Here is a 72,089-nt window from a genome sequence, read left to right as displayed (position 1 = left end):
ATGTTAACATAGGCCAGTGTCCAAATCCCCCTCGGAGGAGAGGGAGGGCAGGCTGGAGCTGGTAGAAATAGAGTGGGCCTACAGCAGGAGCTGTAACTGCTACAGAATGGTCAGGGTTCATCTCATGAAGCATTTAAGGGAGACTGACATCAGTAACTTACCGATGAAGACAGAGACCTAGAATATAAAGTGGCAAAATAAAGATTAACGCCTGTGTCTCTAGAATCTCAATCTTGTTATTTATTGATTCCTTTACAACCTATTCCTTTCCTGAAATCATCTTAACCATTTTTCTGCACAGTAACATTCTGTGACACTGCCATGCTTGTTCATGTTTTGTGCTTTTGCCCATAAAATTCTCTTTTTCTCAAAATGTATTTTTCAGCTCTTTTCTCTATCTCAAGATTTTGCCTATTTTTTTTTTTAAGAGAGGGATTGGGGAGGGACAACAGGAGAGGGAGAGAGAATCTTAAGCAGGCTCCACCCATAGTGCAGAGCCCTTCTCAGCTTAGAGCCCTACCCAGGGCTCAATCTTACAATCCTGAGATCATGACCCAAGTTGAAATCAAGAGTCAGATGCTTAGCTGATTGATCCAACCAGGTACCCTGAGATTTTACTTTTTTTTTTTTAAATTATTTATTCATGAGAGACAGAGAGAGAGAGGCAGAGACACAGGCAGCGGGAGAAGCAGGCTCCATGTAGGGAGCCTGACGTGGGACTCCATCCCAGGATCCTAGGACCACACCCTGGGCCGAAGGGAGGCACTCAACTGCTGAGCCACCCAGGGATCCCTAATTCTATTTTTAATGCTGGAGAATGCTAGGGGTACCAGATGGAAACCCAGGCTGAGGATCCAAAGGGGGGTTCATATCAGCTGTGTCTGAATGGCTGACAGGGTGAAGTCACCAGCCATTGACTTCCTGGAGGTGATCTAATGCGTCATTGTAAGAAACTCATGCCCAGTGAAGGAAGAGTTAAGGAATGAACTCTTGTGTAGTACAATGGGGCATTTTGAATTTAGCAACAGTATGACTTCTGGCACAATACTACTGGCATCAATGAAGTAAAATGACCATAACTGCTTTTTGTTTTCATACTACTTACATACTGATGACAGAAACACTTTTAGACTTTTAGGAAGTTGCTCTCTCAAGTTGCTCAAAATATAGAGACGTGCCTGCAATTTTCTGAGTAAGCTATTCCCAGTAGATTCTTGGTCCATCGTTCCTCTTTTTCCTACACACCTTTCCTCAGAAAAAGAATCTTTCCACACAGCTACTAAGTCAGCGACTGCTGGCTAGCTACCTGACATTCAATGCCTTTTCCTCTTTCCTAATTTTGTGCAGATATCCATTCCTGCCCCTCACAGCTGATTAAGAGGAAACTGACACAATCCCTGGAGCCAACATGGATAATAATTAACCTAAAGCAACCAGCATGGTGGCATTTCCTCCACAACTGTTTCTGATTTAGGAGTGGGCTTCTGACATTTTTGGCTCAGACTAAAGACATATTCCACATGGGGACAATGATTGCCCCCACCCCCTCTCTCTTTCTAGATGTGAATAAGAAACAATGTTGCTATGGTTGCTGCTGGCAACCATCTGATGACCAAAACAAAAAGGACCCCAAGGACAGAGCAAACACTCTAGACAGAAGAGCAGAAAGTTAGAAAAGTCTTGGGCGCCTGATGTGATAGCTTCAGCCACTGAATCAAATCACTCTGCAGTTGACTACTGAACTTCTTGCTATTTGAATAATAAAGCTCCTTATTATTTAAGCCTGGATGAGTTATGGCTTCTGTTACTGCAGTTGAAAGGATACCAACTAATATATTATAGAAACATTTAATTATGAAGACTGAGAAACCAAAGTTTTGTTATACTCAAACAAAACTTAGTTAACCTGACTCATTTAGTGATTTGCATAATTGTTATCACACCATGTAACAATTAGATATAAAGTATGAATAATGCACCCGAATGACTAATTTTCCAGGGAAGGTGACGTGGAGCAATAAAAAGCATACCTTATTCAGAATTTTATGGGTAGAAATCTTCTACTCTGCTTTTTCTATGCAAAGAAGCTGCTCATAAATTTGTGATCAGCTCCCAAGTGAAAAGGGCCTGCTGTTTATTGAATACTTACTGGAAGCTGGGCACAGTCCTAGGTGCTTTTTAGACAGTTGGATTCAGAACCAGTTTCATTGGTGTTATGTGCCGGCGCCAGCCAGTTTTGAATTGAAAGAACAGGGCAACTGTGTATCTTCCCTTAGCTTCATCCATGTCCCACACTTGGATTCCCAAGATTACTGTTCTCTTAGCTAAATCACTGTTTCCCAATGCATAACCACTATGCTCCGGGCCTGGCTCCAGAGGAATTTCTGGAATTAACCACATGAGGTATCAGAATCAGCTCTTCCACACAAATTGTTAGGCTCCGGTGTTAAGGCTCAGCCAAAAGCCTTAAGCTACCCTTTTCATTAAGGGCAACATATCTCAGGTGCCCCCTTGCTATTTCTTGCCAATGAAACCTGATCAACACAATCCCAGAAAGCTCCGTCAGGCCTCCCTGAGGTCTTGTCTTGTCTTGGCAGTGGTAGGGCTGCAGCCCCTTGTCTCCCAAAAGTCCTCTAGATTCCTAGGTAACTCTTCTGAGATCATGACCTGATCTGGCTACATGAATCTAAGAGTGCTTACTTTCCTACACTGGAAAAAAAAAGGGGGGGGGGGCTGTCCAAGCAATTCTTCCCTGGGTAAAGGATTTTAAAGACTTACATAAAAATAACATATTCAAATTATAAACATAAATAAGCGTGGAAAATCAGGTCATTACACAAATGCTGTATCTTTTTAATGGTCCCATAAAATTCCATCTATAAGAATACCATAACTTACTTAATATCCCAATGTTGAATTTTTAGACTATTTCTAATTTTCCCCTATTATAAATATTTCTTTGCAATGTACACCAGATGCATGAGTTTAAATGTTCCTGTAACACTTTTTCTTAAAATAGGCTCCATGCCCAGCACAGGGCGGGGGCTTGAGCTCATGACCCTGAGATCAAGACTTGAGCTGAGATCAAGAGCCAGATGCTCAACTTACTGAGCCACCCAGATGTCCAATCCTGTAACATTTTGAAAAGATCACTATAAAATGAATTTGGGGACTTCTTTGGAACATGTCACTAAATCTACCAGAGAGATTGAGCCAGAACCACATAGCTGTTCCTTTTCAGTGCAAAAACTACCCAAGCAATGGACTTTAATTCCACTTTCTTGACTGTTCCTTTGTCCCTGTCTTGGCGGACTCCATTTGCCTCCCAGATATACTTCCTCAGTCTTCAGTGTCTCCTCATTGCTTTCCTCCAGGTGACTTTTCTTGATGCAAATGAACAAATCTTTAAAAGAAAGAAAGAATTTTTTTTTGAGCCCAAGTGAGGACAGATGCCTGGGAAACACAATCTTCATGAAGAACAGAGCACTCTGGAGAATGAATAGTTTTTACAGTTATAGACTTTTTTTATACCTTGTAAGAGCTCAAAAGATTATAGAGTAACATATAGGCAGGAATCATCAGTTTTAACATCAAGGGATGCAGGGAGGAGGTGCATTGATGGACAAGATGCATTTCCTTGAGGCCACTCATTCATTCAGCAGGTGTACTATGTATGCTTGGTGGGCCATAAGTGAGGCTTTTGGTTTAAACAAAGTTTGTGTCCAGTCATGCTGACTTTGAAATCTAAAATGTCTTCCCTTACATATGAGGCCTTTAGAAAAATTTTCTCCCATCACTCTTGACCAAGGCCTTGCTCCATTTCTCCCAGCCAGGCATGGGGTGCTTCTGCGAGCTCAGGCCAATGCCTCTCTGCACTTGTCCCCAGCTCTTTGCAGAATTGGCAGCTTGTACCAGCCCTGCTGTCAGACGAAGCACAATGAGGGGTCCACAGGAGAGTCTGAAAGTGTTTGGGGTTGGATAGGAGTGATGGGAAGGATGAAGGAGGTTGCTGAGGCCAGGTACTCGGGAACTCTGGAAAATCCACTTCTAGAGCACATTCTGGCACTTTCCCCAGGGGCCTTTCAGCCATAGCATTCTGCCACGGTGCTTTCTGTCCTCTTTCCGACCCAGGCTAATGTGTTGGCAACTGCACCCAAGCTGCAAGTTTCACCCATTTTGATTTTTCTCTTTGCAAGTATCTGGGCTCCTACATTTTACTCAGATGGCCTAGCTTCTGACTGGATTTCTCATAAGCCTTCTTGGATCTCCTGGAGACCGGGCGCCTCTCCTGCATCAGGCTCTCTTCCCAACGAAGAGGCTGCGTTGCTCTGCCATTTATTCAGTCATTCATATTCATAGGAAAGCAGAAAGACAATTTTCTTAATTACAGTACTTGATGCTGCAGTGTGCCTCCCAATTTTCTGTGTGCGGTTTCATCTGTGTAACAGGCACTCTGCATGAATTCAACACCTTTAATTGCTGGGCAACGTTCTCCAGGAGCAGGAATATGCAAGAAGAGAAATGGACTTCCAGGATTCCATTTAAACGATGTCTATTTGCCTCTGGTCTTATTGGGTTCAGGGGGCCTGGTTGAGCTGCTGCTTTGTGATTTTGCATGTACAAATCAAAATTAAGCTTCTGATTTGCATCCTTCATTTGCTAACGGAAGTTCTGTTTTTTTATTTACCAGCAACTGAAGATTTAAACCTCACTCTCTCCTGAGACCACTGTGAATGGAGGGAATGAATCATTTGATAGTCTTTAACACATGGAGAGAGAAGTGCTGCAGTCTTTCACCATAAAATTAAATTTTGTGAAGCCATCACTGAACAGTTACAGATTGGGGAGAAAGTGGAGTGTAGTGAGCTTCTGTGGCCTCCCTCCAAATGCACTGAATAAAATCAGCGGGTCTAAAAAAAAAAAAAAATCAGCGGGTCTAGGTTTGTTGGTTAGAGTGCTGTATGTAATCTCAGTCTGGTCTATAGGATTTCGATAAAAAATGGAAAGCTGAATACCTTTGCTTTTAGCATCATAACAGCTGAATTTCCCAATTTGACTTCAAAATTCCACTTTTATCAGATATCAGTTTCGGTTAAACTAGGCAGTTTTTTTTTTCTTTCTGTTCATTTGTAGGCTAATGAGAGCCAAGTATGTCTCATTTTGGCCCTTACTCGTTCATTCCACCTGAATGCGTTGGGAACCTGCTGATTGAGAGACAGTCTGAGGCCATGAATGATGATGTGTAAAGTTGATATCAAAACGTCCTGCTTGAAAAGAAAAACAAAACAAAACAAAACCTTCTTGTTTGGGTAGGGTTGAACTCAGATTTTTTTTAAATTTTTTTTTTTTATTGGAGTTCAATTTGCCAACATATAGCATGAGCACCCACTGCTCATCCTGCCAAGTGCCTCCCTCAGTGCCCATCACTCAGTCACCCCAACCCCCCGCCCACCTCCCCTTCCATTACCCCTTGTTCATTTCCCAGTTAGGAGTCTCTCATGTTTTGTCACCCTCACTGATATTTTCACTCATTTTCCTTCCTTTCCCTTTATTCCCTTTCACTACTTTTTATAATCCCCAGATGAATGAGACCATATAATGTTTGTCCTTTTCTGATTGACTTATTTCACTCAGCATAATACCTTCTAGGTCCATCCACGTCGAAGCAAATGGTGGGTATTTGTCATTTCTAATGGCTGAGTAATATTCCATTGTATACATAGACCATTTGAAGCAAGCTAAGGATCCCTTGAATATTTCTTTCCTTTAATATTTGCTCTTTCAAGTCCCCAAAAGAAGTAAACCAGCACATCTCCTTTGTTCCTCACACTTAAATCTGTTTTCAATACAGCTGTAATTTTCACTGAATCTAAGCTGGGATTCAGTCTGCTGTTCTGCTGAGCTAGTGACCTTCATCATTTACATTCATGAGCTGATTTATATTAAAGGAGAAAAAGACCAGAGGCAGAAGTTTTGTGAGAAGTGTCTGAGTCAAACAAGAGATTAGAGGGAGGCAAAGGACAGTGTGCTGTTTTTCCTCAGCCTTGCTCCTAGGTTGGATTTGATCTTCTAGCAAGAAAACATTTGCAGGTGGAAGCTGGAGCTTTTTTTCATAGGAATCATTGTTATACACAGAACATAAGCAGTGGTATATAGAACCAAGTTTATTACAAAAGATGGTATAAAGTAGGAGAGAGGAGCATTTTATGTGGACCCAAAAAATAAGTGCAGTTCTTTTTGGCAACTCAAAAGCTTTGTACCTTTTGAAGTCAAAATAAATGGTTCCTTAGGCAAAATTATGTTATAATGGTAAGAACTGGCAGTGTGGCAGCTGGGAGATGCTAATTGTTGGTGGTTTGGGATTAATGAGGAGGCTGAGGTTGAAGAACATGATAACACAGGATCTGAGCAATGCGATACACTCTGGGTCTGCTCGTAGTAACCGAACGGGATACTGATGCCCTCTGATTAGGCAGGCGGGTTGACCAACCAGTGAAATTGATTTCATTTGTGTTCATGGATTGGTGAAACCCAGGAAAATTCAGGATGTATTTGCTTCTATTTTAGACAACACAAACCCCTCTTCGGGACCCCAGATTTCAATTCACTGGGCAATGGAGACATTGCAGTCTTGCCCTAGGCTACCTTGAGTTAATGTCAAATTATTAGCAGAGAAGATCACCCTTTTGGCTGCATTTCCATTATTTCAGTGTATTTGCATTTGATGTTTTTTCTAAAATCTTTTTTAAAAATATTTTATTTATTTATTCATATGAGAGAGAGAGAGAGAGAGAGAGAGAGAGAGAGAAGGAGAGGCAGAGACAGGCAGAATGAGAAGCAGGCTCTGTGCAGTGAGTGAGACTCGATCTTGGGACTCCGGGATCTTGCCCTGGGCCGAAGGCAGGTGCTAAACTGCTGAGCCACCCAGGGACTCCCTTTTTTCTAAAATCTGATAAGCCTTTTTTTTTTTTATTTGCTTTGTATCATTTCAACAATAGGAGACTGTAGAATGTGGTATCCTGTGGAATTCTCCTAGGAGTGACACCAGTAAATGTAAAAGCTGCCTTTTGGCAGTCTGGATGGTTTATGGGGTGAGTTCACTACCCTTTTATAGAGGGGTAAGAATGGAGGATGAGGGTACAGGGAGGGTTGAGACTTCTAGAATGTGAACTTACAATGAAAACAGTAAGAAGAGGTGCTAAAAGTAACCCTTCAAACATTTAAAGAGAGAATCTGTCACTCTTTAACAATTTAAATATTCAAATAGTTGCCTATTTAGTATACATAATACATTTTGTCTGCCGCCAGTCATAGTGTTTGTGCTTGTAGATGTTCACTACCCACTTGTTGTCTTAAATTGAATTATGTGGATGCCATTTTCCTAATGGACCAGATTCCCCCTCTGATTCTGTAAATAGATGACCTTTGCCTCAACTTCCTTCTCAGTGCTTGCTTCATGGAAGGAGCAGTTTTGATGCTGGATCTCAGTGTCTCTGGGCTTTTTAAGTGTGTCACTCTATTTGACTACATCATTCCAGTAATAAGATACAACAATATTTATTTTCTTTAAAGATTTTATTTATTTATTTATTTGAGAGAGAGAGAGAGCACACACATGGGCAAGCATGAGTGGGGGAGGAGCAAGGGGAGAAGCAGATTCTCTGTGGAGCAAGCAGCCAGGCCTGGAACTCATCAGAGGCAGATGCTTAACCAACTGAGCCCTCCAGGTGCCCAATATTCATTTTTATAAAAATCCAAACATATGTAACTGACATAGAAATTAAAGGGCTGAGGGGTGTCCGAGTGCCTCCATCAGTTGGGCCACGGGCTCTTGGTTTCAGCTCAGGTCATTGTCTCAGGGTTCTGGGATGGAGTCCCACCTCAGGCTCCATGCTCACTGGGCAGTCTGCTTCTCTCTCCCTCTGTTCCCTCCCTCTGCACTGCCTCTGCCCCCATTTCCTGCAAGCATGCATGCTCAGGGGAACTCTCTCTCTCTCTGAAATAAATAAATATTTAATAAAGAGAGGGGTGCCTAGGTGGCTTAGTGGGTTAAGCATCTGCCTGCTTACTCAGGTCATGATCTCAGGGTCCTGGGATGGAGCCCCACAGCGAACACCCTGCTCAATAGGGAATCTGCTTCCTCCTCTCCCTCTGCTCCTTATCACCCTGGCTATTGGGCTCTCTCTGTCTCTCAAATAAATAAAATCTTTAAAACAAATAGAAATTAAAGGGAAGCAATTCATACCAATTTATACTAATAATGTCCATCAGTCTTCTATCAGTAAGCAGGACAATATGAAGTATACCCTAGATGAACGATGTGCAATGTGGGTAAACTTAACAAATGTCCAATTTGAAAAAAACTGTAGATCACCATTTGGCTGTAAAACTCAATGTTTCCACATCCTTCACATCTTGGCATTAAAAAAAATGTGTTCAATGTTCCAAGCAAAGGCGCCGATTCTTTCAGCTGTCTCATGTCCTTCTGGTAACTAATTACATTCTTCCCAGAGAAAATGACTGATTATGAATGAAATAAGGGCGCTTACATTAAATATTGAATATTAAACACTAAAAGAGCTCTTTCTCCAAAAGATCTAACACAAAATATGTTATTTGGAAGGGTTATTTTCATTGATCCTGGATTTTTTTTTTTTTTGTTCTTGCTTTTCTTCCCTTCATTTGACTGTTGGGGTGGTGTTTCCAGATATTTCTGTATATCTCTATCCAATCAGAACTGATAGGACTAAGAAGCTAAACAAACAAACAAATGGATATTCTAATCGTTATTATCATCACCAATTTTCACTTTTTTTTTTTTCAGATCAATCATTAGTCTTTCTCAGAACTTGGAAGTTGCCACAACCATGTCACCAACCATAATAAGAAATGTGACATTCAAGGTTTAGTGGAGGGTAAAAGTCGAAACATCATTTTAATAATCAGTGCTGGAGTTTCTCTGAGAGTAAGTTGGTAAAGGCTGTCATTAGAAATGTGTTGGAGTCAACTAGTCTGTTTTATAATACCTGAGAATGACCAAAGTCATGTACTAGATAATATGTTTTAGATGATGAATAAATGTGTGGATAAAGTGAAGAAAAAAGGTGTCTATGGTCATTCTGAACTTCCTATTATTTTATACTTCTATAAACTCAGTAATCTGGGAGTGTGTGTATGTAGGTGTGTGTATGTGTTTGGGGTTAGGATGGAGCTTTTCTGACTTTCATTGCTATAAAAAAAATATGAAGTTAACTGCCTCAAGTGAGAACCATTTAAAAGGCTCCCTACAAAAAAACAAGAAACAAAAAAACCCAACAAAAACAAACAAAAAACAAAATACAAAAAAAAAAAAATCCCTGTTGCCCTTGAATTATAGTTTGACAATTACAAACGTTGTTAGTGATTTTGATAAGAGGATTGGCCTAATTTTGCCATTCAACTAATTAAAAAAAACTGTGAATGTCAAAATAATTTTGGGACTCATAGGGAAAACTTTCTAGATCAAATTGCTTTCCTCCTTGATGTCCATCATCAACATTTAAATTTTTTTTAGTAAACATATTATATTGGAATAATTTAGGTTTATAGATAGGTTCAAATATAGTACTATCATTCTGCTTACTTTCTATTTATTCTAAACCAGAAACAAGCAAAATAGTATTTGTCTTAGCTCATCTGGGTTGCTAACACAGAATACTGTAGAGTAGATGGCTTATATAAACAAAGGAAATGTATCATAGTTCTAGGGGCTGGGGAGTCCAAGATCAAGGCACTGATAGATTTGGTGTCTCATGAATGGATGGTAGCCTTGCTGTGCCCTAACATGGCAGAGGATCAAGGGAGCTTATGGGGTCTCTTTATGGGATTAGGGTGCTAATCCCATTCATGAAGGCTCTAGTTAAATCATGACCTAATCACCTCCCAAAGGCTCCACCCCCAAATATCATCATCACCTTGTAGGGTAGAATTTCGACATATGAATTTCAGATCCATAATAATATTAGTATTTTCAAAAAATAATATTAGTATTTTCATGCCTGATATTTTCAGGATGTCTTAGTTTGAAAATAAAACAGCTCAACAAAATTCCTTTTTCAAATGAGCACTACTTGATTTAGACAGTTATTCTGCTTTTGCTATTGTATTGTAAGCAAGTTAATTTTTCATAGTTTCTATCAAACTCCTTTGTCTCCACACCATCTTATGCCTTCTCATTTGCTGAAGTGTGCTTTGAATGCCTCCCTTTTTGTCTATTCCACCTGCCTCTTCTTGCTGGCTTAGGCTGGAAGGCTTTCTCTCTCAATTTTCTTGGCGATGATCCTCTATGTTAATTATGGGAATTCACCACGCACTTCCTTTTTGGTTCTCTGGGCACCTTGAACCATTAGTTAAATCTTGTGCTATTACCTAAATTTTAAATGTTTGCATTTGGTCTTTTTAACAAGATCATAAATTATTGAGAATAATTCTGCCTTTTTATCTTACCCTAGCATGTAGGAAAGTACTTTGGACACAGAATTTCTCAATGAATATTTGTAACATGATATGGTTGGAATTCTGATTAGCCTTGAGTCTGATTAGTAATTGTTAGTGTTGAGTACATATTCTTGGCAGTGTATCTTATAACTGCTTTTAGGTGTAATTTAATTTAATCCTCACAGTGCAGGCATAAATTAGGTGTTTCTATCTCTATTTTACAGATGTAATGATTATATGTTGAGTTAAGTACTTTATGAATTATATAAGAGAGAACGAGGAGACAAAAATGAATTGACAAGATCCATTATTGTTCTGTAGTATAGAGAAGTATGTTTTGTGAATCATAAAACTGCACTGTGTTAGAGGTGTAATAACTGATTTACATATGCAATGTCAGCTCTTTGAGATTTTAGAAGGCAATATCTGCTTAGAAATACGATAAGATCTATTCATGGTGTCACTTTCTGATGATGGCATCTGACCCACCACTCATTAGACATCCACTTAAAAAAATTGTAGCACTGAATGGCACCTAAAGCAAAGCCTCAGACAAGGACTTGGGTGGACATATTACATTTTGCAGGAAAATTCAGGAAGCAGAAGAGAGAAAGTTGGGATAGTTGGGACAAGGAAGGAAGAAAAGTGAATGAAGGGTATGTTTTTGAGTTGGTTATCAATATGGAGAATGGGGGCTCAATTATGCTGAACCTAAATAGCCATTCTTAATATTCCAAAATATTCCACCAAAACAGGGTGGAGCATTTTTCCATCAGTTCTCTTCCTTCACTTTTCCCTCCTCAGTTCCCAACAAAGGGGCATTAACTACTCTCTAATTCTTGGCTACCTATGTTGAAGCTGAGTAGTTTCCACAGATTTGGAGAAAGCTGTGAGAAAGAAAAGCAGTCACTTTGGTTTGCTGGAGATGGGATAGTGGCCATGTGTGAGGAACTGTACACCACAGCTGTGCTAAAATCTTGGGGACTAAAGAGGAGCTGAAGCACTAGGTTCCATAAGTGGCTTGCTACCACCATGCAAATATATATTTTTTTAATTAAGATTTTATTTCTTTATTTGATGGCGGGGGGGAGAGAAAGAGAGAGAGAGAAAGAGAGGGAGAGATTGAGAGAGAGAGAGAGAGTGAGCACAAGCAAGGGGAGGGAGAGAGGAAGAGGGAGATGCAGGCTCCCAGCTGAGCAAGGAACCCTGATGCTGGGCTCCATCCCAGGACCCTGGGATCATGACCTGAGCTGAAGGCAGACACTTAACCAACTGAGCCATCCAGGAGCACCCCCACCCCCTTGCAAATCTATTTGCACAGATTCACCTACATTATCTCACCTTTAATGACAAATTTAGCAGCAGAGTTGGCAGTCTTGTGGAGTGGATGGGGTGGGCACATTGAGCACTGAGGGGATTTTCACATCAGAGGAAACAATATTTAATAATGAAGCTGAATATATTTTAAGGTTAGTATGAATTAGCTGGTGATGTTTGAGAGTTAGGAGGTCTAGGACTTTTCAGTGTCTATATGCAATCTACACTCTTAATAGTTATTATCTGTGGTATAAAATTCTTTCTTTTCATTAAATTTAATTATTTAATAAACACATTCATTTGCATCCATTAATAGATATTTTTGGAAGATCCATTGTATGCCAGGTACTGTGCTAGTCACTGTGCTTTGCTAACCACAGTGAGCAAAAACATGTCCTTATTGATTTTTACAGCATTTTCAGGAGTTTTGGGAAAGAAGAATATGCTATTTGGTATAATTCCACTAAACTAATTTCCTGGGGGAATTGAGAAAAATTTACAAAGGCTGGAAGTGCTATACATCGTAATATAAGAACAAATACTTTGAAAGGTAAACAATGTTAGTGGTGGCAAGATCACTTTATTCTTGAATAAAGAGGATTCAAAGATTCTTCTATTGTTCACTGAATGTAACAGTGCTTCAAATATGTTTTTTATTTTCCCTCTGTTCTCTAAGTGTGAAAGAAAAAGGTCATTTAAGCAAAGCTTAAGATTTACCTAAGCAATCATTTCCTTTTATGCCAAAATGGACTTTATCAAATGGAGTCTGTTTCCTAGAGTGGTGGCCCCAGGGACTAACTAAACCCACTTTCACACAGAGCCAAACTTCTAGTTTGTGTATTTTTGCGTGTCTATTCCAGGTATATTGGAGATTACTTGGAATTACAAAGGTAATGGAGCAATCTGCCCTAACACAAAAAGGAACAGGTAGAGACAGTTCAAAGAATTACTTTAGACTTGCCCAAATATCAGCTTATTTAATTAACCCTCATGGTTTTGTCTTATCTAATAACATTAAGTGAATTCATTAATATCAACATCATGAATTTGATGAGATAGTTGTATTTGTTCCATCGAATACACATTAAATTTATTATTGAAGAGGGAAATGCCTACCTGCCTATTACTTATAATCATCTCAACAAACAAACAAACAAACCCACAGTGGATCATGTTGAGTACCATTAAAATAAAATCTTCTAGGCAAATGGTTTAGGGTTAAGTCACACCAAAAATTAAATAATTGGGAAGGAAAAGAAAGTTAAAGAGCTAGATCTTTCAGTTTGATTATTTATTGCTCACAGTACACATATTGGAACAGACACATAGTTTCCCACAGCAGCACACATAATACTGCACTTTCTTATAGAAGAGTCTTTGTCCCACAAGGACGCAACAGTGAATTCCCAAAGGATGAAGCGAGTCAGCACACAACTTTGTAAAACTGATAAGAAGGAAGCCAATGCATTCAGGAGCACATCATAAGCAACATGCAAGTCTATGAAGTTGTCAGAAGTAATCTGAAGCTAAACACTACATGCTCTTCAGTTTTAGATTTCATCTTAAAGTTTAAGTTCATGAAGGGCCTAGGTCCCTGAGCTAGCTCTGATTTCTATATTTAGCATAATTGGATAAATCCAGAGTTGTGAAGGACCCCTGAATAATATATACAGGTATAAATACTTTTAAATATATTGTGACAATATAATATAGAAACAAAGACATATATATATTTTTTGTATATATGTGTATACACATATATTTTTTCACTTGGAAAATCAAGACTATGAGAACACTTTTAGAATTATAACACCTATAAGACAAATAGTGTAGTATATTTTCTATAGATAATAAATGAAATTCACAAAGATTAGAAAACAAACGTGCTAACCTAGAAGCTTTTTTCCCTTTATATTCATAGTATATGGGTGGAATATTTTCTCATCAGATATAAATTAACTTCATTCACTTTTCCCTTACTTGGGGCTTATTGTAGTGGCAAATATTAAAGGACTAGCTGTCTTCCTTCATTAATCCCTCATAAAATGGACATGTTTTGGGTAGCTATCCTTAATGTCCAGAAGATTTCTCTAAGATCTATTGTGTCTCCCTATCCCCACTCAGCTTATTTCTCCCACATGTATTGTTTTTCCTTTAAATATCTAAATCTAATGTTTCCTTGAAAGAAGTCCTAATTTTCCTCCAAAGTCCTCCTTGATTACTCCAGGTCCCATTAATGCCTCCTTTTCTCTGTAGCACTCAGTTATTTGTAGTCTGAAATCATACAACTTGGCTTCCAATTATGTATTCTATATTTCTTAAATGTTTCTCTGTTAGTATGCTGTCACTAAATTATAATCTCCAGAGGGCAGAAAGAATATGTTGGTCTCCTTTATTTTTCATTATTAAATTAGGCTGTGGACTTGTTTTTGAAATTTCAAGCATTATGTATATATAAAGGATAATTCTATGATCCAGTACACTTAATGCAGTGCCTTTCACTGAGCTGAAAAAGTGTTTAAAAACAAAGAAACCCAAACCCCAAATAGAACTAGTCATCTTATTGTGAGGACAGATCTATAGGTAAATTGGGCATCACCAGAAGATTTAAGATATATTCCTTAGTTTGGGATTGGTCATTAGTTTAACAGATACCTAGGGGCATTATCCAAGTTCAAATAATTTGTGGAGTACAAAGATTAGATAGGCTTACCCACAAGAAGTTTTCCATATAGTTGCTTATTACGATTTGTGAAGTAAATAATGACTTTAAAGGTCCTAGTGAGAGATCAGGACTCAGTAGTTTTCAAGGTGTGGTCAAGGACTAAGGCATCAAGATCCCCTAATAAGTGAGAATCTCTTGGGGCAGGGCCAAATAAAGTGTATTTTAAAATAAGCTTCCAGGTCATCTTATGTGTACCAAAGTGGGACTGGTTTATTATTCCTGGCTAAGGTGTGAACACTTGGCTTCTTTTCTAGAGAATTTAATGCCATTCTAGGAATATAGAGAATATTCTTACTGACTTCTAAATTCAGACCTCTAGTTAGGTAGATTCTTATTCTGATACCATGTTGTATCTGTTTTTCTTTTTTGGAAAGTCTCTATCAGCATCAGTCCATAACATTCTTGAGAAAGTTTAGACTCTCTTTGCTGCAATTCAGAGAACAGTCATATGCATACCAGTTAAGTCCATTATTCTGAGAGGAACAAAATAATCACTAAAGAGTGTTGCTTTGGGGCTCAAATAAGTTTGCAGGAGCTCTAGCTAACTCCACTGCTTATCCTATCCTTCTTTTATAATTTTCAAAGTGCTTTCATTTCCATTATTCTAGTTGAGAGCCTGTGGTATGGACTTGACCCAGATGTTCTTCCATGAGGACATACAGGTGATCATGTGAATTTGCTCTTTATTGGCCACAAAATTGTCTTTTTTTTTTAATCTTGCTGAATCCAGATTCGACAGTTCTGACAATGCGCTGTCCCAGCCGTACCATTTCACTGAATCCCTCTATTCTTCTAGACCATGTTTCTAGAACATAAATCAATCACCCCAGATTGGACTTCCCATGAATGCATTTGGTGTAGAAGATGGTAAACAGGCCTAACAATATTGTATACAAACATTCACAGCTACTCTTTTCAAAAGAGATTATTTGCATTTCAAAATTTGAACCACCAAAATTTGGTTTATGTCAGCATAGCCTATTGGTGCTAACCATCTCAGCAACAAGACTATTCCCTAGTGTGCAACTTTGTAAATGAGCTTTTCTGCTGAGTAATTTGAAATTATACTTACAGACCAAACATATAAAGAAAATATTACAGGGCCTTATCTGACCTTTTCCCCCTGTGTAATCAGTGAAATGAACAATTGATATTTCTAATTATAGTTCATAAAATAGAATCACAACACATAAATTATTTTAACAATTGCTTCTTTAAAACATTTTTGACATCTCTAATTCATGTTATAAATATTGCCAACAGTTGTATCTTGAGATGGTGCCACATTGGTTTTGTTTGTCCTCATTGGACTGTGAGATCTTTAGGAATGGGAAGAGTCTTTTGTTCCCTTAAACACATTTCTGTAGTAGTTTTTCACATATGATGTGTTCTTCTATTGGCGTCTCACTGAAGCTCTGAGATGCAAAACCTCTGCTTGTTTCTGTGAGGAAAAAGCCTCATCAAGTGGCTCAACTCTACACCTGAGCCCCACCATGAAAACAGGGACTTCAGTTAAATAGAAATGGCAGAAGTATACATTTTTCCATACTTGAGACATGATTTTATGAAAATATGAAAATGTTTCAGAACAAAATATTTTCTTACATATAAATATATTTGAAGGAATATTTACACTTTTCCTTAAGAGAGTTCATGTCCAGGTTTAGTCTTGAATAAAGTCAGATGAAATTGCCTGCACTAAGGAAAGTCATGTTTTATAGGAGAGATAAGAGTTTGATAAGGAGAAGGAGTGAGAGAAAGGAGGAGGGGAGGAGAGAAAAATGTATTTGTTATTACAGAGCTCTGTAAGACTTCTTCATGAATATTCTTCTAAATACATTCCCTCAGCCAAGTCTTGGTTTTGATAGATAAACAGAAAACAAATTGCTTGAGGTTTTCATCCTCTGCTTTTTCCAAGAGTGATTCCAAGCATTTGAAAAAAAGTTTCCTTTGAACCTGGGATTGACCAGTTGTTTCTGGATGCTCTTTTTCACACCTAGTTTCCTTACTCTATATATGAATATTCCAACACTTTTCTGAGTTGTAGTTGAGAGGCAAAAATAATGTTGAATATAGTACATATGTAATTCACAGAATCATAAGGGGACAATTTAAAATCCCCTTTTCTTCCAAAAAGTTAATATTGTCTCTCTTCTATCAAGTTTGCAGATTGAACATAGTGTAGAATGAGATAACTCTTTTAATCTTTAAGAGCAGACCAAAATTGTACGGACTCAGCTTTACTAAGACATACTGTCCATAGTATTCCAACACATTCTTCTGAAAATGACAGAAGTTTAAGATTCAGTTACACTAAGCTTTATGGTTAAAGTTTTCCTTTTACTTCACCAGTTGTTTTGCTCAAATCAGCCATTTGTTTTGGAATATTTTCAAAGTGTATTGTTCTGTGTACTTAGCTTGTTTAAGAATGAATATGGTTTGGACTTTTCTCATTTCTCTTCAACATATTTGTGTTGGAGTGAAGCTCTAGAAATACACTCACAATAATGATGGAAGAAGTCTTAAGAGGTAATTTATATTTGCTTGTTTTATTTGTGATCTGTGACCTTTACCTAATTACCTCAGGTGCAAGATCTAGCCAAAGACACTCAGAAATTAATGGAATTGGAAGTAATAAAATAATAACAAGGGATTTTATTAAAGGAGGCCCTTAATATTACTCTCCTCCATCAGCAACTTTTTCAAGTTTTTAATTTTTCATTTGATGGAGTATTAAATTTTGATGATTTAAGGAAATACTTTGTGATTTAGTAGTGTGATAAATAATACTTTAGAAAGCCATATCTCCTCTGTGTAAACCCAACTATCTATTGGATCTTGCATGTGAACATTTAATTTCATAATGGCATTTGCTTTGGAGTTGAGACACTATGAACTATGCTCCCTCGAATTTCCCACGTGGTCTAAAACTAACAGATTATTAGCAAATAACTCCTTAAAAGTGGAAATGGAAAAACTGAGCCCCTAAATTAAATTTGCAATGGTGAGAAGAGCATATTGTGTTCCATGTATGACATGTAAAATTAACTGTAATTTTTTCAATGTCTAATATTACCACTCAGCAGAATATTTATATTTTTTAGTTATTTAGGTCATCAGGTCACAAGTTGCCATCAGCATGCTGGCTTAAAAAAAAGGGAAACAAAAAAGAAAGATACATTTTCTCTTGTTAATATCTACACAATTTAGAGAAGCTTCATTGATCCCTGATCCCTGATCCTTGGATTTATCATCAGGGAAATCACAGCTGTAGTGAGACTGTGATGAAGATAATGTGGTTTGCGTACCTATCAGCAAGGCTGAGACATAGTAGATGCTCAATGGTATCAGTTCCTTTCCCTAATGAAAAAGCTAATATAGTCCAATCCCTTCTGTTAAGTAATTTATGCACATGTATGTGTATGTTTGTATGCACCTGCACATGTGCCTGTGTGATTTGAGGTTGGGTCACTCTGGTGCTTCTATCTATCCATATGATTTTAAGATTAAGATTAATATTTAATCCAGGATGAAAAGTCAGTTAAAATAGATTTCTTGGTGTCATGCAGATAGACTTTTAGTGTATTTCCCATAAACATTTGCTTGCATTTGTTTGCTTGCATATAGTGACAGGATAAGAATATCTTCCTGGAGTAGACGAGACCAGTTTTCCCAAAAGCATATTCTGGTCTGATGTTCTAGATAGTAGACACTCTGTGTAGCAGCATTTTAAAACTGAAGTTTCCAAAACAGAAATGATGTATGCTTTATAAAGAAGGTGGGGAGGGGTAATTGTTAGCCGTGATTAGGTTTCCAAAAAATCCATGAAATAGGGATATAGGCTGGAGAGGGAAAATACCATTCTCTGGGGAACCCAGTACTTTCTGACCTCACAATTAAAAATGAATTATTATTGAACCATCACCAAGGAGATACACTTGGAGATACTGATTGGCTATATCCCAGGTGGTGACCCATCTGGAAGAAACTACATTGGATCTTGACCCTATGGGTTGGGCAGATTCACATTCACACTCCTGGAATAATCACTGGAATAGAATAGCAGGTCTAAGTCATACCTAGAAAAAGATATTAATAATGAGATGAGATCAGTTTTAGATCTATTGAAAGTAAAGCCAACAGAATTCTGCATTGCTTTGACTTAGAATCTGTAAACAAACTATCAGTTGCATTAAAAAAAAAAAAAACTAAACTAAAAAAACCCCAAACCTACAAATGACAAGCAGGCAGGCAGGAAAGGCAATTGCAGACAAGTTAAAAATCCATAGACTTCTATCCTCCGTGGGGAGTCTTCATCTGGAAGTGTAATAGTCACACTTTGGCTGACTTAGAATAGCAACTAGGCTTTTGAGAATGTTTCAGACTTTTAAAGCTAGGTTCACTAGAAAGATTCACTTGACATGGCTCAGTAGTTTATACACAAGAATGCTCGAAAAGGATTTTCTTCCTTAAAAATTTTAGAGAAAAAGCCAACCCTTATTTTACATACTTGGTTTTGTCCTGGCTCTACTTTTCAGTAATTACTTACATGTTAGTTTGTATCTTCAGAGTTACTTAATCTGATATTTCTCCTGTTTCACTCATCATATAAGAGGCTCAAAGAGTTGGTTAAGAGCTGGATTAATCTAAAAATCAAATCTTCATGTCTTCTCAACTTATAATTCTGGCTATTTTAAGGTTTATTTTACGTTAGAGTTGAATGATGACATCTACTTTATACGACATAAAGAATTCTCTCGGGATGAGATGTACAGTCAAAGGAATATAGTCGCTGGTATTATAACCGTGTTGTATGGCAACAGATGGTATCTTCGCTTGTGGTGAGTACGGCATAATGTATACAGCTGTCAAATCACTATGTTGTACATCTGAAACTAATGTAACATTGTGTGCCAACTACACTTGAATTTAAAAAATCATCTCAGAATTTTATGAGCATTACGACATTTGTTTTTGTTTTTTTGTATAGTGAACATATTTGAAATCTCATTTTTACTTAATAAATTTTTTTCTACTTTACTCTGTAGTTTCAGATATTCATGAAATAGCACTATGCTGTGTTAAAGTGAAATGCTAGATGCAAACATTGAAACATTGCCAAATTATCAAATGTACAAATAATTTGGGGGAGTTTGAGAAATTACATTTATTATGAATAATGTGAAATCAGTGTCTCAATTTTATCTAAGCTTTGAAGCCCCAGAAAAATAGTGAATTTCTCAACTTAAATGGAAAGAGCTACACTTTTAGTTTCTATCATTTGGTTCTTTCACAAATCTGCTCCATTTGGGGGGAAACAATTTTGTGATACTAGAAGGAAAATATGAATTATTCCTATGGGTTAAAATATCTTGGGCCAGGATTTATTAGAGCAATACTAAAGACTTTCTCTGCTCTGTTTCCAGGTACAAGTACTGGCTGTTTCCTCTTGGGTTGATAACGGCACAGATTCTCATTCACTTTGTGGTCCATTTTCTTCTCATTCATAAATCAGCTTTGGCTAAAGGTTATTTCAGAAGCCAAGCAGGTATCATCAAAAGATACTTTTGTGGCAGATAAATAAGTGTCAGTGACAGTGATGTCATCAAGCTCTGTGCTGAAATGATCTGACTCCTTGATGACACTGTAATTTAGGGCCACACTGTAGTTAGCGGGTTTCTCTACCGGCTTCTGCTTGCAGTTGCAGAGCTTTCTGAAGGCGGCACGGAATTTCTGGGACATGAGATTGTAAATCACCGGGTTGATGGCACTGTTGAGATAAATGCAAATTCTGCAAAAGAGCAAGAACCAATTTTCTTGGAAAGGGCTGGAGAGAAATGAGTTGACAACCACAAGAGTCCTGTAGGGCATCCATAAAAGGGCAAACAGAATTACAACCACTGCCAGCATCTTGGTGACCTATGGAGAAATAAAGAGAAATGCAGTGCAAACACAAATGAAAACAAAACAAACAAACAAATGAAAATAAAACACCTTCGCCCTTATTCCCACCCCAACCATTAGTTCCCAAGATGTAGTCTGAGAGAAGGACTTAAATAAATGCATGCAGTTTTGTTTGTGAGATCATCCCAGGAAGCAGGATTAAGGAAGGGTAAAAGAGAGATTGGGATAGAAGAAAAGCTAAAATAGGGTGTATTATTGTGATGCTCCCTCTGTGGGGCAACTATGGATTAAGTAAGGCATTTCAGGATTATCTGTCCAGGGAAAGAGAGGCTGGGGCATTTATCCACTGGCTGCCAATCTCCCCACTTTGTTGAGGACTGCCTTAGGGGCTTTAACAGGCCCACACTTCCAGGATTCTCCTGCATGGAAACTCATGGGGGCTTTAGAGACTTTGAGGCAGAGAAGATAGACTGGGGACAGTGGATACTGGAAGCAGGATGTTCTCTGCAAGCAGGAACCATTCACTATCACAATGGCTGAAATCAGAGTCCAGCTAAGAGAATGTGACACAGGCCACCAAAAATGTCTGTGACAAGTGTCAGGAGACCTAGGGTCTAATCCTGTCTTTACTTACCTTATATGTGATGCTGAGAAATGATCTTAACCTTATAGGTCATCTGTAAAATGGAGCCAATATTGCTCCCCTAAATTAAATGAGGTAACATAATAGTCTGAAAAGGATAAAATGTCTTTAAAATAAGCCAATGGTTATGGAATATCTACTATGTGCCAGACACTCGACTAGCTGCTTTACATATGTTATCACATTTAAAAGGCTGAAAATCCTCCAAAATAGGTATTGCATCTTTCATTTTTCAAATCAGAAAATGAAGCGTAGATGCTGGTAAGTATTTTGGCAGAAGTGGTAGAATCTCAGAGCCAGGATTGGAATCCAAGTCAGCCTGGATCCAAGGTTTTGCCCTTCCCACCACACAGCTTTCCTGCAGGATCAAGGGAGATGAAGGACAGAGAAAACAAACCTTGAAGTTTTACATAGAGCTGACCCTACTCCTAAGGACAAACAAAGCACACTAGCTAGGACATTAGGGGGGATGAGGTTAATATCCAAGATTGCCCAGGGATCAGATCATCAAAGAGCATGATTTAGCAGATTCTGGAGATTGACGGACTAAGAGTTAGACCATTTGGTTTTGTCTTCGTTAAGTGGTTTTAGGACCTTAATGAAGGCATTCACCTGTATTTTCATGTCTATATCTGAAAATATGCCTGATCATATGTTCATTTACTTCATAGAGATATTGAGAAAATAAAATTTAAAAATAATGAACATGATAAGGGTTTGGAAACTCTAAAGCACTATTGGAAATATCACCCTTTGATTAATGACAATATAAAGAGACCATAATATTTCAATTTTATGAAAGACATATTAAAATTATAGCAGTGGTTATCTTTGGGTGACTAAGATAATAACTGATTGCTTTTCTCCAAAAGCAACACTTTATACATTTTAAAATAAGTTTTCAGTGGCACCTGGCTGGCTCAGTCAGTGGAGTATGTGACTCTTGATCTAGGGGTCATGGGTTCAAGCCCCATGTTAGATGAAGAGATTACTTAAAAAAAAAAAACAAACTTAAAAATAAATAATAAAATAAAATAAGTTTTCAGTTACCTTTACTGTCTCACTGGGTTTGAGAAATCCTCAGCCCAGACTTTCTAGGTGTTCTAACTTGAAAACAAACTGAAATGGAAGGGGCAGATTCTTCCCCTCTCAACCCTTTTGACTTTTCAGCTGCTTTACTAAAACCAGTACTAGCAGCTTCTGTCTTGTTCTGGCATTGAGGGGGATCCTCTTTTGGGAGAGGGCTTTTTAAGGCCTTTAGTGTAGAAATAAAGATTTTACATCTAGACATGTACACTGTCATCAGTATCTACTATAAACTCATCTCCCAACCTTGTACTTAATCCTGATAATAGAATCCATCTTGGTTTCCTTTGTCAGAAAACCTCTCTTTTTTCCGTTGTGCTGGGGCTCTGTCTTTACCCTTAGCCATATCTCTTCTACCTCAGCTAGAAATTCCCCTTGCATCCTACATTGTGGGAATAATGCTACTCTCTTGCTATTTTTTCCTGGATTTATAGTAATTGCCTTGTTCCTTGGCTTTCCAAATATCATTTGCTGTAAGACTTTTCATCTATGGGCACAAATAGCCTTTGTTTCTTTGTTTTTTTTTAAACCATTACTATCTCTTTTTTAACAACTCCTATTACTTGCTTGCGATAATACCTATGATCTATACGCCTATTCTCATGTTACTGTTTCTCTCCCTTCTCCGGCCATTTTATCACTCCCCTGAAGCTCTTCCTGCCCTCTAAAAATGTGCCTAAATTCCCGTTCTGCCTCACTCACTGTTCCCTGAGCTTCTCTTCAGACTCAGTGCATGGAGGGTAGTTAGACTTCATATTTTGCTAACTGGGGATAGAGAAGTTGTTCTGTGAGAAGGTGTAATTTTGACATTAGTTCATATAATGCCAGGTAAAATATTATTTCAGAGATTCTGACTTCTTTCATAGAAAAGAAGGATTTACTCAGTCAAGAGGTTAACTGAAGCCTAATTGCTAACTGAAGCCTAATTTTTTTTTCTGAGCACACTTTTAAGATTATGAGTAAGTACTTTAATTGGTCCTAGGAAATCAAAGACTTAATTCAGTGATAAATATTCTGAAGGAATATTTCTGAAGGATAAATATTCTGAAATATTCTTTGGAAGGAGCTATAGTAATTATAATCTTTATCATCATCATCACTCACATCCTTGTCTTTGTCTCCTGTCTAGTACAAGGTTCTTGTACATTGGGTCACTGCTTCACACCTGCCAACAACCTTGCCAAGGACTAAGCATCCTATGTTTGAATCTCTGCTTGCTACACAATGAGACTGCTACCGTCACATTTCAATTCTTTATGATGGCTTGTCACAAAGATTTGTAAACATTATCTTATCTAATGCTTATAATAGCTCAGCTAGTATTAGCTCCATTTTACATATGGGGAAACTGGGATTTAGAGAAAGTATGTGATTCATCTAAAGACACATGAGTAGTAAGTGACAAAGCTGTGATTCAACTTAAGTCTACTTAAGACAAAGCCCATGCTCTTTCCTTTATACTTTGCTCTTTCTCTCTATGAAAGTCTTTGGCATTTCCAAAGATAAGATTTCTACTGCGTTATCCCTATTGTGGTCACCAAAACATTTAACTTCTTCTAAACATAAATTCAACATATTTATTGCTGCTAAATTTCCAAACTTAAAGTTTGAATTTCACCTACCTTTGTGTTTTTCTCTACAATTGTCAGGTGAAGCATTAACCTACATTTAATAGCTACCTACCTCTTTTCACTTAATGTCAGTGAGGGAGCATTGTCTTTAACAAAAGCAACATGTTTCAAGGTTAATATCTCTGCCGTGTGCTTCCACCACTCCCCATCCCCCGGCAAAATCTGACATCATTAATAAAATTTTTATTGTAATGATCTATATTTGTCCACCTCTCTAATACATGGTAAGCTTTGTCAGGGTATAGGTAAGTTTATTCATTTCTTTGTCCTCAGGGATTTAGTACAGTATGTGACATAAGATAGACCCCGGTAAATATTGAATAAATTCTGGCATGGAAAGAATTATTTCTAATTATGTAGCTATGATCACTTTCTGGATTTTGATACTCCAAAATTTTGTTGGAGGATTTTTACAAATACTACTTTTAATATTAAAAAATCTCTTTTAAGTGGAGATTGATTAATTAATAAACTGAGTCCTTAACACATTTCAGCTTTTTGTTGAAATAAATATATTTTTTAAAATGTAAGGAAGTGTGGAGTAAAACAAATATAATGATGTTTCTAAAATTGATCAAGTGGAAAATACATTTCCAGTGAGATAATAAGGAATACATTTACTCTCATTCATAATTATTGTTAGTTAATTCCCAATATCTTTGATTGAGTTTAATCACTTTCTAAAATATTCACAAGTTTTAAGTGTTTCCATAGCTTGGATATTAAGAACTCCTATTCAGTATAGAAGCAAACACCTGGAAAGAAATGTTCTAGAGATCATCTTTCATACAGTGTGGTTGTTGAAGTTTTATTTCTGTTGCTATTCCTTATCCCAAATGAAATGACAAAGATGCAAATTTGAAAATATTTTTGGGCCATTGTTTTTAAGCATTGACAGTTTTGCTAGGGCAATGTGATGAGATGAACGATTGCTTCTTTACAAGCCTCTGTACCAGGGCATAAAGTTCCTTGAGAAACAGTATGACACAATCTTCAGGGGAAAATGATTTTACAATATATTTTTATTGGGAAGGAATTTATCCATCCATTTAGGAGATGCATTTGCGTTCCTACTATGTACCAGTCAATATCCTGTCTCTTGAGGATTCGACAATGATCCAGAGAGACATTGCCAATGGCTTTATGTACCTTATAATCTGATGGTAGTTGTAATACATTGTAATGAATCTGAAGACAGAAAAAAATTTTGGTTCTAGGAAAGCACCAGACCTGATGACCCTGAGTTCAAGTGGTGGTTTGTGAGGGCTTTCTGGTCTCAGTGACATCTATGCCAAAGTCTGGAGGTAAAGAGAGGCAGAAAGAGTGTTCCTGAAGAGATTGGATATGTGTGGTAGCCTGGAGGCATGAGATAGTGAGGCTATCATGGGTGCCAGGAGTAATTTAGTATGCAAGTTCTGGGGTGCCTGTGTGGCTCAATTGGTTGAGCATCTAACTCTTGGTTTCAGTTTGGGTCTGATCTTAGGGTCATGAGATGGAGCCCCACTTTGGGCTCAGTGCTCAACACTGCATTTGCTTCAGATTCTCTCTCCCTCTGTTCCTCCTGCTCATGTTCTCTCTCTCAAATAAATAAATCTTTTTAAAAAAATTAGTATGCAGAGTTCCAATTGCAGATCATGTAAATAAGTAGAGCTCTATCTCTTTCTCTAGGAAGTTTGTGGAAACCATTACAAAAGTCATTATTTTTATCTGATAAGGTGATGTTACACTCTGTAGGGTGCTTGACCTTCATTGCTAGGACAGAAGGAGAGATGCAGCTGTTAAAGGAGATATACTGTTGAGTTCTGAATGTCAGCTCCATGAAGCCATTTTAATCAATGAGGCAGCCGTTTTTGCACAGTATACTGAGGACAAGAAAAGGAGGCTGATTAAATTGATTACATGTAACCAATTGATTAAAATAGTGTTTAGAGAGAGAGAGATTGCTTACAGAGATGGTTGAGGAGAAGAGCAGGATGGGAACAGGAGGAGCTAAGCAAGGGCTTCTGTCCTTGGCCACCATGGAGAAGGGTTATCTTTCTTTGAGGATCAGCTTGAAAATTTTAAATCAAGCCCTATATATATTTTACTCTTCATTGTATTTAGCTATATGGTATAGTGGCATATAGTTCTCATAAAAGAGTTTGGATTCAGTCCTTCTCAACACATCCTTTTGTAATCATTTTAAAACCTCTAGATAAAGACCCTACTAGCAATTTTTCTTCATTTATTTTTTTAATGTGAACTGGATAGATTTCTATCTTCTGATTGTTAAAGTTGAGATTATGGTTCCTTCAGGGGCCACTAGTTCAACTGTGCATATATGTGCTCCAGGTGAAACACCAGGCTAATTAGGTTCTCTACTTCAACCTGCAAGGATCCTTGTATTATTAACTACTATCTCTACTGCTAGTACTATGACTTTTACTACAAGTTCTAAAACTAATAACTAAGGTTTGTATATTGCCTTTTTAAAAAAAGTGTTAGATATATGGGAGAGTTGCAAATATAATAGAGTTTCCATATACTTTATACCAAAGTCCTCTATTATTAACACCTTATATGGGTGTGGTGAATTTGTCACAATTAACAAACCAATACTGATAATTTTCTTATGGAGTTAGTTAACTTCATACTTTATTCAAATATTATTAGTTGTTTTTTTTTTTTCTGGTGTGCTTTTTCTGTTCTAGGATATTATCCAGGATACCATGTTACATTTAGTCATTACACCTCCTTAGGTTCTCTGGGAAGTGACACTTTCTCTAACTTTCCATAATTTTGATGGCCTTGATAGTTTTGATGAGTACCAGTTAGGTGTTTTATAGAATATCTATCAATTTGAGTTTGGCTGCTGTTTTTCTCATGCTTAGAATGAAGTTATGGATTTGGGGGAGGAAGACCACAAGGTGAACTGCCATTCTCAACACAATATATCAAGGGTGCATGTTATCAACTTGACTTATGACTAATGCTAACCTCATATATTGCTTTATTGAGATATAATTTACATATAATTAAATTCACTCACTTGAAGTGTACAACTCAAGAGTGTTTAGTATATTCATAGAGTTGTATAACCATTACTACACTCAAATTTTAGAACATCTTCATCATCCTGAAAGACACCTTATACACATTAGAAGTCACTCTCACCTTCCCCAGCCTTCTGTTGCCCTATGCAACCACTAATAAACTTATGGCTCCATAGGTTTGCCTATTTTAAACATCTCATATGAACGAAATTAGTCTTATGTGGTATGACTGGCTTCTTTCACTTAACATAATGTTTTAAGGTTTATCCATGTTGGGGTATGTATCAGTACTTCATTTCTTTTTATTGTTGAAAAATATTCCACCCTTTGAATATGCCACATTTTATTTGCCTATTCATGAGGGCAGTTTGCACTCTTTGTCTGTAATGAATAATACTACTATGAACATCTGTGTAAAAGTTTTTATGTTGGATATATGTTTTCACTTTTCCTGGGTGTATACCTGGGTTGTATATTGCTTTTTAAGTTATAAACCATTTGGGAATATTAAACATTTAATCATTGAAACAATTCCTAGAGATAATTATTAATATAATACCTAGTGAAAAATACGAATTGGTTAGTCATATTAGGACTCAAAAAAGATACAAAATAAAGTCAAATCTAAAACACTTGGGACATAGTCTTAGGCTGCTCTTGGAAACTGGAAAACTGCAAGACAGAAAAACACAAGAAGAAATGGATATTTTTGGAGAAATGTATTATTCATTTATACTAATAAAAACTTTCATTTATCAGGCTAGCTTATTTGGAGTGGGTTCAAGAGAAGGTGGAAGAAGTGGATAGTGACTGTAAACATATATTTTTAGGACTTTTGCTGGAAAAAGGATGGTAAAATAGAAGGGTTGCCAGAGGGAGATGCAGAGTCAATTTATTTTTTTTAAAAATGGAAGATATTATATCTTTGTTTGCTTGGGGAACGGTGCCACAGAGAGGGGGAAATTTGTGATCCGAGAGAGAGAGAAAGAGAGATAATTGAAAGAAAGATAACTGAATAGGGAATAGTATGGAGGTGCACAAGTGGTAAGGTTGGCCTCTTCTCAATCATACATACAAAAACACTTGTATAATATATTCTCTTTTTTCTCAGCCACACTTAATCTATCTAGATAATGCAGGGGAAAATTCTACCTTTCTTGTCAATTCCCTGAATCCTGAGTGGAGTCCTAGTGGCAGCTAATTGTTTAATTCCTTGGAATTAACCAAGTACTTTCATGGTCAGCAAGCCATTTTGTGTTTATATCCCTATGCGACCTATAGGACAAGTGTTATAGTTCCCATTTCATTGATGAGGGATGGAGACTGATTTCAGAGAAGCAGAGAAACAAGGTCATACAATTTACATATATAAATACAAACAGCAATGCTAGTTATTGGATTAAGGTCTTTTGATATTACATCTAGTTTTCTTTCTAGATAGTTACAGAAATCAACATATATACCAAGTTGAAGACTTCTAATTGTTGTAAATAATGTTTATGAAATATTTGGAAAGGGTAATATTTTTTGGCAGGAATCATTGGTAGCCCTGGGATTATGCATGTTTTTTGCCCCTCATCAGAATGCTACATTTATAAAGTACTGATTAGGGAGAAGAAAGGCAGATAGGGCTCATTCATCAGGGGAAAAAAAGTAAACAATAAAACTTAAAATGCAAAGGTAATAAAACAGAATAAAAAATAAAATGGGAACTTCTATTTTTGGGGCCACAGTCCAATTAGTAGCATGTCATTCGTGAGAATCTGGTTACCTGGTTTTTGGGGACATTTTGATTAATTATCAGAGATTAGTTTATTAGTCTGTCTGGGAAGTCATAAGGAGTTGGTTGATACCTCAATTCTCTGGAAGGTTTAGTTGGAATTTTTGTAATGATTCAGAGAAAAATTCTGACTTTTGATTTTATGTATGATTCAGAAAAGGTTCTGTGCATGGTCATGGGTCTTGCTATTATCTAGACATTCTTCCTTGAGAGAGACAGGCTGCGGCATACCACTGTATGCCCGTGAGTGGCAAAGTGTGGTGGATACGGAAGAAAGAGTTGGAATGGCTTGTAACATCTTGGTTTCACAATCCCTCTCTGGGTGGATCACATGACTTAATGTCTGAACCTCATTTCCCAGAGTCAGTAAATGTACAATCTATATTCCTCTCCAAAGTTTCTCCATTTCCAACATTCTAAGAAAATCTAACTTATATGTTATTAATGGTAACACAATATTCAGACATGTTTGTGATTATTTCCACATAATTGGGTTTTGTTATTTGGGGGAGGTAAGGCCAGGTAAAGGGAGATAGTACCTGGGGCACACTATTCCTCAAGTGCTGATAGACTATAGGAACAGAGTCAATGCTGATACAGTGATTGTCAGTAATTACCTTAACTGCTGTGTTCACAGGGATGATGTAGCTTCCTGAAATGCTGAAGAAATTACTAGAATTCATTTTAACTTCCTGTAGCAAATTAAGAACATGGTGTATCTCTAGATCCAGAACCCTGGCTTCCTAACCTTTTATTATTTTCCCTTTAAGGGCATTCTTACTGAAATATTATTGAAGAAATTTAATCATAGAGATGTATTGGAGCATTACCTTGGGAAGAAAGCAAATAACTGACTCCTTTTTAAGGACTACTGTCAATTTAAAGACAGAATCTATAGACATTTTAAAAGGAATGCTGAAATAAAAATTATTGTATAACAGGTACCAGGGTCCACTCAAATATTTAGCTGAAATTCAGTGGTAGAAGATAAAGATTTCAGGGCAACCTTAAATACTGTGGAAAAGCTTTCTTAAAACTAAAAGGGCAAAGCTATGTAATGGGAGATGATAACCATATCAGTAACTTGTGTTGGAAGGCTCTTTACCATTTTTACAATGAAAGATCTTCCAGACTGTCATAGCAGGTAACTAATTTGTGGATCATAGGCTCTTTACTTGTTTTGGATCCCACATTCTATAACACCAAAGTTCTGTTTTTGGTTTCATGATCACAGTAAATCAACAATAAACTTATATTGGCTCTCTAACATACAAAAGGTTGGGAGAAGTCCTTAGTAAATATGCCTCCCACATAACAAGTGCTCAATGCACAGCTGAATTATTACTGAATAAATATTTGTTTTTCACAAATGTAATTTCACAAATATAATTGTGGAGGTATATGTAGGTTTAGGACTCTTTAAATTAGTAAGTGTTCTAGTTCTTGTACTTCTGGCTGGAATATTCCCAATTTCAAAAGTGTACTTCCTTCTGGAAACATTCTCTGGGTTAATGAATACAAAACAGTTAGCTTTAATATTCTAAAGCCATTCTTTAAAGAGTAACAATATGTTCTGTGTTTGGATCCTGTCCATGTTCTCCTGCACTGCTGCATTTTAACAAAGTGTTCTGTCACTGGGAATATTTTGCTCTCAGATGGCCTTCAGCAAAGTGATCAATGACCCTTTGCATTTTATTACATTAATTGAGCCAGTTGAAGAATAAACTTGAAGAGACAATTATGTAAGTCTGAATTTAGGTAAGCTTCTACACTGATGGGGAGCTCTGGGATTTTCTTCTTCCAGTGTTCTGCCTTGTTTTGACTTAGAGTCTGACAATTTTCAAAAGATGGTTATAATCAACGTGAGGTGTTTTGTACTATGGAATGAGATCATTGGTGGGATTTTTAAAAATTGAATGATGGAGGCACCAAAGGGTTTGGAATCAACTCAAAGTCAGTTAAAATACAATAAAGGTGAATAAGGTCTGAGTGGTGATTCATGGTGGGGAGATCATGGACTGTCAAATCCTGCTTATGGATTACTTAAAGATTTGTTGGCAAGAAGCCATCTCATGATGCTAATGCATGGGTTCTTGACTCCACCTGTCAAGTACTCTATCTAAATATTCCATTAAGAACCTCGAGCCATTCTGGCTAGAATTACAGAGTACTTTCTGGACTCTATTCTGATTAAAAAATGTCCATGAAAATAGTAGCAGAGATTCATAGTAGAGAAATTTTGGTTGTATTCAGTGAAGCTTGAGGAAGAAGTAGAGATTAAGGGAGAAGTAGGAATTAGGGAAATAAATAGTGATACAATATTTTTAAGTATGAATTTATAAGACTAGTGTATCTGAAATAGAAAAAAAAAAGTCTCCACAATTGTAAGGGTGCTGAGAAAGCAGACTTGTCAAGCAGAGCTGTTTTCTGAGTGAGGCATTTGTGGGGAAAAGCAAGTGGGCTCTGTATACTAGGATGGGGGCTGCATGTGCCAGGATGGTCATGAGCTGGCACTGCCCTTGGTCAGATATACGAGGACAGTTGAGAGGTGGAATTACACAGGACATATTTCCATGTAGAACACCATGCGACCCTTCCTCCATGACACCCCCAGACGCTTTACTAAGCATCACCAAATACCAAGTGTGAGGACCCTCATGGGAAACAGAGAGAGCTCTGCACCCAAGTCTGATTGTAGGAATGAACCCTCAAAGCCCATACTTTCTTTCAAGAGCAAAGTTAGGGAGAGGTACAAAGAGTGGAGAGTGGAAAACATGATGGACACTGAGCTATTAGTGGAACTAGAATTCAGGGCTAAATCATACCAAAACCTTTCAGGATAAGAGAGACCCTGAGTGGCTGTCAGTCTCACTTTCTGAGAATCTCAGAATCTCTGAGTCTGTTAGAGGATGACTGTGCAGTATTTCTTAACATGTTTCAGTCTAGAATGAGGAAATAGGGATGAAAATGGACGGCATTCTAATCTAGCAGTAGGAATTAGTGGGTGGAAGGGAGTAGGAACATTCAGATATATGCAATGCCTACTATGTGCTGGGCAGTGTGTTTGGTATTTTCTTCATATCAGCCCTAATATATCTGCATTTTATAGAGGATAAGACTGATGCCGAGTTACATGCTTATGAATAAAAGCCACACTTTAAGAGCAACTATATTTCACTGCAAAGTCTCCCTACGCTCTTCTCTACACTTACCTTGAATTGGGGGCAAAAAAAAATTTTTTTGAAGTTTGCAAAACCAAAAAACAAAAGATAGGATGAAAGTTTGGAAGTGGTGAAGACTGAGTGGATGGAACAGAGAACCTGAAAAATGAATTCCTAGTTCTACCCAAGAGTTTATGCTCAGGACCTAACAGAGCTATCTCATTCCCTCCACTAGGTTCTGAGGGAACATGTTTTTTGAAAGTTTTCTGTTTTGTGGGCTATCCTGTTAACAGTAGAAAACAGCCTGGCGCTAGGCAAAATGTAGTTTTGGAGGATTCTCCACAAAACTTCCTGCAACATTAGCAACTATTGTAGTGTGGAGGTTTCAGGATTGGTTACAGTCTGATAGAATTGGAAAGGAAAGGATGGCTTCCCTTCTGTTGCTTTGATGTTTTCTTGTTCACAGGTTGGAAACATGCTGGGAAGGAGAATTGGGATTTAAATTATAATAACATCTGTAGAAAATAAAATGTCACTCTAAATTCTTTCAAGAGCCATCCTGGAACAGTGCTACAGTGTGTCTGCTCTGGGGTTGAGTGTGCTACTTAGCCTTTTCTAAATGCTCTCTCTTCCAGGTAAATTACTGGTGAATGACTAAGCATGTGGAAAAGGCTGCCTTATCATCTGATGTTGGTTTTCTTACCTTCGCTCTCTAGGATGTGTTTACTTCTCCTGATCATTTTTCTCTTTGGTCCCAGTCCTTAGAAATTCTGAATGAGGGATCTTGGCTGGCTATGAGCTGGGCAACCAGTTGCTGGCTCTAACACTTCTACGAAGATACTGATTCTTTCTGAGGGAGATATTTCCCAATCTCATCCCTCCCCTGTGCTTCTCTGGCCCTAAAGCCTGGTGAGGATAACAACCTAGACAGTGATACAGACAATCCTTCAGCTCACCCAGCAGGGGATGAGAAATCAATGAGAATGTTTTAAAATGTAAACTCTGAATGATGGAGGGGGAAGAGAGGTAATCTCTAAATAGGAGTAAACCTCTCAAGGCTGCCAAAGTTTTAATGGGCGTTTAGTGGTCTTGCTCCTAAAGATCTTGGACAAAGTGCCTTATCACAGTGCTAAGAGCAGCTGGAAGGCAGCTAACTCCTTCTCTACCTGGGCTTCTCTCAGAAGAGACCAGCTCTACCATGATTGGGCCTCTCTGGAGTTACAGAGTAAATTTTCTAGCTGTCCCAGAAGAACTCACAGAAACAGCCAAATGGGGAAAATAAGTTTCTTTCCTTCAGCAAGTCATAAATTCAGCACTTTTTTTTTTTTTACTGATTTTTAGTTCTCTCATGGGCTAACCATGGGACTCAAAATCAGAAGACTTAGTTTGAAATGTCAGCTTTGCCAATCATCACCACTCAAAGCTTTCTGAGCCTTGATGTCTCAGTTAATATGAGAATATAATATGTTTGAGGATTAATTGCAAAGAGGATGTGAAAACACATTGAAACAAATTCTATACCTTTCTAATACAAGGTGCTATTATATTCCCTACCATGTCTTGAAATCTGCTTCCTTGGTAAAGGGGTGCTAGCTTTATCACCCCTTGTTCACCTAACAGATGGAATGGAGCTACTTTGCATTTATCTGCTTTTACCTGTTTGACTAAAAATCTATATGAGTCTACAAGGTGTACGATGCAAACTGCAGCATGCTGGGCTTGTGCTATGAAGTCCAAGCTTTTACCATAGATTATTTCTATTTATTTAATTTTTAAAAAATTTTATTTATTTATTTGAGAGAGTCTACAAGCAAGGGAAGCAGCAGAAGGAGAGGGAGAAGCAAGCTCCCCACTGAGCAGGAGCCCGATGCAGGGCTCAATCCCAGGACCTTGGGATCATCATCTGAGCTAAAGGCAAATGCTTAACCAACTGAGCCACGCAGGTGCCCCTTACCATAGATTATTAAGTCATTAGTTTATTTTTAATGGTATTGTCCAGATAGTGTTAGCATAGTGGTTGAGGGAACAGGCTGGATTCTAATTCTAGTTCTGTGTCTTTCTAGGTGTATAAAGTTGGGCAAGATATCTCATGCCTGTAAGCCTCAGTATACTCATCTGTGAAATAGGAGTAAGTGTAAAGAATACATGAGATAATTTATGTAAAGGGCCCACATAGAGTATTGTCTTCAATAAATAACAGATCAAAATAATAAATAAATAACAGATCATTTTAACCATCTCTGGGAAAATGTAAATGGAAGAGAAGATTCTGACAACAACAGCAAATAATAATTCCTTACTGTGTTCAATATATCTTAAACATAGTATCAGGGACTTTATTGAATGATTTAATCTTTGCAGTATTTATGAAGTAGGCATTCTTTTCATTTTAAAGATAAAGAGAATGATATCCAGAGAAGAGAATATTAACTTTCTGGAGAGTGTTCGGTACTAATCTTTCCCTAGGTTCCTTTCTCTCATTTCTTCCTGCTTATTTCTATGTACTAACAATCCCATTCTGAGAGAATCCTATTGCATCATCTGTTTGTTTCTTGTCTCTCTCATCTGTAGAATGATGGCTTCTTGAGGATCCCTGTCCTACCCAACATGCAAGGAGCAACATGAACATCTGGCACCTAGTAGGTGCTGAATATATTTATATATTCAAGAAATGAATGAACAATTCACTAATGCTACCCTACATATTGCTTCTTCCATGTAGTTCCATGTGGTTGTTTGGTACTTCCAGTCCTAATCACAAATGCCATTATTATTTTGGGTCTGATTTCTTTTCTGATATGTAAGATCTTGATGGCAAGAATACTGTGTACTGCATATTTTTATCTCAAGCCCCTAAATCAAGGTTTGGCATTAAAAAATGCTTAAAGTTAACAATTAAAATCAATGTGAAAAGATTCAGTCTCAAGATGGGGCATGATAGATCAAACTGGAATTTTGATGAAGAAAATTTTCTGGGAAACAGCTTGTTATTCTGTAGAAATAAATAATTGTCGGATATAATGTTATGAAGAACTTAGGAAATGTGAAGAACTAAAGAGATGCTAAGTCAATATGATTTATGCTGAGGTCATTTCCCATTACTGATGTTGATTGATAGTGTATTAATATATACCAAAGTGGGATTTGCCTTTAAAAGATCTGACAGTCATTCTTCTCTGTCTGCTGTCACATCTAGTCATGTGTGGTTTCCGTCCCTCATGAAGCTGTAGAAAACCATTTTTCTGGATGTCACTCTGCATCTTAAATTTGTATTTTTAGAGCCCATTGAAATCAAGGATTCTCCCATATAATGGGCAAAGTATTTTCTTCAGGGGATATAGAGTCAAGATGACGTTAGGGAATACACTAGCTACTAATTTAGGCTGCCTGCGATAAGCTTGAACTTTCTTGTTTTCGGTGATTTTGAGATAATTCTTGTTTTGGTTATATTGATTTAATATGTATTTTAATTTATTTCCCACACACCTACCACGTACCTTTACTGAGTATATATTTTCACAAATAAACTTTTAAATACGAATAGTTCAAGGGTCAGCAAACCTTGACTATAAGGAGCCCAATGGTAAGTATTTTAGCCTTTAGGGGTCCCACAGTCTCTGTCATAACTATTCAACTCTGCCACTGTAATATGAGAGCAGCTACAAACAACACATGGATGTATAGGCATGGCTGTGAAGGTTAGTTAGAAAAACAAGCAGGGGAGCTGGATTTGGCCCATGACCATAGCTTGCCAACCAATGGAATAGTCTAATACTTCTGGTAAAGCAGATAAATGTCATATAACTTATTTCAAACTACTATTGTGATTTATGGCTAATTTCTTCAAATTATTCATCTAAATATGAACAGATCTTCTGAGAAATATCAAATAATGCTGGCTCTCAGCTTGTGGGCCAAAGTTTTGTTTTTGTTCTTTTTTTTTTTAAGACTTTATTTATCCATGAGACACACACACAGAGAGAGAGAGAGAGAGAGAGAGAGAGAAGCAGAGACCTAGGCAGAGGGAGAGAAGCAGAAGCCCTGCGGGCAGCCTGATGCAGGACTCGATCCTGTGAGCCAGGATCACAACATGAGCCAAAGGCAGATGCTCAGCTGCTGAGCCACCCAAGAGCCCCTGGGCCAAAGTTTTGATTGAAAATTTGACTTCTTTTATGACAGAATCACTTTGAGCATTATCACTCTAAAAAATGTCACCTAAAAAAATTATGCTAATATGGTACTTTTAATAATCCTAGGAGCTACTTTCCCAGAAGATGTGTGCTCTTTTGGATGATGAATTCAAGAATGGTGTAGAAAGCAGTACAGGAGCCAGTTGGAGAGGGTGCATTTCCAGATTGACGGTGGTGGGTCCTGCTGGCCCAGAGCAAGCCAGTCCCTTGGTTCTCATATCAGACTCTCCTAATTTTCCAATGTCAAATATCCTCTTTTACAGAAGCCACTCTATGCTGGAATCCCAGCTCCAGCACTTAACAGCTGTTGGACTTTGGGCACATTTCTATTTCTGAGTCTTAGTTTTCTCTTCAGTAATAATGGTGAAAGAAATTTTACCTGTCTCCCAGAGTTGTGGGGATAAATGAGATGATGTTGATCAAGTGCTTATGTAGTGTTTGGAACATAGTAAATGCTAGAAAAGAAAAGCTAATTTTGAAACTAACAATTAAAATCACTCATTACTTACTGTGCATCAGATCCTGTTCTGTTTCATTTACATATTAGCTAATTTAATCTCAACAATAGCATTGTGAGGAAGGTAATACCATTACCTCCATTTTACAAATGAGAGAACCCATATATACTTACAAGTAGGCAACGCTGGGATTTGATCCAGACAGTTTGCCCCCATCTGTGTTTTAACCACTCTGGCTACCACCAAAAAGATAGAAGTCTCTTGTCCTATCTGTCCCTAAAAAAGGAAACTGTTTCTTATTTCTCAGATGGAACTATTTTCTCTTATATATTTTCTCTTACAAAAATGAAGAGAACCAGCACTGTATATAAGTAAGAGAACATTGTCACAAACCTCTCTCAATCTCTGACCTACCTAGAGGTCTCTATCCCCGCCATAGGAAAAACGTTTCGGTTCTGAATTAGACTGTAGAATGCCTTTTCTTCTAGAAAAAGTGTTATAAAAGTTAATGAAAGATAATTGAATACTATCACTGCTATACTTCCTGTGCATAAAAGCTAAATGACTTATGTAGGCTGGCATGGTGTTTTAACATTTCATTAATGGGAAAAATCCTGTTGTTTCAGGCATTGATTTATAAATGACATTTGCTAGTGTCTGCATATAGAATCAAAATAACACTGCACTCTGAAAATGGGCTATTTATTTTATATATCTGCTCCCCTATTTAAAACCACCTCCCTCCTATTTCAGTATTTCATATCCTCCTCATCTGCTTAATTTTTCTCCAATATCTGATATACTACTTGTATTTTATATACTGTGTTTATCTATTCTCTGTTTTCCCATTTTCCTTAAAATGTAAGCTCCACAAGACAAGGATCTTTGTCTCATTTGTTCACTACTGTGTTCCAAAGGTCTAAAACGGTGCCAGGAACACCCAAGCAGGTGTTCAGCACATTTTGTGCAATACACGAATCACTGTAATCGTCATATATATATATATATATATATATATATATATATATATATATGATATGTACCTCCTCTCTGAGTTACTAGCACTGTGGGCAAGTGCATGAGGGAGCAGAGTGTAACATTACTGTCAGAGGCTTTGGATTAGATGCTAGGATTAGATCCCTTGTTCTTCCATTTCTTGATTGGATGACTTTAAGGTTAATGCTGTTAAATCTCAGACTCCTCATCTTTAAAACTGAGATGATAACTTATACCCATGTTCAGGTACAAATGTGATGATGTGCAAAAATCCCTGAGCACCATACCTAGCATACGGTACGAGCTCAGTAATACTAGCTGTCTGAAAGGTGAGCAAATGACTACCAGCCATGTAAGTGGAACATACTATTTTCTGGGTTAGGTTACACTGGTGGGAGGGAGACCAGACAAGTAACCTGATGCATGATATTGACTAAAGAATCTAAGCTAGAATATTTAAACAGTGACTCAAACTGGGATGCAGAGATTTTGAGGATCACTTGGGAAAATTTTTCAAAACACTTCACACTCCTGGGGAGTTGGCGACATTGCCTCCCTTTACAATTTGTGGGAGATGTGCTTCTGTACTGAGGGAACATGTCCTATTCCTCAGGGGCTTTGGAGTAAAATAATAGTTGATAGCAAATTTACAATACATTATTAAGGTGTGATATATTCAAATCTTTCTGATGACTGTAAGCATGGCATATGTATGAAATATTGGCTAGTTAGTACACAGGGAATGAATCTCTGCTCACTAAAGAGGCTTTCGTGCACAGCATTTCCCTAGCATGACTATGTAACAGCTTACTGAGATGTTTTACTTCTGAATGAAGGTGTTTCTATTGCTCTGTAGGGAAAAATGGTTTTGTGAATTTTATCATAGCTAATTATCATAGTTCAAGTCACCCTTATGATAAATTATTGTTTGTGGAAGAATTCTTTATATTCCTCAGTGTTACTAAAGAACTTGACTCTATCCTTAATACTGAGATTGTATTGGGTCAATTTAGCTGAGGCAGAAAGGTGATCTTCTTGAATAAATAAATTTCTAATTACAATAGCTTTATTATCACTCTTTATGAAAGATAGCAGGATTGTCTGAAAGTGGGCATACATTTAGGTTTTGGTTTGCAAAAACTAGAGAACCTTCCTCTAATGCTACCAAAATTTGTTAGTGATCATTAAAAATTATTTAAGAAGATAATTCACACTGTCACAGCCCAGAATTTTCTGTCTTTTGACTAACTGGGCATAATAGGAACATGAGTTTTCTTTTAGGACCTCAGTGTTCATGATTAAAAAAATAAATTCAAGACTTTATTTTTTACTTGTGGTATATGCATGGATAATTGTCTGTATCAAAACATGTTTAGGGCACTTGCCTTGGGCTCCGGTCAATCCCAGGGTCCTGGGATCAAACCCCAAGTTGGGCTCCTGCTCAGTGGGGAGTCTGCTTCTCCTTCTACCCTTCTCCCTTGCTCATGATCTCTCTCAAATAAATAAAATTCTTTAAAAAAACATATTTAGGATGAATACAATAAGCCTGATTTGATTTAATAACCATTCTTAATTAATTATTCTGAGGAAATGAGCAGAGTTGAGAAGGAGCCAGTAACAGAAACTATTCATTAGCTTAAAAGTCACAGCCCGTAACGGCAGGTTTTCCACCTGTCTGAAGTTTGGGTCTGCACTGGATTTTGAGTGGCTGACACAGACTTCTTGAGTTGGGAGAGCTCCTCTCAGGAATAAACAAACATCGAGTGGGATATAGTCACTGATAAAGGAAGGGTTATTCTGTGGAACCTCTCTGGCTTTTGCCTTTTGTATCTCAAGAGTCTCAGTGAGGCACAGAAACTCAGTGTGCTAGCTTCTGCACGAGAAGGGTCAAGCACCCTCAATTCCACCCACCCCTGTTTATTAAGAGTGTTTGCACTTCAGAATGCCCTCTTCCTATGAGATAAAGTCAGTAGCAAAGTAAAGTCAAGAACTGTCTGCAAAATGGAGTTATGTTCCTTTTATCAAAGGCTAATTGCTTTTAAGTATGTTCTGGCGTCCTTCAATGATAAGTTAGAAAGAGCCGGGATGTTTAAGGGGAAGGCAAAAGACTGTGAACATCAGACACATGAGCTGAGGATGCTGATAAAGGAGAGATCTGGCTCAAGATTGTGAGGAAAGAGTTATGGTCCATGAACTGGTCCTATCCACAACTGGGGCTCCTGGCTTCTATGGATTTAGAGGCAGGGCTTCAGATGGAACTTTGTGGCAAATGAAGAAATTTCTGCCCTTGGTAATGCATCAAATCATATCTATCTTTATCATAAGACCCTTGCCTCAATGAAAGGGAATGAAGCACCAAGCATAAATTGTACTGGTTGTGGGGGTGGGGGGTTATTCTTTGTAACAGAAGAGGGAACAATGAAATGGCCCATGTGCATATGGCACCACACACAGAAAGACCTTCAGGATCAGTGCCTTGGTTGCCCAAAGAGAGGGATGGATTTTCCTAATCCATGCTTAAGATGTTTATTGGGAATGAATCCCAGAACACTACAAAGTGTTTGGGTGTCACTAAGAAATTCAGATTTTCCTGTAATTTACTATCACACCAGTTTCTTGTTTCTAAACATGAATGACTTAATCCTGTCATCCTTCTACCTATCATCTACCACTCCTGCTTCTCACAATGAACTGCCGTGCCTCTGTTCATACCCCCTCCCTCTGCCACTGTCTTTTCATTTTTAGTCCATGATTTTCTATTCTGTTTCACCAAGATGAGAGACCAGTTTGTGAAAGCGAACCACAGAGGTTCCTGCCCCAGAACCTAAAAATAATCTGCAACCAAGATCATCCTTATCTGTTTTTCTATATCATTTATTCTCTTTAAGTCACTCATTTATCCATTTATCTGACATTGGTGCTTCTATATGCCAGACACTGTGCTAGGTGCTGCAAATGGAATGGTGAATTAGATGCAATCCCTGCTCATAGGTAAGGAAAGAAGCCCTGCCTCCTCTCCAAGGTCATGGCTTTGCCTGTGCTCTTGCTGGTATCCCCTCGTGCCTCCTGTGGGACGGACCCAGCCCTATCAACAGTGAGTCTGGCTCGTGTATCTGCAAGTAATTCCTCCCATTCTGCTCGCTCTTCCCATCAGGATTTTTTTTTTCCCATCAGGATTTTAAACCTTCAGGTTTCTCCTGTCTTACGCAGGAAACAAAATAAAATAAAATATTCTGACTTTTATTTTCCTCCCTTTCATTACTGTACATTCCCCACTTACCCCTCTCTCTCACAAACAAATTTGTTAAAAGTTGTCTATTCTTACTCTCTGCCCGGTTTCCTGCTGCCCGCCCCCTCCAATCCAATCATTCACAACTTCATAAAATCTAACGTAGTCCCTCTAACACTTTATGGGAATTGTACTCACAAGGGCTGCCAATGCCTGTTTTGGATGGTTTTTCAGTTATCTTCACCTCTTTCTATTGACCTCTATGGAAAGTCTCCTCCTTTGTTTTTTGTGACTCTACTTTCTCCTGGCTTTCTTTCTCCCCCCTCTGGTAATTCCTTTTATTTATTTTTTATTTTATTTATTCCTTTTATTTCTCTATTTTATGGGCTCTTCATCTCATTATCCCCAGAATTCTAGCTCCTCCAGGGTTTCTTTTCTATTCCACAAAACTTCCCCCAATAACCATGTCTACCCCAGAGTCCCCAGCAAACCATCTGCATAGTGACTGCTCCAAATCTGTATCTCCAGTCCAGGTGTTTCTTATAAGCCCTAAATCTGTATTTTAAACTGTACCTTTGTATTTTATAGACACTTCAAATGTAACATGGGCAAAGCTGAACTTAATATGCTCACTGCCCTGAAATGTGTTCTTCCACCAATGTCCTCATTCAGGCAAATTACACTATCCAATTAATAATAATAGTACCTAGTGTTTATTGTTTCCATGTTCCAGGCACCATGCATGATGCTTTATATGGATTTTAGCACTAAATCCTAATAATTACCTTGAAAGATAGGTCCATTGTTAGCATCCCTTTTATAGACACGCAAAATGAGTCAAATTAACTGGCTCACATCACATAGTGGCCAGCCCTGGTTCTGCTGTGAGGCATAAGACTCTAGAATGCAGAATCTCAACCATCACACCACTTTCTCAATGGCTCAAGTAACTTATCTTTGATTTCTGATTTCCTTCTCTCCCCCTTTCTGTACATCTACTCAAACCAAGTCCCAAATTAGATCCCAAATGTATCTCTTTCTAGTCTTACTGCCATTGACTTCATCATGTGAAGCCTTTGCAGAATCATCCAGATTATTTTTTCCCTATTGTTGCAGTCCTCTCCTAACAAATGCCCTTACTTTGGTCCAGTCCTTTGCCTACATGAAGACAGCGATCTTCCTCAAGCACAGATCTGATTAAAATATGCCTCACCTTGCAATCTTCCAGGGACTTTACATAGCCCTTAGAATACTGTACAAATACCTCAGTATCCTAGCTAAAGACTTTGCTTCCTGATCCCTGCCTGTCTCATCAGTCTCAGCTTTTGTTGTTTAGTCTTAATGGGCTACGTGCACTTCTCAGACAGATGGTTCCCCTTTCTGGGCCCCTGGCCTTTCCCTGTTTTGCAAGGTGAAGTTTAGGAATTCTCTTCCAGAAAGCCTTTTTGATGCCCATCTGTCGCCAAGCCATCTAGGTCAGTGGAACTAAAAGTACACCACTCTGTGCTTTTTCTGATGATAATGCTTATTCCTTTACAGTTGTAATTATCAGTTTCCTTTCCTGTGTTTCCTATTAGACTGTCAACTTTTTGTGAGCAGGAGTTCTAACTTGTTCATGTTTGTATCCTAGTACATAGCCCAGTGCCTGATACATAGTAGGTTTTCAAAGAAATCATAGATGAGTAGGGGCAAATCTGTCCTTACTTCCACGATTTTCCCATTTCCTATAATAACACATTGAAAGGATTGTAATAATTCAACCAGGATAATACTTCCACTGTGCACAGAGTTGGTTTATACAAAAGTATTGACTTGATTGCTCTTAATTGATTAACAGAGAAATAGCTGGAGATCCATCCTAGCACTTTATAATCTCTAGTTAACTATTTCTGTAAATTCACCCTGAATCGGAGCCTATTCCCATCCTTCCTTGTAGAGCAGAAAATCTATCAGTGCACATTTTTTCTCCTGCCATCTCCCACCCACATGCGTGATCTTTCAAATGTTTGCCAAGTAGAATCAGTCACAAAGCCAAACTCCCATCAGAGGAAGCGTGGGAGGGTGTCCGTCCAGCACGTGGCTGGAGGCTCCAGTTACTTGACTTTACAAATGATCTTTAAAAATTCATGGGATGCTCTGCACTTGCCCAGCCTCTGTTCTCTCTCACTCTCACGGTGGGGTCTCCCTCTCTATGCTAAGAGCTGCTGCCTGCAGAAAATCTGCTAAGTTCTCCCAAGCCATAAAACCTGTTCAAACTCAAACAATGAAGGCACAGAACAGAGAGGCACAGGATGCTTTACCTGCTTGCAATTACTCTGTGATTATGCTCAGGCGAGCTATCCTACAGGTACAGGATAAGAGTCACCAGTGCTGTTTATGAAAGGTCACAGTATTTTCTTTTCCAGAATGATTCTATCTATTTTTATTACAGTTGAATAGGGCTGTCAGGTGTTTTGCATTATTCATTCTATTTTGTGTGCACACTTAGCCTTGTTCAATTTTCAGAGTGAATTTAATTTGTGGTTTAAGTTCTTCTTGGGCACCTTGCATGCAGTTCTGAAGAGCTGTGTTCAACCCTAGTGGCAAGGCCAGGACTTCACAGTTTTAGATAAATCCACTTACTCCTTCAACCGAAACTTGTATCTCCTTGAACCTTCTCTCTCTCCTTGGCTCATTCTTCTTTCTTTATTTTCCCTCCCAACTGGAGGGAAAGCATCAACTAAAATTCTGTCTTTGGCCCTTTGGCTATGTTCCAAGAGGGGAAACTAGGTCTTTTAACTCCAGCAAAGACTCCAGTCCTCTTCCAGCCTCCTAAAGATTCCTCCAGAACTCAGTTTTTGTCAGCTGTCCTCTTTTCAGATTCAACCCTAATTATACTTTCTTTCCATTATTTTAATGAGCCCCAAAGGCATGTATCTTATCCTGACCACTCATCTTACAATGTAGATTTTTCCAGATCCCAAAGGCGTACAACCTAAATGTTCAAATCCTCTTCTGCTGAAGATGTCTGACAGTGCTTTTGGCATTCTTCCCTCCACATTTCTCTCAACAATTCCACCATTTGAAGTCTCCTGAAAAGAACTGCTAGAGTCATGCTTGACGCTTTCATCTTCCTCATTCCTTGCACCCGGTCTTTACTATTATTTATCAGTATGTCCCTAGGCGCCATGGCAGGCACCATGGACCACAAACCAAAAGGGATAATGTTGCCACCACTGTGGGATGCAAGATCTGGTGGGAGAGACATTTGAGCAAAGTATTGGAGCAAGTGGTGTGCTGTACAGATGGGAGAACAGAATACTGCCCAGGGGAGGGAGAAGCACCAGCCACTGCTGCTAGTGGGCTTCGTTGTAGGTGACAGGTCCAAGGAGGGGGTGCAGAACCCTGGCAGTAGGGGGAGTGTACCCTGACATGGACACGTTATGAAGTGTGGCCAGTTTAGGAAACTGCTTGTGGAACGGTGTGGGTGTGCTTGTGCTGGGGGACAGGGAGAAGGTGGTCTTGAGGGAGTAAGCAGGGAGCAACCCCAGGTGCCCCAGGATGCCATGCTAACGATGTGGTGTTTATACCTGGAAGACATATATGGTTATTGGCAATTCCAGGTGTCTTAGCGGTGTTATCAAATGTGCACTGTATAAGATCCTAGCAGCACTTTGTGGGGTGAACTGGAGGAGGGTGATGAAGGGCTCCAGGAAGCCTGGGTAATAGGTCAGCAAGGCAGGGTTGGGCCTCCTGGTCGACAGCGCAGAGGGATGAGGAGACACAGGTGCCGAGGAAGTAGCCCTAGGAAGGAGAGGTTGACACCAGAGAACTTTCTGTGCAAAACATTCCTGGTATAATGGCTTAAGGAGAGCTGGGAGCTTTGAAATAGGCATTTGTAGCATATAAAGAAGGAACTGCTTAGAGTCCTGCAAAGGGCCACACAGAGATCACCAGTGGGAACTCCAAGGGTGACGCAGCTGCCGGGTACCGCGTGCTGCCTTCCCTGGCATCACTGGGTGGCAAGCCCGAGAAGCTGGCAGGCCACAGCTGGTGGCAGTGTGCAGGGTTTCTGGTCTCAGTGATCCATTTCCAGCCTGTGTGTCCTCCAGATTTACATCCCTTGTCTCCCTAACATGAACCCTTGGCTCACGTCTGGCTAATCTCATCACTATTCCTCAGACAGAACATGCGTTCTTAAATTCTGGGCTTTTTTCTCCTATTGATGATACATCACATCCTTCCCTTCTCCCTCCTTTATCCGGGACGACCTCTCTTCTCTCCTTCTCTTTAACTAGCCCCCATAAAACCTCTAGAACCCTTTCATCTTACCAGCTCCAGGAAACTTCCTTGAACCTTTACCAATCTCAACTTTATTTGATTTTCTCTTGCCCTTATGGTTGAAACTGTAAACTCTGGAGCAGAGGAGTGTGGGTTCAAATCCTGGCTTTGCCACAACTGTTTATGTGACCCAGACCACAACACTAAGCAGCCCCCAAAGTCTTCAAATCCTCTTCTATAATTAGTTACTACTTCTCAGAACTGTTGTGAGAATATAATGAGTCAGTTCACATAAAACAGCACAGAATACATAATAAGTCAGTGACACTTAGTTTCTATGTGTGTGAGTTTTGTATTGCACTTGTATTTCTCTCTGGGCACAAGGTAGGAGCTCAGGAAGTATTTGCTAATTTGATCTTTTTTTTAAACTTTTTTTGTAAGGGGGGGTTGGTCAGAGGGAGAAGGAAAGAGAATCTTAAGTAGGCTCTGTGCCCAGCAAGGAGCCTGATGAGGGGCTCTATCTCACAACACTGAGATCATGATCTGCACTAAAATTGAGTCAGTCCCTTAAACGACTGAGCCTCCCAGGTGTTCCTTTTTTTTTTTTAATTTTTATTTACTTATGATAGTCACACACACACACAGAGAGAGAGAGAGAGAGAGAGAGAGAGAGAGAGAGAGAGGCAGAGACACAGGCAGAGGGAGAAGCAGGCTCCATGCACCGGGAGCCCGATGTGGGACTCGATCCTGGGTCTCCAGGATCACACCCTGGGCCAAAGGCAGGCGCCAAACCACTGTGCCACCCAGGGATCCCTCTCCCAGGTGCTCCTAATTTGATATGCTGTTAGATGAACTTGGAAGATCTATCTCTATTATAACCTCTAAACGTAGTCTTCTTCAGGAAATAATGACCAGTCTATATTTCTGCTATTTCATGAGTAAGGAGAGAATAAATTCCATTTTAAGTATAGCATATAGTTTAAATATAGTAAATAAGAATTACTGAATACTTTTTTTGAACTAGGCATTTCCTCACAGCAATCTTATGAGTGGGTCTCATTAGTATCCTATTTTGCATATGGAACAAATTGAAGTATGAAGAAGTAAAATAACTTATCCAAAGTAAAAGAGCTAGGATGTATATTTTTCTGATTCTAGAGCTAATGCTTACCTGCCTTCTAATACATGTCTAATATATGGCACCTCTTGACCCAATTGCAGCCTGAGTTGGAAACTTGAGATTCACAGATACATATAGAAGTGTCAAGAGTAGGGAGGGCTTTACAGGTGGGAAATAAATTACATGAGCAAGGTTGCAAGATATAAATGAGCCTGGTATGCGTGGGAGAACCTGGGAGAAACTTGGTTTACATAAATGACAACTTCTGCTGGTTGAAGGTGTCCTTGTTTCTCATGTTGGCTGGGTGAACGCCCACTTATCATTCTAGAGTAGAAGTGACTCTTACTCTGTTAGGGGCTTGCTTTCTATCTTTAAGTACAACATTTGCCCTTCTCTGTTGCCTCTTCCACACACTGTACAGCCCAACTTTCATTTCCAATTTTTTTAACAGATTTTATTTGAGAAGGAGCATGTGCCTGAATGGGAGGAGGAGCAGAGGGAGAGTGAGAAGCAGACTCCCCACTGAGCATGGAGACCATGGGGTTCAATCCCAGGACTCCAAGATCATGACCTGTGCCAAAAGCAGACGCTTTACCAACTGAGCCACTCAGGTGCCCCTCCAATTGTTTTCAATGGCAATCTTTCACATTTCACTGAAAGTTCCTTAAGATAGTGACTATCGCTGGTTTTTCAGAGCAATGCCTGACTTTAAATTGGCACTCAATAAATGTTTATTGAATTAAAGAAATAATGGATAAACAAAGCCAAAATAATGATGAGAGGGTCAGATGTTAGAGTTTTAAAAGCTAGTCGGAGGAGATTGAGGATATTCTTTTTGAAAGAAGATGATGTGTACAAATTGTTTTAGGAAAATGAGTCACATAGGGGCACTCAGATTTATTCTCATTTTTATACCTCTGCTCACGTTGTTTCTCCTTCCCTGGGTTGCTATCACACTGCCTCTCTGCCCATCCTGTCCAGTGAGCTCTCTCATTACAGAAGGTATTTTAAGGCTTATTGGAAAGCCAACAGAATTTTGTGTAAAAAGCAAATTATGATTTGAGTCTGCCATATTTCTAAGTTAGCCTGTCCTGTCTGGGAGGGGGAAATCTCCATAAAAGTAAGTCTTTTCTACTCACATAGTCACCATCATACTGGGTAGCTGCTAGTTTGGAGTAGAAAGGGGATTTAAGAGGGATACCTGGCTGGCTCAGTCAGTGGTGCATGTGACTCTTGATCTCAGGGTTGTGTGTTAGAGCCCCATATTGGGTATAGAGATTACTTAAAATAAAATATTTTTTTAAAAAAATAAGCTTAAAAGGGGATTCAATAAAAGATAAGAACATTTTAGTTAAAATCAGAGGATACATCATAAATCAGCAACAATTTTTCATGGAGCAAAATAGTGTTGGAATTGATTGAGCCCCAAAGTAAGTAAGCATGCATATACTCTTATACTTTCATTTATTGCATATGTACAATTATACATCACACACACACTCACACAGAGAAGTGTGCTGATAATTACTTAACAATTGGCTCTCCACAGAAAAAGAGGGAGGCACTGAATTATCATATTTCCTGATTTCTGTAGTCTACAAAACTCTACCCACAGCCAATTTTGAGCAACTAGTGTGACACCACTGAACACAGAGTCAGGAAGAGATGCTAACAACCTGCTCTTCCCAAGCCTATGCTTTTGGGCCACAACACACAACTGTGTGTATACATACTTTGGAATGCCCACTATATGCACTAGACACTGCATTGAGGTCACTGAGGATATAAAGTCCAACTCTTAAGGATATTAGCATCAGTGGGAAGATGGACAGATTAACAACTGTGAAACTTAAGAATTACTAAACTAGCAGTATATGCAAGGTATTATGGGACCATAGGTAGAGCACCTCACATACATAGTTATATAGCTAAGGGTTTAGTTATATAAGTCTGCCTGGGAAATTCTGGGAAGCCTTGATGGGGTGCTTGGGGCCATCATTTGATCTGAGACTGGGAAGATAATTGGGAGTTTGCCAGATGAAGGGCATTCTAGCCAAAAGAACATAAAAAGTTCAGAGAACTACAAATAATTTGGTATCACTGTGGCATACCAAGAGAATAAACAGAGCACACAGGAAGGAGCTGGGATCTTATTTGTTAAAGCTAAGATGCTGAAATTGTAGGCCTCGGGGAACTATACACATCACTTGGATAACATATCTCTGTTAGAGTGGTCCCCTGGTGAGCAGTATACAGAATGACTTGGGGGAGACTGGAACTGGAACCCAAGCAGCTGCTGAGGTGAATGACAGCAGGGAGAAGTGGTGAACAAGGACAATAGTGGTGGGAGTGGGGCACAGCAAATAGGAAAGTCATGAGCTAGAATTACTCAGACTTGGGAATATAGGGCAGAAGACACCTTAGAAGGGCTCCCAGATTTCTGGGTTAGGACTATCAGATAAGAAAGAGGAAAGTTGGGGTTTATGAGGAAAAATAATGGGTTTAGTTTTAGACATATTGGATTTGATGCACTTTCATAATGTCCTAAAAGCAATGAAATGTCTGCTAGAGCTACATGCTAAAGACTCATAAGTGGGTGTGGACGAAAGCAGGTGGAATGACAAAGGATGAGGCTGCAGAAGCAAGAATGGAGTCAGATGAAGCAGGTCCAGACTTCCTTCACTGGACAACTTATTTCATCACCCCACAGTAAGAATACAAGACTGTTCCATCCCTGAACCTGCCCAGTCATCTCCTGGCCTCTCCTCTGTGGAGCTCTGCTTCTTGCTTCTCTCCTGTCTTTGTAGTGCTGCTTTTAGACGTTCTGTGGATCTTTAGAGGCTCAACTCAATGCCATGCACTCCATAAAGCCTCCCTCTTCTCTCTCCTATTTCTTCTCCCCTCCTGATGCCATGCTCTCTATCTGGAACACAGTGAACTGCTTAGGCTTATTTGTGCACATTGCCAACAGTGAGTTCCTCTGCAGACAAAGAGTTCATCTCTGTGTGTCCCTGTGACTTCCATCCTTAGAACAGTGCTAGGTGCTTTTTGGATTGTGAGTGGACATTTCATTAAATTGAGGAGGATATTTCTGCACAATTTTGCTTAATGTTGACCTCCCTCTAGCTTTGTATTTCCCACCCTTCCCCAATTCATAAGGACAAGGTGAAGGAGCCTAAAGACATAGTGCCACCACACCTTCCTCTATCTGGAACTTAAGATACCTGCTCACAGTTTGAAGAATTCATGAGAGGCTATGTAAAGAAATATAATTTGTCATTTTCAAGGTTAGCTGATTTTTTTTCAAAGATTTTATCAATTTATTTGAGAGAGAGAGAGCATGAGCAGGAGGATGAGCATGGGAGAGGGAGAAAGCAAACTCCGCACTGAGCAGGGAGCTCAGTGCAGGGCTCGATCCCAGGACTCTGTGATCACGACTTGAGCCAAAGGCAGACACTTAACCAACTAACCCACCCAAGTGCCTTGTTAGCTAATTTTTTTTTAAGTTTTATTTATTTGAGAGAGAGCATGAGTAGGGGAAGGGGCAGAAAGAGAGGGAGAGAACCTTGAGCAGACTCCCTGCCAAGAGCAGAGCCCAACGTGGGCCTTCATCCCATGACCCTGAGATCATGACATGAGCTGAAATCAAGAGTCTGACACTGAATCAACTGAGCCACCCAGGCGTGTCTCAAGGTTATCTGATTTTAAGTGTGTGTGTGTGTGTGTGTGTGTGTGTGTGTGTGTGGCCAAATTAAGAATGCTATAGGAGTATAGGTTTCTCCTTTTTTGTAAGAATGTAGGAAAAATTTATTTTTCTCTACTGGTGAAATTATGGCTCAAAGCTGCAAATATAAAACTGGGAATAAACAATGCTCATCTAACCAAGGGTCACAAAGCACGTAACTGCAGGGGAATTTCACTGAGTCAGTTGATAGGGTCTGTATAAAGTCTTTCCTTATATAGGATGTGAATGGGAAAATGGAAAGCTATTTTTTGATGATAATAATAAGCTGGCTCCCTTAGATACCTGTGTGCTAAGTGACAAAAATCACACTTTTTTTCATTCTTAGTGACCTTTATATTGTGAAGGGTATAGCTGAACCTAGACAAATGAAATAAATAAAACTATTAGAAATGAAAAATGGATTAAAGTCCCAGTAAATTTGAGAAACCTCTGATTTAGGCCTGATGCTGGAGTGTTTAGTATCACGAATTTGCCTGGTAAGATAAACGAATGATTAAGCTCCCCATACAACCTAGGGGATTTATCCTCCCAAACACCACCCTACTGTCCGATAGTTTACTGTTATGCCTCCTTTCCCTCCTGTTTTAGTGGGTTTGCCTTGTTTCTTCTTTAGAAAGCAAATAGCACTGGAGGCAAGAGTTGGCAGGAGGGAGGGGGAGAAGAGAAAACATGTACATAAGCCCTTTCTTTATCTCAGTTCTTGATTTTTCAAGAGCCCATTGCACCACTCAATCATGCCTACGGGGCTGCCAAAGGGGCCAGAGTTCAGTGAGAAGGACAAGCTGGAGGGAAGAGTAGTGAAAAGAACAGGCAAGAGGAGAACAAACATGAATTTTGTCACATGCATCTCATTGTATTTGAACAAAGAGTCTATGAGTAATTGTTATTCATCTTTTATTGATGAGAAAATCAAGCCTAAGAAAAAACTGACTCAATCCTACCCATTTTCTTTTACTTTGCTATTTTCCTTGAGAATATGAATTTCAACATTTTATGTAAAGGCAGGGTATAAATTTTACATACATGTATATGTGTATATATATATATATATATAACTGTAATTATATAAAAAAGACCAAATGAAAACATAAGAAAAAGAATATAAGCAAATGCTAATGAACTGCAGTTTTGGGAGGTAGGTTAAGGGATGCCTTTTTTTCCTTATTCCTAGTTTTCTGTGGTTTTCCATAATACACATGATTGCTTTTATATCATCATCAGCAGTAACAATAGCAACAGCAACAAAAGGCATGGATTGCTTTAAAAAGAAAAGCTTCTTTTGTTTCTTGGGCGAGCAATGTTAAGGTAGAAGGCTTATAAGAAATTTATGGAAACAAAGACTGGTATTTTAAAGGCTTCTTTAGTCAAATAAAACCCATAATGAAAAATTTGCCATAAACTCATGCAGTTTGTATTTGGACTTTGTTCCACAGTTCTCCCACCAGACAAAAAGGAACTAATAAGGGAGACTCAGTGCAAAAGAAAATTGGTAGTCTGCTCCATACAATATTCTGCACACCCCTACACCCTATGGAAAGCAAATATTTGCACTGAATGTGTGTATGTGTGGTATAGTCTATTACCAAGATGTTTTTGTGCCTTCAAAATACCAAAGGATCTAATCAATTCCTTTGAAATATACAGTCAATAATAGAGATACGCTCCACACCAATGCCCCACATCGGAATAGGCTAAACTGACAGGCTTTTTTGGCACTGTGTGGATAGGGCTGAAATGTGACAAATGGGATCATTTAATCTGTATCTCACCAATATCAAAACAACCAATTGTAAAGCAAAAGAGTCAGTCAGATAAATCTTTTGTCTACACAGTTCCAAGCCATTATTTTGAGTAGCTTCTTTCATTCAATTTGCCAAATATTTAGTCAGTTTCCTAAAATATAACTGAATCTCTAAATAATAGGGAAAAAAAAGATCTGATCTGGATTTTCCACATGGGGGATACAAGTTAAAAATAAACAAAAATGCACATTTGTCCCTTACATATAAATACTCTTTTATTTCCTTTTTAAATGGAGTTCTCTGAGGCTATGCACATTTGACTTTAATAACTTGGTTAGAAAGATCTGTCCCAGAGAAAATATTTATTAAAATGTAAATTAAACTTGCCTGAAAGAAAAAAAATGCAAAGGAGATATTGAAATAAAAGACTCTTGGTTATAGGAGGTGGGGGTTTGAACCTTTTGAAGATTTAAGAAAAGAACAATTTTAGAAGAGAAAAATGCCAAATGAAAGGCACATTGATTTTGGACAAAGCTGGCTCCCCTGCACGGTTCTCACTCTGACTCATCAATCAGTGAACTAGTATCTTCTAGGCTCGGAGCCCTGATGCTGTGCTGCCTTCAGCTGGTGCATCTATGATGCTCACACCTCACCCTTTCTTTCTTTGAAACATGTCTCTGGTTCACACCTTCCTTTAAATTCTCCTGATAGAGAATTTTATTACCTCAGGCCTGAACCACTACCAACAATTTCCAAGGTAGCCTTTCTGCCACCAGTCTCCTGCTCTCCAAATGTGTCTCATCCACATATTGATCATCCCCCAAAAAACATTCTGCTCACTGCTGCTTCCTGCTCTCCACCCTCATTATTTGTTGCCCCCGCATGAAGTTAAAACTCCTTTCTCTGTCTGATAGTTGGGATCCTTCACAGTCTCTTCCCTGTCTCTTACACACACACACACACACACACACACACACTCCTATTAGTCCAATCTTTCTTTGTACTGCTCCCAGATACATCACTCATTGTCATCAACCAAATCACTCAACACCATAAAAATCCCACCCATGTGCCCTTCTTTGTCTCCTCTTCAAATATAAAACATTCTCATCCCAGCCACGTCCTTTCTGTATGGAGGCTGTCCTCTGGACTTTTACTTTCCAAATCAGCTCCATCCTTTCTGAGCCTTCTCAAATGCCACCTCTTCTATGGAGCCTTCTCTGATTCCTTTAGCCCCACAATTTCCTCTCTCTTCTCTGAATTCCCATCCCACCTGTAATCAAGATTGAATTTTCTGACATATTACTTAATTGCATTTTATTGATTTATATGCCATCGCATGTTTCTCTGCGAGGGCATTACTGGCATTTGTAACAGGGCACTTCTTCCGTGTGGAGGACTGTCTTGCAAATTTCAGGACATTTAGTGCCCCCTCTCTCTTGAATGCTATTTGACAGTGATGTTATTGTGATAAACACAAATGCTCTGAATACATTTCCAAATGCCTCAATTACTAAAAAGTTTCTTATTTTTTAAAAAATATTTTATTTATTTATTCTTGAGAGACACAAAGAGAGAGAGGGGCAGAGACACAGGCAGAGGGAGGAAGCAGGCTCCCCACAAGGAGCCCCATGTGGGACTTGATCCAGCATCCTGGGATCATGCCCTGGGCCAAACGCTCAACCGCTGAGCCACCCAGGCATCCCTAAAAAGTTCCTTAGAGAAGTTCCTCTATCATATACACATCTGGTCAACAACTAGTGTGTTTAAATGGTGAATTCACATAGTATTTTAAGGAACAAATATGTATTTTTTCTTACAGTTGCCAACACACTATAAAACTAGGAAGAAGGCTAATTAACAGTCAGGTTTTAATTGCCACTCCATTTCATGAGATGTTTCATTGAACCCTCATAGTAACCCCGGATGCTGCTACTTACCTTCCTTTTCTAGATTAGGAAACTGAGACTCAGAGTTCTGTTCATTAAAGGTCATCCTGTTTGATTAGAACCCTAGCATTTAAGCCCAGGACTGTTTGAAACCAAATCTCTGGCTTTTTCTTCTACTACCGGCCTCTATAAAGAGGTTGTAACAGGTTTGAAATAGGAGTGTGAACATGTAACATAATTAGCAATTTAAAGCACATTAATACTGCTGATAGATACTAATGACTACAATTGAGAAGGACGCTAGACCAATTTTTTTTTTAGAATTTATAACAAGAATATAAATTGGAGTCTAATGAACAAATTTACTTACTGACCTTCTTTGCTGCAGACATTAACCCATGGTTGATCTCCAATTGAGATGTACATATTCTTTACTTTCTTACTGTGCTTGTTAATGTTTGTCTTGGCAGATGGTCAACAGATCTCTCTAAATTTCCCATAATCAAGTTTGGGTAATGGATCCAAACATGCCTTGTATTAGGTAACATTGCTAAACCCAAAGCAATAGGAATTGAAGAGCTAGCAATAGTTCTCAGGTCTTCCCTGTCCAGTATCGAGATACCTTTAATAATAAATGTTCTGCAAATCAAATCTCACAGTATCATTTAAAATGGTGTACACTCCCCTTTTAAGTTAGAGTTTCTTATTCATTTCATTTATATCTACATTACCCACACTTATTAGTAAGTAATTTCAGTGCATGCCCATATCTCCAATTAAAATTCTTCATCTACGAGCTAATCTAGAGTTTATGAAGTAATAGCATGTATAATCCACAGGCATACTTTAAAAAGTATGCTCAGTTTCTATCTATGCACACTGGAAGAATTGTATTGCTTGCAGAGGAAAAAAAGAGAGAGAAAGAGCCAGTATTGTCAGTTTCAAGTTTTCTTTTTCAGCTATGAGAATAAATGTTTACTATGTGTTTATTCTGTTTAGCAAAGAAGGAAAAGGAACTGAAAGCTAAGTTCATTAAATAACTTAGAACAATTGTGTAACTATGGCTGAATATGTACATAACAGTATTTTATTTCTACATTGTCTCATAAACCTTGTCTACTATAACAAAGTTGTACTTCATCCACCAGTAAAACCACTATTCAGCTGTAACCACATCCACATTTGGTGATCTGAAAGCATAAAGTCATTTTTAGTTATGCTTATCAGGAGAAACACAGTTAAAAAAAAACCTAATAATTCCTTGTAACAAATGAATTGAGCTTGGTGTTAGCCTTTTTATCAGAACATGGCCTGAGCAGAGTGCATTTACAGTTTCTGCGTGCTGGGACACTTTGTAGGTTGCTGGAGGAGAGGGTGATAGAATCGTTCTTCCCTAAAACTAGTAAGTCCAAGACCAGGAGCCCCTCTCAGTTATATACCTCAGTGTGCAGCTGTAGAATGGTAGGAGAAGTTTCATTATTGCTTTGACTCGTCTTTCTCAAACTATCTTATCAAATCTTTGTCATGCCATAGAATTCTTAAAGATATCTAGCTGCTCCCCACAGAAGCCACAAATGGCACAAAAATTTTGATAACATTTCTCAGAGAGTCACAAACTCTTTAAAAGTGGATTTCTAGAATTTCTGTTTATATTCCCTTAATATCTTCACAACACCTACACTGATACCTAATAGTGTGCTGTGACATCTTCCCCACTTATTTTTTATTTTTAAGGATTTATTTATTTATTTATTTATTTATTTATTTATTTATTTATTTATTTATTTGAAAGATAGGAGAGGAGAGGGAGAGGCAGAGGGAGAAACAGACTAGCCACTGACTGGGGATTGATCCCAAGACCCTAAGATCATGACCGAGCTGATGGCAGATGCCCAGGCACCCTCCCCACCTATTTTTAGATCTTCATTTGTTTCAGAGATGGATTTAATAATGTAAAGCAGAAGCTTACACTGTGAAGCATTTGCATGATTGTATTTTGATTTTGCCATCAGCTAAAGGCAAAGTTGATCCCATCCTGTAAGGAACTCTATCCTACATTTCTTCTGTGGACTTGGTGGCTCACGTTTGCTTACCTGCTTCCTTGAAGATACTGTGCTGTTGAAACATCTATTAGAGGTCTTTGAATTCAAATTCTTGTTCTGATGGGTTGAGTCATTTTTCCATGTCTTAGAATTTTCTTTAGGATCTGAAGGAATGGGATTTAAGAACAGGATCCTAGCTATGAATCCATAGAGGACGGTGGCCAGTATCATTGGCACAACATAAAAGACACCAAAGTCCATTAGGTAAATAGGTGAGTAGTAATTCCTGGAGATCTTGTAGCCACAGGACACCACAATAGCATCTTTGTAAGTGCTAATATTGAGATCCAGCAAGAAGAACCAGAGCATACAGTAAATGGATGTGAAAGCCCAGACAAAGATGATGATCTTTTTGGCTCTGGAAAATGTGCAGAGAAACTGGGCTTTGATGGGGTGACAGATGGCTATGTACCTCTCAATGGTAAAGGCTGTGATTGAACAAGAGGATGCATTAATGCCCAGGTACTGGAGGTAAGTGATGCAGAGGCATCCAACATAGCCGTAGACCCAGGAGCCATAGATACTGTCTGTTATGTTGGGGAGGCCTGCAGCCACCAACACCATGAGATCGGCTACGGCCAGACTCACCAGGTAGCAGTTTGTGGGGGTCCTCATGTGCTTGGTTCTCATGACCACCAGGACTACCATGATGTTGCCCACGATGCCCAAACCACAGATAATGAGCACAAGCAAGATGGTGACCACTTGGTATTCTAGGGCCACCACTGCTCTTGGCTGAAGCTGTGTTTGGTTCAGTTCACTTACGGTCTGGTTTTCCATCTTTACCGACTTGAAGTTTCTCTGAAACACTTCTCAAAACATCCTCTTCCCGGGGGCCCGCTTTTATCTCTGTGGTTCTCTCTCCCTGTGAAGAGTCACAGTCCAAAGTCATTCACAGCGTCACCATTTCAAAGGCAGCCAGTCACTGACAGGTACCTCGTTGTTCCTCTGCTTTCACCTCCACCTCCCTGATACTGGGTCTACAGTAACAGGGCTCACCGGCACTTCTGAAAACTCTCTTCATTCCAACTCTCGTGTAGGATGGAGGAACAGTTTCTGACCAGCTGAACAAGAGGCACCTGTTTCCTCTTGGGGGGTGGGGGGTGGGCGGGGGGGACGCCTAGGAGAAACCGAGGAAGCTCCCTATTTTGCAAGAGCTCCCGGAAGGAAAAACGAAGTATCCGCTAGCCGAAAGATGCAGAGAAACCTCTCAGATGCTCGGGGAAAGTGCAAAGAAGTGAAAGGGACCAGGGACGGGGAAAGCCCGGAGGCTCAGTGATGAAGCTTGGTAGCAACGTAGCGTTTGCCTCCTTTGCTCTCGGGAGGGGCGCGGGGGGATCCCCCGGCTGCAAAACCGCAAGTGGGAGCTGTGGCCGTTCCCGCTGCCCCCTGCCCTCCCTTCCCGAGAGGGGCCGGTTTCTTCTCTTACCTTTCCGTCCGCGGCGCTCGCTGCCTTGCGCTCTCCGGGCGGGCGAGGCCGGACTAAACGCAAGTTTCCAGCCCCGCGGGAGGGAGGTCTGGTCGGCTCGCTCGGCGCCCGGACCGCGGCCCCGCGAAGCCCTCGCGCCGCAGCCCAGCGCCGCCCGAGCGCACAGCCGCAGCCGCAGCGGGAGCGGGAGCGGGAGCCGGAGCCGGAGCCGGAGCCGGAGTGGGAGCCGGAGCGCGAGCGGCGCCCGGGCAGCCGCGGGGCCGTCGGGTCCTAGGGCGGCCCCTGACGGGCGCCCCCGCTGCGCGCCCCGCGCCCCGCGCCCCGCACGCCCCGCCGCCCGCCGGGCCTCCCGCTCCCGCACCTCCTCCCCGCCCCCCCGGGAGGATTTCCTCTTGAAGGTGCCGCCGACCCCGGCCGGCCTGGCTCCGGAGGTGCGGATCGCAAGCAGGGGCGCCGCAAGCAGCGGGGGGCGGGGGCTGGCTTCTAGCCCAAGTGCTGCGGGAACTCCAGGACTCCCTGTGTGACAGGACCGTGGGGAGAGCGGATCCTGCTCCGCCCGACACAGCCCTGAAGCTTGAAATTGCTGTGTGAGCTGCAGGCAACTTCTTTCTCTACTGTGGAAACCCTTGAACCGTTTCTCCAGTGAACCTGTGAGCCTGGCTCCCTCCTCCCCTGTTACATGAATGGAAAAATGAGTGAAAATGGCTATTAAAGCATTTCAGCGGCAATCTTCTGAGGCTTATAAAAATTATTTTTCTGACAATTGATTCAGCTAAGAATATTGACCTAAGGCGGCGGGCGGTCTGTTAAGTTTGGTTTTCGACTCCGGTTCCGCCCAGCCTGGGAGGACCTCTCCACCGTCCTCTCCACCGCTCTCGCCCCTTCACCCACCCGCGGTGTAGCAGCCACATAGACCACCCAGCGATGTTGGGTGTCGGTTTATTTCCAGGTGAGAACACATCCAGTGGAAATCTAGGCCAGGGCCACTGTGGCACCACAGCTCCGAAATGAAACTTCATGGATGCTTCCTTTTCAGAGATGTGGACTTAAGCTTGACTTCTCTTTCTTTAAAGTGGTCCGCAGGCACATCCTTACCAGTTTTTTTATAGAGGCTCAGAAAACATGTCTCCCTCCCACGGGCAGCAACCAAATACACCAAATGTCAATGTTTGATTTTATTGACTGACACAAAAAACAGCCCTTAACCAAATTCCCTATATGGTGAGTAGTTTGGTTCCCTGTTTTAAGATGTTTAGATGCTCTTCCTTCTAGATGTCGATAGAAGTGTACATTTTTGAGTACATACAACCATGGGGATATCTAAACCATGTTCATGGCTAGGTGCCAACAAGATGAAGGTAAAGCTCTGGATCATATTGAGTAATTCCACCCTCTGAACCGCCGAGTGCTCCTTGACTCTCTACTTCTCTTTTCAAATCATCATATGACCAATGAACCACCCATGACCCAGATTCAGCTTTGAGGCATTTATTGTTTGGTTTGTACAGTGTAGGCTCAAGTGTGATTGAAAATAATTTGATTATTGTCTACTTTTCAAAATCGGGAGATTGTATACTAAATCTGAATTTCCGCCTCTTCTAGAGATTAGAAAGATCTGGCAATCCTGGGCCTCTCTCTATTCCTTAATAGAAATAATCACCTGAAGTTGAGTTGTGGCTATGGGCAGCAGTTTGCGGGGGTCCTTCACGCAGGGTGCACCTGCTTCCATTTCCTCACCCCACACTTCCTCCCTTTTGTCTGCCACACATGCCAGCCTCCCTCAGCCACCACACATTCCCGGCCTCTGCAACCACCTGAGTCTTGGTTGCTTATCACATGCAAGCTCCTCAGAGAGACAGTGTAGTTACCAGCCAAATGCACATTCTTTCACCCTGAGTAGGATTTCTGCTGGCATTGTCATTTCCACCCCCAACTGGTTTAGCATACTGGCTGGTAGTTGCCCTTCCTGTCTCTCTCTCTCTCTCTGGACTAGAGGACAGAGACTACTCTGAACATCACTTTTCTTGCTTAGCCCTTTACATTTGGAATAAAAAAAAATGCTCTCAGGGCCCCCCGGGTGGCTCAGTGGTTGAGCATCTGCCTTCGGCTCAGGTCATAATCCCAGGGTCCTGGGATGGAGTCCCACATTGGGCTCTCAGCAGGGAGCCTGCTTCTCCCTCTGCCTATGTCTCTGCTCTCCCTCTCTGTGTCTCTCATGAATAAATTAATAAAATCTTTTTAAAAAAAAAAAGAAGAAGAAGCCACTGCCTCCCTACTCAACCTCAACCCCACCACCCCCAACCCAAAATATCTCTTGAAAGGTCATGGTTCGTATAGAACATCTTGTCACTCCTCCCCAGGATTTTAGTCACTTTCAGATCTCCTGAGAAGACCTTACTTCAAGTCCTACTCTTAGGTAGTAAAGATGAGGGGAGAGAACATCTATACCACTATCTGCTCTGGCAACTCCACCTCCACTCCAAATCTTATCTTCTTTACTGTTTCTGTATGAGGTCATCATTCTGAACCTCTATTTTGCATCTTTATTCACTTTTGAGTATGTAATTGTTACCCTCCTACTATGCACCAGGCAGCTAGTATGTAACATTTCGTTCTTTTTTTCTTTTCTTAAGATTTTATTTATTTTTTCATGAGAGACACACAGAGAGAGAGGCAGAGAGAAGAGAGAGAAGCAGGCTCCATGCAGGGAGCCTGACATGGGACTTGGTCCAGGGTCTCCAGGATCACACTCTGGGCCGAAGGCAGGTGATGAACCACTGAGCCACCCAGGCTGCCCAACATTTCGTTCTTATCTTCCAGTAGGTTATGGTCTATTGGGAGAAGCAGATTCATACACATTACAGGGAGCAATGCGCTAAAAGCTTATGTTGAGAGGGTTCAGGTGTGATGGGGAAGGCATCTATCTGTCAGTGGCGGGTGGGGGGGGAGGGGAATGGGCCCAAGGACCCAGGAAGACTTCAGAGGTAAGGCAACATCTAAGAACATTCCTGAAGAGTCCAGGCACTTTTTGATAGGTGGGAAGAGGGAAGATATTCTGCGTGGAGGCGACAGGGTGTATAAGGCCTGGCTCTGTGAACTAGGGAGGGTAGGGCTCAATTTTCTGATCTTGCTCTGGTGGTGAGGAGTTGGAGCTGGTGATGACCACTGGCAGGCTTTCTAGTGAGGAGTCCTCCCTTCTGCTCTCCGACCCCCCCCCCGCCCCCCCGCTCCCCGCTGCCTGCTTACCTTGCTGTTCCTTCAACTCAGGAGAGTGCAAACTTCTGACTGCACCCTCCCACACTTGCCTGCTCAGAATGATTCTGTTTTCAAACCACTTCATGCTCTGTGCCAAATTGTATCTTCAAAGTAGCTGTGATTTCATAAGCTAGGCTTTTTAGCTGCATACCTCAATCAGACTGTATCAGATAAGTGTTCTCTGTGGTAAAAAAAAAAATAAACTACACAAGCATGGGGTTCCATTCCAATAAACCTTACATTTTGTTTGATTTTTTTCCCTCACAATAGTATCCTAGATTATAATCAACTGTGGCTTTTCTATTGTTTGAGTACTTCTGACTAGGAAGAAGTTTGAAAACAGTCCAGTGGCAGCTGTTTTGAAAAAAAGGCTGGTGAGTCCTGAGTTCAGCCATGTAGACAGCAAACCTATATGCCACGCACACTGCTCATGGCCATTTCAGTCCCAGACTATTTTCTCTGGCCTGATGCCCTTAGTGAAGCCTTGTCACTCACATGCCACTTGGCTAGAATCAAGAAAAACCGAGCATGAGACTACACAGGCTCCTTTGTAAAATGTCCTTGGACTTAGAGCTGGGACTTTCTTTTTGGTCTGGACTCAGATTTGCTCCTTCAGCTTGAGGAAAATTTAGCACTTCTGCTTCTGACCCCTGGCATTTCTAGTCACACAGCTTACTCTCAAAATCTGACTTTCTCTTTGCTGGGTACCCTAGGAAACCATTTGCTTAGTGAGTCTCTGTTCCTGGGACACACCGGCTAACACTGTCACACCTGCTGAGCCTACCTGCCTCCACAGGAGAAGAATTAGGGCAGGCTTCACCCTTATCTCTGGAGGTGATCTTAGCTATCTAGGGAGTAGGTGGCTGTCCATGGGTTGTCATGAATCTGTTAGTAGATAGAAGATTATTTATACAATCAGCATTTCTCAAACTTTAGGATGCATCTGAATCTCCTGGAGAGCTTATTAATATCTAGATTCCTGGTTCCATCCTCAAGTTGCTGTTTAAGTAGCTCAAGGATGGGATCCAAGCACTTCTTTTTTTTTTTTAACTTTTTTTTTGTTTTGTTTTATTTATTTATGATAGGCACACAGTGAGAGAGAGAGAGGCAGAGACACAGGCAGAGGGAGAAGAAGGCTCCATGCACCGGGAGCCCGATGTGGGATTCGATCCCGGGTCTCCAGGATCGCGCCCTGGGCCAAAGGCAGGCGCCAAACCGCTGCGCCACCCAGGGATCCCCTAGGGATCCAAGCACTTCTTATAAACATTTCTTATAAACTTCCAGCTGATGCTGATGCTGTTGGTCTGTGGACCACACATGGAATAACATTGACCTAGCTCAGTGGTTCTGATGTGGGAGGCAGGGAGCATTGATGGATCAGAGTCACCTAGACAGAATTTTTAAAATGTACATACTGGCTTAGTTCTCCTACATATTTTGGGTGTTGGTGTATTTCCTAGAATTGGACTAAGGCTTGAGAAAGAGATTGGGACTCTGGACAAAAGCGGTTGACTTATTCTTCATATATGTATAATATATATTACATGCAATATACATATTATATGTATATATATTTATCTAACTTATACTGTAAAAACTGGAGCTTACCTTGGCAGGTGGGAAATTGTTGAGAAACAGAATATCGGTGCTCACTACAGTCAACTAGCACTAGGGTTCAGAGATAATGTAGAGCATCCAACTAGATCAGTGGTTTGTAGGACCCAGAGCAGGGTGAGGAGAAGGCAAAATTGCAGGGAGTACCCAAAACCTCAGTAATTAATATAATCAATATTTTCATGGACTATTTTTTAAATTAGTATAAATGTGAACAAATCTATGATGAATAAAATATCAAAATTTTACATAAAGACACTATCAATATTATGAATTTTTCCCTTTCACCTCAGGCTCCAAATACTGATCCTTTAGTTCAAATTTTGATATTTTGCTTATGATGCATTACTTTGCATTTTTTTTTTAAGATTTTACCTATTTATTTTTTTGAGAGAGAGTGCAAGCAGGAGGAGGATCAGAGGGAGAGAGACAGGAAGACTCCCCATGGAGCCTGTAACCTGGAGCCTGGAACCAGAGCCAGGGCCTCTAGTGGGGTCTGCATCTCAGGACCCTGAGATCATGACCAGAGCTGAAACCAAGAGTCGGATGCTTAAGCAACTGAGCCACCCAAGCACTCCTCCTTTGGATTTTTAAAAATAATACATTAAAGTCATATCTTGATTACTATTTTCTTGGAGTTGCTTTAATTTTGCACTATACCTTGCCTCACCCTATTCTGTCTTCTCTTCCCTGTCTGAATTTCAGAATCATGTGGAGGGTTTTTAAAAATGCAGATTCTTAAGTCTCTCTCCCAGGTGTTCTCATTTAATCAGTCATGAAGCAAAGCCTAAGGTTGGTTGGTGCCACAGTGGTCAAGGATCCCTGAATTATACCAACGGAGGTTGGTCTCTGGAGATGAAGGACTGGTGGTCATTGGTGGTCCAGGCTGCGGGAGGATGAAATAAAGTGGGTGCAAAGAATGTGCAATGATTCAGAAAAGTGGCAGCATCAGAACATTTTGGCAACAGAACACTGGCACAGGATTTAGCTTCCTGAGAGAAACTGTAGAACTATGCAGGTTTCTAGGTTTAAAAGTGCTGAACCCGATACTGTCTATTAGGTTAAGATTCAGATGCAAAACCAAGGCAAAGACTTGGTCACTGGAACTGAGATATCAGGTCTGGGTTCTGGAAGTAGGAAACAAAGTCAAAACAGGATTTGATGCTGAGTCACCTGAATATTGAACTAAGGATCCTCTGGTTTCCTCTGTGGAGGTAGAAGCTTTAGTCTGGAGCCTGAGGTAGGGAGAAGGCATTTGGCAAACTACAGAAAAATGTCAAAATCCATTTTTGCTGAAATTTAAATATTAGCTAGAGAAAACTGTTGGCTGTTGATCAACAAAAGAAACTACTTTATGTAATGGGTTTATGAAGTTTGGCTTATGGTAATTGAAAAAGGCATGGAATCTTTGTGCCCTAAATGGTAAAGTAGGTTGGATGGTAATGTGTCTTTGGGGTACGAATTGGCCTTCCATTTTTGTTTCTCTATCATATATACTTTTATATTACCTAATGTCCACATTTGGGGAGAAAATAGGACCTTACATTTAAAAACAAAGCACAGTAGAACTCAACCTAAAAACATCTAAAAATGAAAAGTATAAACACAAACACAGAGCTCCTTCTTCTCTGCAGTCTGTACCATTGGTAATCTGGTCAGGTGAAGCATGTTTAGGAAGAGTTAACACCCTTTAGAAGTTTCCCCAAAGTGTCACTTGGAAGCATGACCTAAACGAAAGGTTTAAGATTAAGAATTTTAATCAAAACATTTAACTTCTGAACTTGTGTTTAATCTTGATTTATTGCATGTTTTATGTAACACTAAATTTATGTTTAAACATTTGTGTAATTCAAAAATGTATTGCAGTTATTGTAAAATTCTGTCTTTGTAGCTGATCATGTTTTTATTTATTTATTTATTTTTATTTATTTTTATTCATTTTTTTTAGCTGATCATGTTTTATTCTTTATTCTGGCTGCTAGGGATCTCAATTCCAAATGTATATATGCCTACATGAATAGTTGTATAAGACCTTCCTGATAAAATTTTCTTTTGCCTACTAAATCTATCAACTTACTATTTGACCTTTGGTTCATCCTCTGTTCTTATTTCTTTTTTAGGTCATACACACAAATGCAGATGCAAAACACTGCTTCCCAATGTGCATATATATATCATTTTTTAAAAATCAATTTTATTGAGGTACAGTTCATATAAAATAAATAGAATTCACTTTAAGTGTACAGTTTTATGAATTTTAACAAACACCACCATAATTAAGATATAGAAAACTTCCATCATACTAAAGTGTTCCCTATTTTTTTCCCCAGCCAATTCTGTATCCCCTAAACTATTCTTTGTTCAGGTAAATATTGCTCAGTTTTCTATGTTGAGATTATATTTATCTCTTGAAGAATTTCATGTAAGTGGAATTATACAATATATATTCCTCTGTGTCTGGCTTCTTTAAATCGGCATTTAAAAAAAATATCCATTTGTTGCATCCAGTAGTTTGTTCCCTTTTATTCCCTTTTATTTATCCCATTGTATGGATATATAGAGAGATATTCTATTTTATTTATACAATCACCTATTTGTGGACAATTTGATTGTTTTAAAGTTTTGGTTATTATGAATAAAACCTTTATTAATATCTCTGCAAATACAATGTTTGTGGACATATTTTGTCATTTTTCTTGGATAAGAATTACAAAATTGCCCAAGAGTGAAATTGTTGGTACATAAATTTAGATATGTTTATATTTTTTAAGAAGCTGCCAAAATGTTTTTCAAAATGATTGTACCATTTTCATTCAAATCTACATAATAGTTTGTTTTCATATAAATCTACATAATGGCTAGATGTAAAAAATTCAAAGCAGAAAATAACCATTCATGTTAAGGGTGAACTCTGTTTTATGCATTCGTGTGCCTAGCAGCATGCAGCAGACAGGATATAGAGAGTCCATAGAGAGGGCAGTTTGTATACAACACAAATTGATGTACAAGTGAATGAGTTAATATTCTCAAATTATTGACTTAAAATATAATTCATAGAATAGATGATGAGTTAATGACATAATACATATCAAACACTCAGTCCAGCCTTTGGCACAGAGTAAAAGTCAGTGTATTTACTATTCTATAAACACAATGCGTTTGTAGAATATAAAACTAGTATTATTAAACTTGGTAAAACACCACATAGTACCTTTAAAATATCTAAGTTATAAAGGGTGTCTTTCTGCATGCAGTGGAGTTTTTTAGTGGTTTAACTAAATTGTATCTCTATGGAGATTCTAGTACCATATCATCCTTATTCTTTAAAACCAAGTTAATATAAAATATAACACTGAATGTTTTTATGCCTCAGCAATTTTATTAACTAATCAAATAAAATGCAAGCATTTGTTCATTCATCGTAATTATGTTCATAACAAGTTAGGGAATTTGTGGAATTGAAGTTCTTATTGATGCCTTTGAAATCAGGATTGTGACAGAAAACTGTGAAAAAGTGATTTGTTTTAGTTGTTAGGAATTGTTGGCTTAAAAAGTATTCTAAGACAGAAAGAAGAGTGCAGATTATTGAGGTTATATATAATAATTATCATTTGATGAACAGGTCACTTAATTATCAGGTTGTTAATTACAGTGCGATATTTGGTGTCACCAGTGAGTTCACCCTAGGTGTGATGTGCAGAAGGGACCACATCTCCATGAGGAAAGTTTTGTGATAGTCTCATGGTGGCTCAAAGCCACAGGAAGGTGGGTGGAGTGGGAGTCTGAGGGTGAAGGTGATAGGAATGGAGGTTTGTTTGAAGGAGTTAAGAAAGATCTGCCAAAATCAGAAGTTTAGCATCTTTGAGAATCAAGTCATTCTAATATTGAAAATGATCAAAACACAAAAAAATTAAAAAGAGGCATTAACGTGGAACAAATTTTCAGTTTGTGAAATTGTCACAGTAATCTCTCCTAAGGTAAGATGTCTATGAAATATTACATTACATTATTACATTTTTTCTTAAACTTTTCAGTCTTCAGGGAAATCCTCTGTAAAGGACAGCAAGGAAGCAGTATGGTGGATCACTCAGGAGATGACATTACAGAGCGATTTCTCACCTTTAGGAGGAAAGGTTCATTTGTCTGTCCACTTGTTCTTCCATTCACGCTTGTTAAAGGCTTACTTAGTGGGATCCCTGGGTGGCGCAGCGGTTTGGCGCCTGTCTTTGGCCCGGAGCGCGATCCTGGAGACCCAGGATCGAATCCCACATCGGGCTCCCGGTGTATGGAGCCTGCTTCTCCCTCTGCCTGTGTCTCTGCCTCTCTCTCTCTCTCTCTCTCTCTCTCTCTCTCTCTGTGACTATCATAAGTAAATAAAAAAAAATATATTAAAAAATGCTTACTTAGTGCGTGCCAACTGTTTGACAGGCCCTGTGCCAGACCCTATAGATAGAACCTAATATAAATATGAAAAGCACAGAGCAGCTCCCAGCCTGGCAGGGGTGACTTACATAAACCGTTAATTATATTGCAGTGTGTTAGCTGTTATAATTGAGGTGTGTACACATTTTTAAAGATGTGCAGTGTTAGAAGAGACTAATTCTATGTGAAAAGGTATGGAGTAATTACTTTCAAAGGCCAGGAAGAAGATCAACAAGACTTGGGACCAGGAGAAAAAAACCAAACAAACAATAAAGGGTTAGGCAAATAGCCCCTGGCAACCACCTGAGGAATAGAGAAGGTCGGAGGCATAGAAAATTTTCAGTTGGAGAACAGCAGGTTCCTGGTCTCTCTCTCTGAGATGTTCTACAGTGAACGCAGTGCCTGACTCCCACACCCTTGAAGGTAGAGCCCTGTTGCAAAGGCATATGCTAAGTTCAAGGTTCTTGATGCAGACTGACTGGCCCTCAGTCCCAGCTCACTTTACTGTCTGTTAGATTTTGGCAAATCCTTTAACTAGTGTGTTTCTCAACAGCTGCCTTTGTAAAGTAAGGATAACAATAGTAACTCTCTCATAGGGTCCTGTGTTCTTTTTAAGGATTACATGAAATAGTAGGAGTTAAAATTATTAGAACTATGCCCACACAAAGGGCATACTGAGTAAACGTTAACAGATAGTATACTTAAAGTAGAAGAAAAAGACTATCTTCTAATTCTGCTGATTTTTGAAGCATGGGCTTCTGAAGTTGTATCCTGCTAACTGCTTATTTGTTTTAAGAAGTGGCAGGGCCAGCTACGAAGTTGAATACTTATCTGTATTTCAGAGTAATGACAAAGAAAAGACAGGATTCAAATCTATTTAATGATGAAAGGGATAGATGGGGTAGGTCCTCTTGTGCTGAACAAATTTTTGAAATAAGTCAGGGAGGCTAGATTGTCCATTCTTATGACCTCTTCTGACAGAAGCTTTATGGTTCCTCTGCCAGTTTTTAAAAATAATTGGCATTTACCAAATTCTAGCAAATGAATATTTAAAAAGAAAATGAAATTGTTAAGCATTGTTATTTTCAAACTGCAGTTGAGACCTGATATTTGGTTGTGATATCAATTTAAGTTTCATGAAAAAAATTCTTTTAGATTGCAGATAATATGGGTATTGTTTCATTAACTTCTTATTCATATAAGTAATAATATAAGGCTGAGACTGACATAAGAACTCTACACATATGGTATTAAGAACTTGATGTATACTCAGTTAATTTTCATAACAATCTTGTCAGATAGATGTTATTAGTAACTCCATTTTGCAGATGAGGAAACCAAGGGGTTAAACAACTTTATAAGGACAGAGTTGATATATTCCAGAGCCAGGGTACAGACCTGGAAGTCTGGCTCTAGAAGATATGAGGTACATGATTATAATATAAAATGTACATCTTACTGTGAGTCTGGGCCAAAGGAGTTTCGAAATGCACAGCTCCCACCTCCAACAGCCCTAGGCAAGTGCACTGCCTTTGCAGAACTTCCCCTGGCTTGAAAGTCATGTTAATGTTCTTGTGATTTCTGAGTTTTAGCTGGATGACTTAATCAACTTAAGAATGAAAGAGGAACCTAAGTGTATGCAAAAGAGCAAGATGTCCAAGTCTTAAAGGGCATCCTTTCAGAGAGAGAAAATGATGAACTAGTAGAAAGTGCAGGTCATAAAAAATTTCAGTTATTATCATTCACAAAACATTATTAGAAGATAAACATTTACTATGCACCTATCTCTTGTGGGGCACACAGATAAATAAAACAAGATTCCTTGTTCTCAAGTAGTTTATGGTCCAATGTGAAAGAGAAACAAACACAAAATACGAGTTACAGTATTACCTTGTAAGTTCAATGCGAGAATATGATAAAATGCAGTGAGCTCTTCATTTGTACATAAGAGTGGCCACCAACTTGGCCTAGAGGATCCAAAAAACTTCAGAAGGAACTAATACTTGTCTTGATTCTTGAGAAAAGAAAGAGGAGGTGGTGTTTCAGCCTGTGGGGAGAATGTGTGTAATAAAGCAGAGGAGTGAAAGGGTGGAGCGTGTCTATAGAACAAGGGGTTGTTTCACCTTACTCATTACCATGAGAATGTCTTTGGAGATAAACATTTTATATTTTTCTACAACATCTTATAACTGAAGAAATGCCAAACCTCGCCAAGATAGTGGCATTCTCCTGGTTCTATTGAGTAGGTGTAATTGAATACTAGTGCTGCTGGAAAAAGAAAATTTCTACATTATGCCTGTGTCTAATAAATTCTAGTTGAATTGACTTACCTAAGGGGTTAGTGTACTTCAAAGATCAAAACACTTCCTGTTGATTGATTGTCTGCTTTTCAAGGAAGATACTGCAGGCAGCAACTTTAAACTCTCCTTGCTCATGTCAATTAGATGATGGCAAATGTTCACCCCCTCTCCAGGGCACAACAAGCCAGGAGAATTTTTTCTCCTCATTCTAGAAACATGCTTTTAACAACATGTTTCAACAAGCAACATGAGTTTTTGGCAACCAGAGTTCAGTATAACTCCAAGGCTATTTTTAAAAAGAATCAGTCCATGTTTGGAAGGACAAGGGGGTAAGGTGGTATATGTCATGGAAATGAAAGCCTTGAATGTCCCTTAAAGATATGAGTATCCCATAAATCAGCTGGATGACCTCGGCAATTTGTGTCAGTTCTCTGGGCCTCAATTTCCTGGTCATTTAAATAATGGTGTTGGAGTTGTTCCTGGGTGGCTCAGTCAGTTAAGCCCCCAATTCTTGGTTTCAGCTCAGGTCATAATCTCAAGGTGGTGGGATTGAGCCCTGTGTCAGACTCGGCTCTCAGTGAGGAGTCTGCTTCAGATTCTCTCTACCTCTCCCTCCTGCTCTTGCACTCATGCTCTCTTTCTGTCAAATAAATAAAATTAAAAAAAAAAAAAGGATGTTGGAATCATTGACATGTTCTGGTTTTAAATGTCTGATTTCGAGAGTATTTTAAGCTATTCTTGAGAAGCAAGAGATGCTTAAGTTTCAGGTAGCTTAGGGTCCTCCTATAACATCTCCTTTTACATAACCTTTCATTTCAAAGGAACTAAAATGGAAGGAGTTAGTTTCCTCTCTGAGGTTGAACAAAGCTGTCTCTGAATTGAGACTGGGGAAGTTGAATCCTCTGGTTGTGTCTCTGGAATTTCATCATATCTGTAAAACTGCACTGCCTGCTTCTATTGGCAGCAGACAGGCTGCTCTATTTGGCTCTCCTGTGTTAGTTTACCTCCAGCATGGAAAAGGCCCAAAGCTCTTCTGCATCATAGACTTAATGCCATTGGCTTATAGGGTCTGCGGAGACTAAGAGCTGCATGAGGGAACAGAGCAGAAAAACCCACATGATGTCAAAGAATCAAGCTCTTGGGGACCTTTAAGCCCACTGTACATATGCAGATAAGTCCCCTGGAGAATACAGGGTTAGATTTCCTCTCTGGAGATAATAGTTTTCTTTACCTTCCTGCTTTTTGTTCTTATGGAATGCATATTAATGCAAGAGAAACCCAGAGCTCTACTGGTCTAATAATGCATATTTTATGGTTGTTCTGTTGTAAGTTCATCTCTTTTATTGGTTACTCACTTAACTGTGGTTAAGGAAATGCCAAATCCTGCTCCTGTGCTGTTGCCATAGTGATTCCTGAGAGATAAAAGCCGAGCATGAAGTATTCAGGTGAAATTTTTATCCAACTAATGTTTAAATTAAATGTGGATTTTATTTATTAAAATATTTGAAACCCAGTGATCAGGGAAGTGAAGCACCATTTTCCCAATTACCTTTGCTGCTTCCTCTTTGCTGTTTTATGCACACAGTATCTTCAGCTACAGCGTCTCACTGGCACTCTTCTATTCTCAGGTGAGGATCACTGAGCCACAGTGAAGGCAGGGGTACAAGGGGTAACAGTTTAACCTATGCTTTCATGGGAGCAATCTAATTTTTAAAAAGATTTTATTTATTTTATTTTTTTATTTGAGTATAGTGGACACACAATGTTACATTACTTTCAGGCATACAACATAGTGATTGAACAACTCTATAGGTTATGCTGTGCTTATCACAAGTGTAGCTACCATCTGCCATTATGCTACGTATTACAATACCATCCACAATATTCGCTGTGCTGTACCTTTTATCTCCCTGACTTATTCCTTCTATAACTGGAAGCCTTCCACTCCCCTTCACCCATTTTGCCCACTTCCCCATGCCCCTGATCTCTGGCAACCATCAGTTTGTTCTTTATATTTCTAGGTCTGATTCTAATTAAAAAGAGATATTTTTTTAAAAAAGATTTTATTTATTCATGAGAGACACAGAAAGAGAGAGGCAGAGACATAGGCAGAGAGAGAAGTAGGCTCCATGCAGGGAGCCCGATGCGGGACTTGATCCCAGGATCCAGGATCATGCCCTGGGTTGAAGGCAGGCACTCAACCACTGAGCCACCCAGGTGTCCTTAAAAAGAGATATTAAATGCTTCTTTCCCCCTCCCACTTGAATACTGGCCCCAATATTTTTAAAGTCACAGTAACTATACTTTGGAAACTTGATTTTGTGTCTAGTTCCATTTTGAAGAATGTCATTATCTGGTTTTGCTAGTATACTAGGCTTATATTTCTATCCAAATATTTTGAGACACAATAAGCTAGCCTATTGGTGGTAGGTCAGAAATTTGGCACTGTGTCACGTTCACACATAGGAACAAAGAAATGAGAGTGAATAGACGGGGGGTAGATGGGAAGGAAGGTTGGCCAGGACAGCGGTGGGACAGATCATCACTTGGGGAAAGCACATCTGGAGAATCCTTCTCAGCCCTCGCTCAGCATTGCATAGACCAGGCAATGGGAAACTTAAATGTTTGTTTGTTTGTTTTTGAGTGGGAAACTTGTTTTGTACGAGGCCAGAGAATAAATATTTTTGACATGGCAGGCCATACCACCTCTGTGGTTAACTGCTGACTTCTGACATTGAAGCCCAAAAGCAGTCATAGGCAACATAGAAATGAATACATGTGGCTGTGTTCCAATCAAACATTGTTTATGAACAATAAAATTTAAATCTTTCATGTGTCACGAAATATTATTCTTCTTTTGATTTTTTTACCCAACCATTTAAAACTGTAAAAACTATTCTTGGCTCACGGGCCACTAAAATAACAGGCAGTGGACCTATTTGGCCAGCAGGCTGCTGTTTGCTGAACTCTGGCATGGAATATTAAGAAGATGAAATCTTGGTTGTGATTGTCTCCCTTTGAATTCTGGGCTTTTCCTTTTTGCCTATTTTACCTTGGACTAATTAGTTAATTTCTCCATGATTTGGTTTACTCATGTGTAGAGCAAAGTTGGCAATGGTACCTACTCATGGCATTTTTTTTAAGGTTTAAATAAGGGGACACCCCAGAAGAAACCAACCCCACCAACACCCTGATTTCAGACTTCCAGCCTCCAGAACCATGGGACAGTAAATGTTGTTTAAGACAAATAAATACGTAAACAATACCAACAACAAAAATAAATAAGGGGACAGATAAAGAGTGTTTTTAACACAAGAAGTGCTCACTATTAGGAGTCATTATCATTTCATCAGCACTCAGGTCTCAGGGTAAAATGGAAGCTGCTCTGTCACAATCTCTGGCACTGAAGTAGCTAGATTTGATATCACTAAAGAGCCAGGTGACTTAGAAAGAGAATGTGAACACCCTCCTTTCTTTGGCAATCACCAAAGTATCAGAGGCCTCCTTTCATCCACCTGCCCTGGCCACCTGCCCCTGGCCACCGCCTACTGGCCACCGCCTGGGCATCTACAGCTCGCCTATA

At 39.3% G+C, this 72,089-nt stretch overlaps 1 protein-coding gene across 1 annotated transcript; it reads right to left on the bottom strand.

Moving 5' to 3' along the window:
* Positions 1-19,888: 19,888 nt before the first annotated feature.
* Positions 19,889-56,266, bottom strand: TRHR (thyrotropin releasing hormone receptor). The gene is made up of 2 exons (XM_055314404.1): positions 55,478-56,266; positions 19,889-20,437 (listed from the first exon to the last, which is right to left on the bottom strand). Exons 1-2 carry the CDS (start codon positions 56,264-56,266, stop codon positions 20,030-20,032), a joined length of 1,197 nt encoding a protein of 398 aa, XP_055170379.1. The 3' UTR covers positions 19,889-20,029.
* Positions 56,267-72,089: the final 15,823 nt, after the last annotated feature.

This window comes from Nyctereutes procyonoides, unplaced genomic scaffold (genome assembly GCF_905146905.1).
Source record: "Nyctereutes procyonoides isolate TBG_1078 unplaced genomic scaffold, NYPRO_anot_genome, whole genome shotgun sequence".
Taxonomy (NCBI): domain Eukaryota; kingdom Metazoa; phylum Chordata; class Mammalia; order Carnivora; family Canidae; genus Nyctereutes; species Nyctereutes procyonoides.
Note: the sequence above shows the minus strand (reverse complement) of the source record. Positions and strands in the feature narration are given on the sequence as shown.

Bases quoted from the DNA above. Each gene is read 5' to 3' on its own strand.
- TRHR (XM_055314404.1), bottom strand. From the start codon at position 56,266: ATGGAAAACCAGACCGTAAGTGAACTGAACCAAACACAGCTTCAGCCA. The intron at 20,438-55,477 runs GTAAGCAAACGT...ATTTCTCCATAG, and splicing joins CAGTATCTTCAAGGAAGCAG to GTCACCAAGATGCTGGCAGT.